At 38.9% G+C, this 72,089-nt stretch overlaps 1 protein-coding gene and 1 pseudogene across 3 annotated transcripts; both read right to left on the minus strand.

Moving 5' to 3' along the window:
• Nucleotides 1–18,015: 18,015 nt before the first annotated feature.
• LOC129042820 (ferritin heavy chain-like) lies at nucleotides 18,016–18,788 on the minus strand (annotated as a pseudogene).
• Nucleotides 18,789–21,491: 2,703 nt separating this feature from the next.
• On the minus strand, nucleotides 21,492–30,414 carry FABP12 (fatty acid binding protein 12). Of its 3 annotated transcripts, none has more exons than XM_054499138.2 (5): nucleotides 30,294–30,414; nucleotides 27,719–27,884; nucleotides 25,919–26,091; nucleotides 23,526–23,627; nucleotides 21,492–21,639 (listed from the first exon to the last, which is right to left on the minus strand). In XM_054499138.2, exons 2-5 carry the CDS (start codon nucleotides 27,789–27,791, stop codon nucleotides 21,586–21,588), a joined length of 402 nt encoding a protein of 133 aa, XP_054355113.2. In that variant the 5' UTR covers nucleotides 27,792–27,884; nucleotides 30,294–30,414; the 3' UTR covers nucleotides 21,492–21,585. The 3 variants fall into 3 exon arrangements, with proteins under 3 accessions (XP_054355113.2, XP_054355112.2, XP_054355114.2); XM_054499137.2 differs by having other exon boundaries at nucleotides 27,719–28,600; nucleotides 30,294–30,404; XM_054499139.2 differs by lacking the exon at nucleotides 21,492–21,639 and adding an exon at nucleotides 22,754–22,858 and having other exon boundaries at nucleotides 30,294–30,395.
• Nucleotides 30,415–72,089: the final 41,675 nt, after the last annotated feature.

Below are 72,089 nucleotides of genomic sequence, written 5' to 3' on the forward strand. Positions count from 1 at the left end.
TCCATCCAGAGAGTAGGAAAGACTTCCCTGAGAAAGTGTCACTGAGCTAAATGTAGAATGATGAATATATACAAGCTTGCCAGGTGGAGGAGGAGAGAAAGGACAATGTAGGGACCGACCAGAAGGAAAAGAAGTTTGAGAAGGCTGGCAAGGAGGCGGGGCAAGTGCATGGGCAGAAATAAGAAAAAAAAAACCTAGTGCTGAAAGGGTGCGGAAGGGTGGAGATCAGGGCTTGAGGTGTCAGTCTTTGGGGACAGGCGATCTTGTAGCTGTCGGTCATGCTAAGGAGTTTGTCCCTCAGCAGCAGGGAAGTCATCACATATTGCCAGTGGGAAAATTTGTTTAGAAATCTGGTTAAAGTTTTTTTGTTCTTGTTTGTTTTTTGAGATAGACTATTGCTCTGTCACCCAGGCTCGAGTGGCGGGATCTCAGCTCACTGCAACCTCCACCTCCCAGGTTCAAACAAGTCTCCTGCTTTAGCCTCCCTGAGTAGCTGGGACTACAGGCACCCGCCACGAAGCCCAGCTAATTTTTGTATTTTTGTTTAGCGGGGGTTTCACCATTTTGGCCAGGCTGGTCTCAAACTCCTGACCTCAGATGATCCGCCCTCCTGGGCCTCCCAAAGTGCCGGGATTACAGACGTGAGCTACTGTGCCTGGCCTGGTTAAAGTTTTAACAAGGTGATTTCTTGTTGCAGAGTGGTTTAGTTTAAGGAGCAACTGGCAATTGTGACTAGGAGACCAAATTAGAATGCTACTGAAATCATGTTCAAAAAAAAAAGAAGAGAGAGAGAGAGAGCTTTGTGCAGTGGCAGAACATAGCCAATGAGGTTTATCTGAGGTGTAATTATTGCTAATTGAAAAAAAAAGGAAGACAGGGAGAATTAGGATGGGGATGAAGCAGGCACCAGAAGTTAAAGCAAGTTGACTACGATCACACAGAGAGGCTTCTTGACTTGCAGTCCTGTGATTTTTTTTCATACTCTCCTCTCTTGATTACTGCATCATAATTTGCTATCATTTGCTGTTTTTAAATAATATATGTCCTCTTATCTCCCACACCCATATGACTGATAGCAGTCTCCCTTCTCTGAAACACCACTGCCCTCATCACATTCTAACTTCCAACGTTTGTAAGCTAGTTTGAGATAGGATTTGCTTCCCTGCTTTAAATCCAGCTTTGGATGTAGCTGCCTATCTCTCTGCATAGGATCCAAAAAAACACATTAAGTGGGATGCTAAAGCGAAATACATTCTGGAGAATTTGAGTGATGTCAAGGGGTTGCCAAGATTGGAGGACCAGCATTTTCAGAGTGAGCTCTGGTGTTTCTCTGGAAGTTCTCTATGCATTCAGGGAAAACAAATGTGGCAAACAGAAAGAAATCCCATAAATCTTTCTCAAGGTTAATTGCTTTGCAGTGGTCCACCATTACCTTAACTTGATCCTTTTCCATAATTGTTCAAATGGCTGAATATTAAATTTGAATTATTATTTTTAATAATTATTTGAATTATTATTTTAATATTAATTAATAATTTAATATTAATTTGAATTATTATTATTAATTAAAAATTTAATAATTAACAATTTAATATTAATTAAATACAAATTATTATTTGATCCCATAATAGGTTTTCTTGATCAGTTACGTGATACTATTTGGGTATTCTAGAGTGTGCTCTGTAGGAAAGGAAAGCAGGAAAGGGTGGGGACTAGGGAATAAATAAGGAGCTAAGAAAGCAAGTGATATGAAAAATATTCTATTGGCTACGATTTAACAAATAACTAGAAAACAATCAAAAGGTTATAGGCAACAGCATTGTTCTCCTAGGGAGATTACTAGAATTCGCCATCATAAAAGTATTGAAACCAAAAGTGCGGTGATGTTTAATCCATCAAACAATAGCAAATATATTTAAAGATAATGAATCAATGCAGGGCAACATTATGACTTTCATGGACACTTGCAATTTTTGCCTTCATAGGTCCTTCCCACCATAATAATATCAATATTAAAAATTATTTTGTATATAACTTTAAATATTTAAAATCTCGTTTCTCTGTTAAACTTGTGTGGGCCCTAAAACATTGTATTTTTTGGTATGAGAAAAAATTAAAACATTATTTGACCCTAAAAGTTAATTTTTTTCTTTTGGTTTTGAAATAAAGTAAGATTTTCATGGGTTCCTAAAAGTATCACCGGCCATGTGCACTGTGCCACTGTGCCTAGTGGATAAGTTGGTCCTGCATCAATGAAGTGGAGACCATAATTGGTTTGAGGTAAAATAAGTCTTTTCCATTCTGAACTCTTATTTTGTCAGATGTTACCTGGTACCAAAACCCCCTCCAGGCTAGATGCTCAGTGGTACAGTTAAAATCAAGAGAAATTTGGAATAATATCTTCTCTATAAACCTGCTTCTCTTACAGGATTAGTCTTCCTAACTGACAGAAAATCCCAGATTTATTTTTTGGCTTTCAAGTAATGACCTGAACTGGGAAATTGTATTTACAGCACTAGACTAAGACTGTTTTTCAGTGTCCTCTGACTCAGCTAGCTTGTGTGATGTTCTTGTGATATTTGACCAGTAATTACCTATTACTCACTGGTATTAGAGACCTGTTAACATTTTCAAAGACTGTCATTAACTAGTCAAATTTAGTGACTAAAGTAAGGATTGATTGATGGTGATGATGATGATGACCACGATGAAGACTCCAATCATTGTGATTTTTAAAATACATGTTTATTCATTCAAGAAAAGAATACAAGTATGTGAATTTTAGTTCTTTTCTCCTCCAGATCAACATATCTAACTGGTTCTGCTTGTTGTTTAATAGTGTTATTTCTATCACCCAAAGAAAGAAAAATAAAATAATTTTTTTTAATTTCAAAATACTTTACATTGACTTAACAATAATAAAATTGAATTAAAATGTCAAGAAGAATATGATATAAAGAGCACTGGAAATCTAGAGGTTTTGGCCTTTCTTCTGCCACTTAAACTGTATTTGGGAAACTGACATGCCTTTTCTGGATTAAGGAAATTGAGAAGGATGGGAGAATTCTGAAGACCTCTTCCAATGCTAAAACTGTGTTAAAAAAAATGAAAGGCTTATCCCTAATTAATAAAAGTATTTAATTCAACATTGCACTTATACATATCTATCTGGATTGCAAACTCTTTTGAAAATTCTGGTCCCTAGGCTCTAATCCATGCCTTCAGAGGTTCTGATTTTTCAACAGGAAACCTAGAGTTGGAAAACACTAATTAAATACCAGGAAATTTATAAATGTTTCTATTTTGCAATAATCCTGGACTGTGTTTTAATTAACAAAGATCATGTTGAAGGAATTAGTTGCATTACAAGGCCAGGAGGAAAGCAAGGTACTTAACTATAGCAACAATGCAAAGGGGTAAAGGCATGAATAAAGTGAAACAATAAAGTCACAGTACCTGGGCATAAAACCACTTTTCAGAAATAGAATATAAATGCTAAAGTCAATTATAGATCAACAGAGTCAGAAATAAGAAGATTTCTGAAAAAATATTAAATCTTTCCTGTCTCAAAATTGTCTTTAAAAATTAATTTTGAGGTAGGAAAGATGTCAATTTCATCAAATGGTTTGAGTTTGGAATATCTAACTCTCTATTCCTCTGCACTTCTTGTATTTTCTTTAGTGTTGAGAGGCAATATTTTTGACACTGTACCACCATAATAATAAGTAATACTTGAATCGTGCTTACTATGTACCAGGGAATTCACTGAGAGCTTTGTGTAGACTAAACAATTTAATCCTCAGAACAACCTCATGAAGTAGGCACAATCATTATCCCAGTTTTACAGCAGGACAGACTAAGGCACAGAAATGTTTGGTAAATTGATCAAAGTGACAAAGGTGGTATAGCGCCAGAATCTTTACACATAAGCCCAAGTTAAGTATAGACCAAGTCATTCAGTGTTTCCACTGAGGGTTACATAATAATATCAGCATTCAATTATTCTTTCCCCTACTCTGAATACTTGCTAAACTCTATCAAAATCTTAATTATCATCTTGCTAACTTCAAAATGCTATGTAATTCATTTTATTTATTTATTTATTTTTAATTATTTATTTATTTATTTTGAGATGGAGTCTCGCTCTGTTGCCCAGGCTGGAGTGCAGTGGTGCGATCTCGGCTCACTGCAAACTCCACCTCCCAGGTTCATGCCATTCTCCTGCCTCAGCATCCCAAGTAGCTGGGACTACAGGCACCCGCCACCATGCCCAGCTAATTTTTTGTATTTTTAGTAGAGATGGGGTTCCACCATGTTATCCAGGATGGTCTCAATCTCCTGACCTTGTGATCTGCCTGCCTTGGCCTCCCAAAGTGCTGATATTACAGGCTTGAGCCACTGCACCTGGCTGATGTAATTCATTTTAAATATCTTTTTGGTATAATACTACCACCACTACCATATGCCAGGCATCAAGAAAAGGGAGAAGGTGAGGAAGGGGGATAACAAGTATGCATTAAGATATGTTATCTGCTAATGCAATAAGACAAGAAAAGGAATAAAAGGTATACAGATTGGGAAGGAAGAAATAAAACTGTTTCTGTTTGCTGATGATACACTCATCTATGTAGAAAATCTAAAAGAATTAACAAAAAAAAACCTTCTGGAACTAAAAAGTAATTATAGAAGTGTTGCAGGATACAAGGTTAATACACAAATGTCAATTGCTTTTCTGTTTACCAACAATTAACAAGTGGAGTCTAAATTAGTCTCCACAATACCATTTATATCATCACCCCTAAAAATGAAACACTTAGATAGAAATCTAACAAAATATCTATAAGAACTATATGAGGGGAACTATAAAACTTATGAAAGAAATCAAGGGAAAACTAAATAAATAAAGAGATATTTCATGCTCATAACAGGAAGACTCAATATTGTCAAGATGTCAGTTCATCCCATCTTGATTTATAGATTCAATGCAATTTCAATCAAAATGCCAGCAAGTAATTTTGTAAATATTGACAACCTGATTCTAAAGTTTATATGGTGATACAAAAGACCCAGAATACCCAACACAATATTGAAGGAGAAAAAGTTGGAGGATTGACATCAAGACATACTATAAAGTACAATAATCAAAGCAGTGCAGTACTGGTGAAAGAAAGGGCAAATAGATCAATGGAACAGAACAGGAAGCTCAGAAATAGACCCACATAAATATAGTCAGTTGACTTTTGACAAAGCAACAAAGGCAACACAATAGAACAAAGAGTCTTTTCAGCAAATGGTGCTGAAACAACTGGACATCTACATGCAAAAAAAGAATCTAGATATAACCTCATACCCTTCACAAAAAGTAAGTCAAAGTGTATTACAGACCTAAATGTAAAACGCAAAAACTATAAAACTCCTAGAAGAAAACATAGGAGAAAAATCTAGCTGATCTTTGGTATGGTGATAACTTTTTAGATATGACTCCAAAGGCACAATCCATGAAAGAAATAATTGATAAGCTGGGCTTTATTAAAATTAAAAAATGCCTGCTTTGCAGAAGACACTGTCCAGAGAATGAGAAGACAAGCCACAGACTGGGAGAAAATATTTGCAAACAATGTATCTGATAAAACACTGTTATTCAAAATGTACAAATAACTCTTGAAACTCAACAATGGGAAGATAAATAACTTGATTTAAAAATGGGCAAAACACTTGAAGAGATACCTCACAAAAGAAGATAAACAGGTGACAAATAAGCACATGAAAAGATGCTCCACATCATATGTCATCAGCGAATTTCAAATAAAACAACAAGATACCACTACACGCCTATTAGAATGAACAACATTCAGAACGCTGCAACACCAAATGCTAGTGAGGATGTGGATCAATAGGAACTCTCATTCATTGCCAGTGGGTACAAAATGGTACAGCAGCCACTTTGGAAGACAGCTTTGCAGCTTTCTTCAAAACTAAACTTACTCTCCCCATCATCACCACACCAAGCAACTGCACTCCTTGGTATTTACCCAAAACAATTGAAAACGTATGTCCACACAAAAACCTGCACATAGATGTTTTAGCAGCTTCATTAATAATTTTGCTCTAACTTGGAAGCAACCAAGATGTCCTTTAGTAGGTAAATGGATAACCCGTGGTACATGCAGACAATGGAACATTCAGTGATAAAAAGAAATGTGTTATCTAGCTATGAAAAATCACATAGGAAACTTAAATGCATTGCTAAGTAAAAAAAATCAATAAGAAAGGCTACCTACTGCACAATTCCAACTATATAATATCCTGGAACAAATGAAAAAGATCAGTGGTTGCCGGGGGTTAGGGGGAAGAGAGGAATGAATAGGCTGAGCACAGAGGATGTTTAGGGCAGTGAAACGATTCTGTATGATACTATAATGGTAGATAGTTGTCATTATACATTTGTCCAAACCCATATAATGTACAACACCAACAGTGAACTCTAACATAAACCAGGGACTTTGGGTGATGATGTGTCAGTGTAGGTTGTTCAGTTGTAACAACTGCATCGCTGTGGTGGGTGATGTTGATAATGGGAGAGGCTACGCATGTGTAGAGACGGGGTAGATGAGAAATCACTGTATCTTCAACTCAATTTTGCTGTGAACTTAAAGCTGCTTTAAAAATAAAGTTTATTTTAAAAGTAAATAAATAATTATTTAGAAAATTTACTACAGTTGACTCATGCTGCCCCATTAATACATAGATCACAGTTCCCAGTGCAAATACCATCATTGCTTCTAAAGCATGAAAATACTGATGTGTGGGTTGACCAACTGGTATGTTGATCCATGGGAGGCTGCACAGAAAACCCTGTGGCCAGGAGAAGCATTGTCAATGGCGTGTCTCTTTCTGAGCTCTGCCCATTTGTTCTAGGTGAGGGTTATGTATACTGCTCTTATCTCATAGCCCTACCAACATCCCTATGGCTCCTGTCACAAGATGCCTTGCCCAATGGCTCTCTCAAGGCCAAGTGAAGCCTATAGTTTTGGAGAGTAAAAATCCCTTATTCACATTTGCTTTTATTCCTCTGATAGACTCTCCTGCCTTTATTACGTAGAGATGATTTTATTAGCATTTCATTTGTGTATGTACTGTATTTTATTTGTGTATCTCCTGAATTTGAATATCAGCCAAAAAGAAAACATAAGAACAATCTGGAAAAAAAAGTTATCTGAGGAATCAATTAAAGATGCTTTTTTTAATAAAAAAGAGAAATATTATCTGTGCTCATAGAGTTGACAAATATTGACATATTTGCTATGATAAATTTGTTTTATATTTGCATTCACCTGTGCTTAGATTGTTAATTTTTCATGAACAATGTGAAAGAATGCGCAATATCTATGGTAAAACAGAGTATCTGCAGCAGTGGAACGGGCATGCTTTTAGCTCCACAGAGCTCAGTCAGGTATTTGCATTTATAACTGGCCTGAAATCTTTAGAGTTTTGTAGGAGGGCAAAAAGGAGAGATACTGCCCTGATGGTGCAGTTACATCAATAGCCTGTAGACCATAAGGCTACTTGCCCATAAGACCTTGCAAAACTTAAACTCATCCAGTGTTAGGTGACAACTGGGCCTAAGGTAGTCCTTTTCCTTTAAGTAGTATTTGGTTTCAAAATGAAACTCCTGAAGATAGAAACATTTTGAAGAGTCAAAGGGAAAATGTGTCATTAGGGTTCTCCTGATAGGAGATCTCAGAGGAGAAGGGGAATGAAGAAAAAGTTTCATGATATCTCTCAAATTATTCCTCCTGGACCTGTACTAGTTTCTCCTATATGGGAGGCTAATATTTAACACATGGACCTTATTGTCTCTAGAGTCAATCTTTTTGAGAATAACCCACCATAATTTTACTCCCCCAATTTCTTAAAAGACATTTTCTTCATTCATGCATTTCACCTTTACATCTAATAATTAGGGTCAGTATATATAAGATTTCACAGAACTTATAAAAATCTGGAAATGTATCTAAACATAGAAAAATTATAATAAAAAGAGGACAGTCACTACTATACACATGTTAGAATAGCTAAAATGAAAAAGACTGACCCAAATGTTGGCAAGGATGTGAAGACACTCAAACTTTCATACACTGCTGGTGAGAACGTTAAATAGTATATCCACTTTGAAATATTGGTTGAAAATTTCTTTAAAATTAAGCATGCACTTACCATATGATCTAGCCATTCCATCCCTAGGTATTTATCCAAGAGAAATAAGTGTCCAGGGAAAGGTCTATGCGTAAGTGTTTATAGCTGCTTTATTTGCAATAGACAGAAACATAAAATAACCATAAAGCATACCAATAAGTGAATAGATAAATTATGGTATCTATACAAAGAAATACTACACAGAAATAAAAACAAATGAAGATGGATACATGTAATTATGATGAGTTTAAAAACCCAGGAAAAAAAAAAGAGAAAAGAGTGTATGATTCCATTTACATGAAACTCTAGAAAATGAAAACTATAGTGAAAGGGAAGTGATCATCAGTGATTGCCTTCAGATGGGGTGGGGCAAAGACAGGGGGAGTGGCATGGAGAGGGACACCAAGGGGCAGGAGGAAACTTTTGGGAGTAATGGATATGCTCGTTATCTTAATTGTGGTGATTGTTTCACAGGTGTATGCATAGATCACAATATATCAAAGTGTATAATTTAAATATGTGTAGTTTGTTCTATGTCAAATATATCTCAATAAAGTTATTTAACAAAGAAACTGGTCAGTTTAAAATTCGACAGAGAAAAATACTGGACAATAGACATCTAGAAAAAAGAAGAGACAGAGAAATGAAAACTTGAACATTAAATGTATGAAAGCCTTTACATAAATCTTTAGATAAATCTTTCTATAATAAATGATAGAGATAGTAGGTAGAAATAAAGCAGTAAATGTAATATCTTTCAGGAAGTGTTCAAAGGCAAGTCTACTTGTACAACTAGATAGAGATAAACAAGGGGAGGAAAAGGCAAGAAAACCAATGCCTCTGACAATCTAGTAAGCCTCTGCCCACACAGAACATAAATCTAAAAAATTGGAAAATCAGAGAGATGGGAAGATTTAAAAATTACATAATAAAAGAAAATATCGAAGCTATATTAGGAAAACAAAAATCAGTTTTAAAGGTGGCCCTTAAACTGTACTACACAGCACCACCTTGAGGAAAACAATCGAAAATACTATTTCATGTTTAACAGAGCCTAATTGATTCACTGATTTATTCATTTAGTATTTATTAATACTTAGCATTTCTAGGTACGCCAGACACTGTTGGGACAACAACAAAGCATAAATGAAAGCAACAACCAAAAATCCCTGCCCTCTTAGAGCTTACTTGTCAAGAAAAGCAGCTTTGTTTTTAAATAATTTATGGTTGTCTGTAAACTCATTTTACAAACTTTTAAAAAAATGCAGTAAGAATTTAAAGGAAGCCCTTTGTATCAAAAACAAAAAAGACTATTGTGATTTTTCTTTATAAATGAGTTTTCATAGAAGAGATTTGCATAAATCAGAGTTTATTTGTAACACTCCATAGTCAATTCCAAGATTTCTCAAAAAAACAAAAACAAACGAACAAAAACAATGTAGTGGATGCTGCCTTGTACTCCTTTATCCCATGTCCAAGATGAGGCACATGTAAGCCCAGCTGCCAGGAGTGCAGGCTTCATAAGGCTGACTGACAGCTGTGCCCACATCCTGGAATGATTATACCCTCATATCAGACAGCCATTGGGTCATGGCTGCCCCTCCCTCTGGGAGTGTATTTAAACTTGGGCAAGTGAGCTCTTTTTACCCAAAGGATTTCTCAGTCTTCATTTCTGTCTGTGCTTCAGCCTGGATAGATTCTATTGCTGCATTTTCAAGTTCACTAATCTTTTTTTCTCTAGTTTCTAATCTGTTCTTAATCCTATCCAGCAAATGTTCATTTCAGTTACAGTATTTTTTTATTTCTAGGACTTTTATCTTTCATTTATCTTTTCATTATGCTCAAATTCATCAAATCCCTGAGCATTTGAGCATATTTATATGTTTTAATTTGTGTCTGCTAATTCCATCATCTCTGTCATTTCTGGGTCTGTTTCTATTCAGAGATTTTATTTCTGATTATAGATTTCATTTTCCTGCTTCTTGTCCTGTATAATAATTTTTGACTGGATGCCTGGACATTGTGACTGTAATATTATTGAATGCCTGAATTTTGTTGTCTTCTTTAGGTAGCATTGGTCTTCATGCTGACAGGAATCTAAGTTACTTGCAGATAAGCTTCTCTTTCCAATGCTTGTTTTTAAGCTTTGTTAAGGTGGGTCTAGTGTAGCCTTTACTCAAGGATAGTTCAGCCCTAGTACCAAGACAATACCTTTCTGCAGTCTCTTCTGAATGCCCCAGTTGAGTACTGACCATCTCCACTCTGGCCACAGATTCAACAACTCTCTGCCCTGTATAAGCCCCAGGAATTGTTCGGTTGACAGCTCTCTGGTCATTCTTTCCAGGGCTTCATTGAAGTTTTACTCTATGCATGCACAGCTAGGGATTTCACTAGGAATAAAGAAGACTCTCCATACTTATTTCTAGAGGTCTTTATCCAACAGATTTTATCTTCCTCTCCAGAATCTCTTCCTTTCAATATCTCTCCTCACCTCAGTGAGGCCACTGCGCTCTTCTTGTAACCCTGCTCCCTGCATGGCCACTGGGGATAAGCCCCAAGGCAGAAAGCTAGGAGGATGGTGGAGGTTCACCTCCAATGTTACACTTTCCTAAGGCATCATGATCCTCCTGCATCTCCTGTTCTCCAATATCTGAAAATAGCTTCTTCATGTATTTTGTTTAGTATTCTAGCCACTTAGGGGATGAGGGTAAATCGAATCCTTGTGACTGTATCACGGTTAGAATCCAGTCCCAACATTCTTCTTTATCTCATCTATGCATGCAGTGTAGCATTAATACAAGCTCATTTCAGTAATGCATATCTTCCATTTTTATAACATTGTTCTTTAAGAAAATGTCTTTGAGGTTCTAATGTGAGGAGGTGGTGAAGAACAGAGCTTTTTCCCCCTGTCAGTCCTGGAGTAGTGGGAAAGGAAGCAGGTGCTGGAATAGAGAATTGAAAAGGGGTATGTCTATAACCCTCAATGCCACAACATGCCAACTCTCTACATTTCTATATTTGTATAGGATTTAGGAATCTTAGGTCAGTAACCGTCTAGGAGAAAAAACAACAATAAAAACAAAGAGAAGTATCACAAGGGAAGAAAGTAGCTAGAATCTAGACTCAAAATGATGCAGACTTGAACTGTTCTAAGTTACCCAAATGTTTCCAAGTAGTGGCCTTCTAGGACTTTATTATTTTGAAACACTTTTTAGATTCCCCTCAAGAGAATAGAGAAAGGTTGCCAAGTATTAGATCTAGTACCTTGCATGTAAGAACTTCTGTGTTCCACATTTGATAAACTTGCGCTTGGTGTTCAAAGGTCACCAAAGTACCACTACCAAAAATCAAGCCAAAAAGGATTCGTAATACTTCATTGTAGGCGTTGGAATAATATTTACAGAATTCTTGAGGCCAGCTTATCTTTTATCCCTTCCCCAGCCTTCAATATCTACCAGAGGTAAATGATTAGGAAGTTACCAAAATAGAGTAGATCATCCAATCATGGAGGAGATTGCTACCAGTGCTTAGCTTTGGAATGCATTTTTATAAGAAGAGTTGCTTTCTAGTTACAAAGTCATTCAAATGAAATTTTTAAAGCAAATAGAAATAATCCTGGCTTTAGCCATAATCCTAGAAGTAATGCCAAAAGCCTCACTTTTTTTTTTCCAAAGCCCTTTGTCCAGCTACAGTGTTCCTTAGTGATAGGGAGCACTTACAGTGAGATGAAGCCTTTACAGTGAAATGGACTGCAATCCTGGAAGTACTATAAGCATCATTATTTAACCTCTCTGAGACATAAATTTCTTAATTATGAAATAAGCATGGTTTTTATCTACCAAATTATGTTTTACTAAAAATTTTTAAGATAGCGTAAGTGACTTAGTACATTGTTTGACACATCGTAGGCATTTTATACCAGTCAGAAAAGTAAAAATCACACATCAGAGATTTTAAAACAAGAAAGTGTTGAAGCTGGTATTGGAGAACTAAAAAAATAACACAGAGGTAACACGGAGTAATAGCAGGACTCAGCTACTACCCATATGGCTGCAGGAGCAAAAGAAAGGGACGCAGTTTTAGAATGTAAAAGCTTGGAGGAGGGGTCCTATAAAGCTGGGACTCAGACTTCAGAGGACAGAGCAGGTGGCTGAGCTGGTGCTGGTACTCCTGAAGGTATACTAAGAGGCTGGGGCAATGAGCTGATTTCATTCGTTTTTCTTCTCTCTGGAATCACTGTTCTATTTGGGTGATATCCTTTGTCTTGAAAACAATTTTCATATAATTTGTCCATTTTTTGTTGTTTCAGGTGAAAGGATAAATCTGGGTCCTTTTACTCCCTCTTGGCTAGAAAGGGAAGTCTCTAATGTTTTCCGAGCAAACAGGTTAGACACTTTTTAAAGATGAGTTCAATAGGTTCTGTCTCATGTTGTTTAGTTTTTCAGTGTACTTATAAAATCAGGCAACTGTTTTGGCATAGTTTAGATATAATGCCCTTTAATGGCATGCAGCTTTCAAGGATCTAAGACCAAAAACTTTTAAATCACTCTTAACTCTCTCCTGCTTTCAAGTCCAATCCATCAATACATTCTGTAGCTCTAACTTAGAAAGTCTTACTACTGCTCGTTCTCCCCACTCTCATCCCCACTGCAAGGCACCATCAGCACATGCCTAGAATACTGTTAAGACTTCCTAACTGACTTACTTCTGAGTTTTTGAACCCAACAGCCATGATTCACTTAAACTTTACATCAGATTATGTCGCTTGTCCCCTAAATACTTTCCAGTGGCCCCCATTTCTCTCAGAGTAAAAGCCAAAGTTCTTGCAATGGCCTATGAGTCACACCATAATCTGTCTCTACGATTCTCTCTCTGCATTCATCTCATGCTACTCTCTCCCTTGCTCTGTCTACTCCTGCCACACTTAATATCTTTCTTTTCTTCAATCACAGCATGCTCCTACCTTAGGGCCTTTATACAGTCTCTTCCCTCTGCCTAGAATGCCCTCCCCTGAGTTATATGCCAGGCTCATTTTCTCTCTGCCTTCATAGCTTTACTCAAGTGTCATATTTTCTGCTCCCATCGGCATGACCTCAACAATCTTTCTTTAGGCTGCCAGCAGCAGTAGGTTACAGTTGCTGCAATTAATTTCAGTTCACAATTTTTTATTGTCTCTGAGCCAACCTCATGGCACTGCCTCAGAGAAACCAGCACAAACCATCTGGAACCTTCTCCCTCTTCTCATACATCTCAGACCCAACCCAATGGGGCCCCATAGGAGCAGTGCCTCCTCTGAGGTCTAAATTTCAGCTCTTACTGGTCATGGTGGCTTGTGCCTGTAATCCCAGCACTTTGGGAGGCTGAGGTGGGAAGATCATTTGAAAGCCAGGTGATCAAGAACAGCCTGGGCAACATAGAGAGACCCCGTCTCCACACACACACACACACACACACACACACACACACACACACACATTCTTAAGTGTCACCTGCTTTCTGAAGTTGCTATTTGTGTGAAATCTTAGTGTTCTTTTTATGCCATTTAAGCTTTTTATACCTGTTAACAAATCTTCACATTAAATTCTCCGTATTATTACATAATATAACTAGTATGGTTTCTAAGTCCTGACTGAACCCAGAGCGATATAGAAATTAGTACTAGGAGTAAGTTTTTAAAGATAATGTCTGAGTGCATTCTCTGTTGCTTATAACAAAACACCTGAAACTGGGTAATTTACAAGGAAAAGGAATTTTTGTTTTCAGTTTTTTTTAATTGATACCTAACTGTACATATTTATGGGGTACATGTGATATTTTGATCCATGCATATATATAATGTGTAATGATCAAATCAAGGTATTTAGGATATCTGTCACCTCAAATGCTTACCGTGTCTTTGTGTTGAGAACATTCAAAATCTTCTTTTCTAGCTATTTTGAAATATACAATAAATGATTGTTAACCATTGTCACTCTACTGTGCTATCAAACACTAGAAGTTATTTCTTCTGTCTAACTGTATTTTTATACCCATTAACTAACCTCTCTTCATCACTCCCACCCGCTTCTCGGCCTCTAGTAACTATCGTTCTACTCTCCACCTCCATGAGATAAACGTTTTTATCTCCCACATATGAGAACATGTGATATTTGTCTTTCTGTGCCTGGCTTATTTCAACCTACATAATGACCTCCAGTTCCATCATGTTGCTGCAAATGACCAGATTTTATTTTTTTATATGGCTGAATAGTATTCCAATGTGCATCTATACCACATTTTCTTTATCCATTCATCCATTGATGGACACTTAGGCTGACTCCATATCTTGACTATTTTGAATAGTGCTGCAATAAACATGGGCATCCAGATATCTTTTTGATATACTGACTTCTTTTTTATTGAATATATACCAGCAGTGAGATTGCCGAAATATATAGTAGATCTATTTTTAGATCTAATTTTTTAGGAACCTCCATATTATTTTTCACTATTGCTGTACTAATTTCCATTCCCGCCAGCAGTGCATTAGCATTCCCCTTTCTCTACATCTTCACCAGCACCTGTTATTTTTTTGTCTTTTTGATAACATACATTTTAACTGGGGTAAAATGATATCTCATTGTGGTTTTGATTTGCATTCCATAATAACTAGTGATGCAGAGCATTTTTGCATGTGCCTGTTTCCCTTTTGGATGTCTTCTTTTGAGAGATGTCTATTCAGATTGTTTGCCCATTTTTAATCAGTTTATTTGCTTTTTTGCTGTTGAGCTGTTTGAATTCCATAGATATGTTGTTTATTAATCTCTTGATGGATGAACAGTTTGCAAATATTTTCTCCTATTCTGTATGTTGTCTCTTCACTCTGTTGATTGCTTCCTTTGTTATGTAGAAGCTTTTTGGCTTGATGTGATTTCATTTGTCCAATTTTGTATTTGTTGCCTGTGCTTTTACAGTCTTACCCAAAAAATTTTGCCCAGGCCAATTCATTTCTCCAATACTTTCTTCTAGTAGTTGTATAGTGTCAGGTCTTACATTTAAGGCTTTAATCCATTTTGATTTGATTTTTGTATTTGGTGGAAGAAAAGGGTCTGGTTTTTGATTTCTACATATGGATATATAGTTTTCTCAGCACCATTTATTGAAAATACTATCCTTTCCCCACTGAATATTCTTGATGCAATTATCAAAAGTCAGTTGGCTATAAATGCATGGATTTATTTCTGGGTTCTCCATTCTGTTCCATTGGTTTATGTGTCTGGTTTTGAGTTACTATACTTGTAGCATATTTTGAAGTCAAATAGTGTGATGACTCTAGCTTTGTCCTTTTCTTTTTGCTCAAGATTGCTTTGACTATTCAGGGTCTTCTGTGGTTCTTACAGTTATGGAGGCTGGGAAGTCCAAGGTTATGGGATCACATATGGCAAGAGCCTTCTTGCTGGTGGGTACTGTCTGCAGAGTTCTGAGGCAGTGCAGGGCATCACATTGTGAGGGGACTGAGCATGCTAACTCAGGTCTCTCATACTCTTCTTACAAAGCCACCATAATTCACTGATTCATTAATTCACTGACCCATAAATGGACTAATCTATTCTTGAGGGCAGAACCCTCATGACCTAATCTCCTCTTAAATGTCCCACCTCTCAATACTGCCACATTGGGGATTAAGTTTTAACATGAGTGTTAGTGGGTACAAACTTTCAAACCATAGCAGATGAGATTTGTGGTTTACGTTGGTTGCATCCTTGGTCTTCAAAGTAGGGTTGAGCTCCTTGCTAATAGAAAATGAAGTGGTAATGGCATCACGGTTAGCCTAATTATTATGTGTATTGATTGTGATGAAGTGTGTATCCTGATGGCTGTAGCCCTTGTCCATGAAGGCAAGAATGGAGTGGAATGACTTCCTTTGAATGCTGTGGAGTTCTTATCCAAAGAAAATGACAAACTCATATCATTATACTCTCAGTTTAAGTCATGTTCAGAGAACTAGAAAGCATCTGCAAGGACCTAAAATTAATATTTTTATAATGGCAGAGCTGACTTTGCTGACAATGAGATGCAAAATTTAGTTGTATGGGGTAGAGTTACAATGTAAGTTGAATTCACGTCTTCACTCAGTTTCTCACTTGAAAACTAGGGCAGTCATTGGGAAAGAGTGAAATAATGACATTTGGAATGGGGACATCTGGGTGATCACAGAAGAAGCTGAAAATTTGGAGCTCTAGAATCACTCTGAGCCTCTCTTGACAGTAGAAGCAAACTGCCTTTCAGTGTCTGAAAAGACTAACTCTTTTTGCTTGATGGCCTTATCTGGAGCAGTTGCCTTGCGAGAAGATGTCTTTCTCCCTGGGACTCACTGCAACCATACATGGTTGCCACTACAACCCAAATTAGATAAGATCTCCCCATGTTCTAGGAGGACAAGTGTAAGGTCTGACCCTGGAGGAAACATTATACTCTAAAAGAATTTAAAGATGTTCATTTATATTGACAGAGATCTGGGTAATATACATTGGAGTGGATTCTAAGGATATTAAACCAAGGAGAACGAACTACAACACTTGATTAGTCCAACTTTATCCATATGACTTCATTTACCAGAGACTCTTCATTTAATTGTTAGCTTGTGCAGCTAGCAATTTATTCTAACAATTTATCTCTAACAATTTACTTGGTTAATTGACTTGGTTAGTTGAAACTTGGGCTCAACAGCAGACTGATAGTTAATGAGACTGAGATTCTAGAATTTCCTTGGTCTGACATAGAGAAGGAATCCAAAATCTTTAGGAAATTAGAATTTGGGAATAGTCTATCATATGCTAGGCCCAGAAGATACTTCCTTCACTAAAGTATGAGAAATAAGTGAGAGGAGCATGAGTGTCCTTAAAGAGCTCTGTGGTAACTGTTGTGTAGATGGGATACCATGGTAGGCTGTGCCACCACAACACAATTAATCAACATTTGGTTGTTTTCTGCTTCTGTTTCTTCTTCTTCTTCTTTTTTTTTTTTATGTGAGACAGAGTTTTGCTTTTGTCACCCAGGCTGGAGTGCAATGGTGCAATCTCGGTTCACTGTATCCTCCGCCTCCCAGGTTCAAGCAATTCTCCTGTCTCAGCCTCCCAAGTAGTTGGGGTTACAGGCGTGTGCCACCATGCCCGGCTAATTTTTGCATTTTCAGCAGACATGGAGTTTCACCATGTTGGTCAGGCTGGTGTCAAACTCCTGACCTCCAATGATCTGCCCACCTTGGCTTCCCAAAGTGCTGGGATTACAGGCGTGAGCCACTGCACCCAGCTGTTTTCTGCTTCTTAAATCTTCAGCTCCAAAAAGTAACCTTTCTGATCAGTTCAGGGCATGAGAGTTCATGTAGGGTGGATTTCTCAGGCTTTACAAGTTCAGGTTAGTGGTTTTAATAATGCATTTATTTATCATATTCATTATTACATAAAAAGACTCTAAAAGAAACTCTAATAATTATTTTCTTGATTTCTGGCGTTGCATTCTGGCATGCTTCTCCAGAAATTAAGACCTATTTTGAAGTCTGGCCTTGGTATTGATTAGCTGAGGAACTTTAAGGAAACCGTTTAGCCTATCTGAGTCTCAGTTTAATCTCAAAGAGAAAATGAAGTTATGCATAGAAAGTTTAAACACAGTGCCTGACACTTAGCAAGACTCAACAACAGCTGTTATCATTGTTATTATTTCATTTTCCATCTCAGGTTGTCAACTGACTTATTCAAATAAAACTTGATTTTCCCAAACTTATAGACAGGAAATATTCAACATTAACTGTACTGTTTAAATAAACCTAAACGCCTTCTCTTTCTTTTTTTATTTTTTATTTATTTTTTTTGTTACCAAATTTCTTTATTTGAAGGAATGGTACAAATCAAAGAACTTAAGTGGATGTTTTGGTACAACTTATAGAAAAGGTAAAGGAAACCCCAACATGCATGCATTGCCTTGGTGACCAGGGAAGTCACCCCACGGCTATGGGGAAATTAGCCTGAGACTTAGCTTTCATTATCACTGTCTCCCAGGGTGTGCTTGTCAAAGAGATACTCTGCCAAGCCAGATTCGGGTGCTCCCATCTTGCGCAAGTTGGTCACGTGGTCACCCAATTCTTTGATGGCTTTCACCTGCTCATTCAGGTAATGTGTCTCAATGAAGTCACACAAATGAGGGTCATTTTTGTCAGTGGCCAGTCTGTGCAGTTCCAGTAGTGACTGATTCACATTTTTTTTCCAAATGTAATGCACACTCCATCGCATTCAGCCCGCTCTCCCAGTCATCAGAGTCTGGTTTCTTGATATCCTGAAGGAAGATTGGGCCACCTTATTGGTTCTGCAGCTTCATCAGTTTCTCAGCATGTTCCCTCTCCTCATGAGACTGGTAAAGAAAGCATTTGGCAAAGTTCTTCAAAGCCACATTATCGCGGTCAAAGTGTAAGACATGGACAGGTAAATATAGGAGGCGCAGAGCTCCAGGTTGATCTGGCGGTTGATGGCGGCCTCTGAGTCCTGGTTGTAGTTCTGGCGCACCTGCGAGGTGGACGCGGTCGCCATGGCGGCGACTAAAGAGAGGCGGCTGCGGCGGCGGCGCTGGAGCGGCGGCGGGGGCCTTGGGGCGGTCCGAGGGCGCGGTGAAGAGGTGAGTGACGGCTGGCTATGAGCGGCCGGCCTGGCTGGGGGAAGAGCGCCGGGTTCCGTTCAAGCACTGTTGAAGCAGGAAGCCCCGACAACTCTCGGCGAAGAACGTCTCCACCTTCTCTTTCTTTAGTTGGTGTTTTTTAAATTTCTGTTCTAGCAATATTTTAGCTACGTCTGAATCAAATAATATGATTTTGTTTAAAACCCCAAACTTTTCCCAGCTTAAAAAGAACAGGTTATGCCTCACTAGGAATAACTCCATATTCCTTAAATATCCTGACTGATGATTACTGACTTGAGCTCAATTAATGCAAACTGCACTGAGGCTGTGGCCCGGAAAGAGAGATGTCATGAAAAGGAGTGATAGGAGTCCATTCATGCTGATATGTCTGCCGCCCTATTGCTAGTTGTCTTCCATCCTGGGCAAAGCAATTATTCACCAAGAAAGTGGTTTTAGATCTTTCTCTCCAAGTAGAAACATTTGTTTTATGGCGGGGCGTGTGGCTCACACCTATAATCCCAGCCACTTTGGGAGGCCGAGGTGGATGGATCAGTTGAGGTCAGGAGTTCCAGACCAGCCTGGCCAACATGGCGAAATCCTGTCTCTACTAAAAATACAAAAATAGCTGGGCATAGTGGTGTGTACCTGTAATCCCAGCTACTAGGGAGGCTGAGGCAGAAGAATCGCTTGAACCTGGGAGGCAGAGGTTGCAGTGAGACAAGATTGCACCACTGCACACCAACCTGGACAACAGAGCAAGATTCCATCTAAAAAACAGAAAGAAAAAAGAAAATAAACATTTGTTTTATAATCTGTTGCTTATACATTCCTGGAGATTAGCACAACCATGTGATGTCTTTCCAATATATCACTTCTCTATGAAGTTGATCTAGAGCAGCAAGCATGACGTCATTCTCCTTCTATCCCCAGCTCTCATGCAGTGCCTGGTGCACAGCAGATGTGCAGCAAATCCTGAATTACAACATCACTCTGGAGCTGTGGTATATCTTGTTTGATTTGGTTTATTTAGATCAGTTTCCCAACCATCCCTGAGAGAGATGCACTTCGATCAACCACAGTGAATGACCTTCTACTTTAATGATTCCCAACTGCATAAAGGAAATGAGAAGACAGGAGGCATGCTGCTCATCTCTCCTGGAAATGTGCAGTTGCTATTGTTGTATTTTTGTGGGTTGTTTTTTCAGTTGAGTACTCAAACATCCCTAGATTTTATCAGATTGTTGACAAATTAAATCATATTAACATCTACATCCAATGTCATGCTCCTGTTCATGAAAAACTCTAGCCCTTGAAAGTCCATCCTTCTTCCAGCCCCTGGCCCCCAGGTGTTCCTGAGAGTCATCAGGGATGTCTTTCCTGGGTTCTCCTGGTATCTGCTAACTATCCCTTCAGCACAAGCCTTCCTGCATTGGTTCTTATTGCCTACGAGAGTATCTTCATGACCACAGCAGGCAAGACAACCTAATGCCAAAGCCAGGAGCACTGTTTTTCAAAGTTCCGATAGCTACTGACTGTGGAGGTGTCAGAGCAGTCCTGGGCTCCTTTCCAAGCTTCTCCTCTGTCTTTGCAGCAAGCTGTTACCTGAGCCTGCAGTAGAGCTGCTCACATCCACAGCCATGCACAGGGCCTCAGGAAAACATCTCCTTCAGCATTTGCCTCGAATCCTCTCTCTGTCCAGTCCAAGTAGCTGAGGGTACAGATATCTTTCTGTGCCTTCCATTGTCCTCTTTGTCATTTCAGTACACCAAAAAATAAACAAGCATTTCTCCCACATCTACCAGACGACTGAGATCCCCCATATATCAATTCAGACAAATAAGCAATGACAGGCCTCAGGTTCAAATGGTAAAACTCTATATCCTCATCTGGACTCAGCTATGACATCCTGCTACACATTTTAAGACAAATGGAAGCTTGTTTATTCATTAGTATAATGTAGTATTACACTTGGTTCATAATTGTACACCATAAACCTCTTTCTACCTAACTGTTCCAATCTAAGTTCACTTTGTTATGGTTGTAAGGTTAATAACTGGGCAACATGGATTCTGGTTCTAATTCTTCCTGAAACCATCTGAGTGATAGTAAAGTGTACAATTAACTGACTCGGGCCTGTTCCCCCATCCACAAAATAAAGTGTTCAGTCCACACAGTTTCTAAAATCCCTCCTAAGCCTAAGAGTGCATGAGATTTTGTGCTAATAAAACAGAATATTCTTTGCAGTGGCTTTCAGTGATGTTGGTAGTGGATATGGTGTTCTCTGTCATAACAGTTTAGTATTACATTAGAATGTCAATTACTGCCTTAGTTCTAGACATGGTTTCTTATCTTTTCATATATAACTGAGGTGTACCTGCAAGGTGTGCTGTATTCTATTTATTAAAAAATATTATTTTCCCAATAAAGTGCAGATTATGTTGAATTTAGAGGGTGGACATAAAATGCATCATAAGAAAAAAATCAACATGAAGTGCCTCTCTGAAAATATTATCCCAGCCTTGCATTGAACAGGATATATCATCCTGGATTCTCATGGCCACGAATGCCAAAGTACTACGTGATACAGGCATGTGCAACTTGCCAAGCAAAATTATTGATGCTTGTGCAAAGAAAGGCTCTCTCATATTAATAGTCATAATATTTTACTTTGGAGTTTTATTTAAACAACCTCAGTAGTTTGGAGGACAGCTTGAGAAAGCCTTAAGAGTTTGAGACTGACTTTCATGATACTTTCTCATATGTTCGTGTACAGATAACACTGTTCACAGCGCTTTCCTACAAGACAAAAGAAATATGAGGTATTTCAGTATAGTTAGGGAAATTAACATTTAGACAAGTGCAAACTAAGTACTATCCATACATACATTCCTTAAAAATATTGAAAGAGAGTCCGGGCGCAGTGGCTCACACCTGTAATCCCAGCACTTTGGGAGGCCAAGTTGGGCACATCACCTGAGGTCAGGAGTTCAAGATCAGCCTGGCCAACACGGTGAAACTCCATCTCTACTAAAAATACAAAAATTAGCCGGGGACGATGGCACGTGCCTATAGTCCCAGCTACTCAGAAGGCTGAGGCAGGAGAATCACTTGAACCTGGGAGGTGGATGTTGCAGTGAGCCAAGATCGCACCACTGCACTCCAGCCTGGATGACACAGTGAGACTCCATCTCAAAAAAAAAAAAAAAATATATATATATAGATAGATAGATAGATAGATAGATCTATATAGACTATAGATAGGACCTATCCGTTAGCTGGTTTTGCCATGTTCTATATAACCTATATATGGCGAATCACATATATGTGGTATATTTAGGGTATATATAATGTTTATATATGTATAAAGCAAGGCATACAATTTGGAATTTAAGTTTTTATTTAAATATTTTAAATGCCAACATTGATGCATTTTGCTATTTTACATACTCTACACTTTCTAAATGATAATACTAGCTTACATTGACATAGTATTTTATGGTTTTCAGGGCACTAATATACACATGATGATACTTAATTCTCTCAGAAAACTTTGGCAAAGACACTGTCTACATCTTGAAGGCAAGGAATCTGAATCTTGAAGAGATTAAATGAATTGTCCAAAGTCACATAAGTACTGAATGGCAGGGGTAGAAATCCACATCCTTTGATTCTGAGTGTAGTGTTCTTCCTAATGAACTATGAAAGCTTTCTGTTTATTGGCTAATGTCATTATAAACAGCAATAAAATCAATCATCCTTAGTCTTCCCCTTGTGAATTTATAAGGAATAAAATGTACTCTTCATTGTAGAAAGAAAAAAAATCACTGTATTAAGAAACAAGGTTAGATTTTTGTAACCTACACACGAATCTTGCATATTCCCTTAGAACTATTTTATATTATGTAGAAAGTTACCTTTTTACTCATTTGGTATAGGTGGGGGTTTGGGAGAAGGAAAATCATGAACACACATTCTTCTACTCTGGAGAAGTGGGGAAGGTGACCTGGGAAACCATCTGAAAGGGAGCAGGATGGATTCTATAAAATATAGAGTGTTCAATGAAAACAACCTGATGCTCATCCCAGTACCATCACATTTTTCTAGCTGCATATCCTTAGGTAAGTCAATGTCTGAATTTCAGTTTCCTCACTGTTAAATGGGATAATAAGCTTTACTTTACAGGATTATTGTGGAAATTGGGAAATAATATTAATATATGAAAACATAGGGACATGATAGTGACGTGTATTAACTCATTCATACACCAAAAAAACACCACTTCAGCTTCTTATCCCCGGTCTAGAATTCCTTTTCATGTTTTTGTTTGGTGTTGAGATGGAAAAACAGTGAGAAGTTAATCCTAGAGTGGAGTAGAGGATTGGCAACAACGCTCAACCCCTGCTAAAATCTTCATTGCACAAATACACACTTGCTTTGTTTTACCTGTGAGTCAAAGGATTAGGCTGCATAATATTTTCATTCTCTTTAGTTTTTTAGTTCCTCAATCCACACACATTTTATATAATGCTTATGATTATACATTTATCTCATAATTTTTTTCTCATTCTTTTAAACTATGAGAACAAGGAAAATAGCATTCATTTTCATTGTTTGAGAACAAGCTGTGATTTTTTATTAGTGGTTGCAGAAGGTGGGAAGAAAGCGAGGATGGGCTAACTCACCACCACCATTTTCCCATCCACCAGCTTTCTCGTTATGGTGGTTTCTTTGCCATCCCAGTCCTGAACTTGAATCAGGGACTCCTTATCTAAGGTTACTTTACTCTGAAAAACAGAAAAAACTAAATTCAGATCATCTTGTCATATTTCAACACTAAAATTTTATCAGGCGGCAAATTCTTTTTAGCTGTTGTAATACTCTCAGGTAGTTTTAGAATGGTGTTGACAACTCTATTTTAAGACTTTGTCAGCAGTAAAATTGTTGGCTAATTCTGCTGAAGAAAAAAGGTTTTACAAGAGTAAAACTGTAATATTATCTTGAAGAATAAGTAAAATGTTCTTTCTTTTTCTTTTTTTTTGAGACAGAGTTTCGCTCTTGTCACCCAGGCTGGAGTGCAATGGTGTGATCTCGGCTCACTGCAACCTCCGACTCCCTGGTTCAAGCAATTCTCCTGCCTCAGCCTCCCAAGTAGCTGGGATTACAGGCACATACCCCCACACCCAGCTAATTTTTGTATTTTTAGTAAAGATGGGGTTTCACCATGTTGGCCAGGATGGTCTTGAATCTCCTGACCTTGTGATCTGCCCACATTGGCCTCCCAAAGCGCTGGGATTACAGGCATGAGCCACCACACCCGGCCATGAAATGTTCTTTTTATCTTTGACTGTGTAAGCAGAGTATTATCTTTTTGCATAAAGACTTACAAATACATTTTAACTTTCAAAATAAGTGTGAAACTCCAGCCTGGACAGCACAGTGAGACCCCCATCTCCATAAAAAATAAAAAATTAGCCAGGTGTTGTGGCATATGCCTATAGTCCCAGCTACTTGGGAAGTTGAGGTGGGAGAATCACCTGAGCCCAGGTGGTTGAGGCTACAGTGAGCCAAGATTGTACCACCACACTCCAGCCTGGGCAACAGAGACCCTGTCTCAATAAAAAATAATAATAATAATAATACATGTGAAACTAATTCAAAATCCCATCATATGAGCTTACTTAAAAGAAAGAAGGCCTCTTTCCTCTTCTTATCCCAATAATATTTTCCAGTTTTTTGTTGTTGTTGTTGTTGTTGTTGGAGATGGGGTATCACTGTGTCATCCAGGCTAGAATGCAGTGGTGCAATCATGGCTCACTGCAGCTTCAACCTCCTGTGCTCCAGCAATCCTCCCACCTTAGCTTCCCGGGTAGCTGGAACTATAGGCACGCACCACCACAGTGGCTAATCTTTGTGTTTTTTGTAGGGGCGGGATCCTGCTGTGTTGTTCAGGCTGGTCGTAGACTCCTGGCATCAAGCAATCCTCCCGTTTTGGCTTCCCAAAGTGCTGGGATTACAGGCATGAGCTACTGCACCCAACCTAGCTTTTTTATTCTAGTAGATTTTTAAAAATTTAGCATAGAAATCCATATTAAGCATTTAAGTCAAAAATTTTCTTCCATTTTATATGGTACAAGAATTTGAACTCTCATATTCATTTAGTAACTGTCTATTACAGTGGCATGATAGTTCCTTTTATCAGGATATTACCCTCCATATAGTTTAACAATCCTCTATTGAGTTCATTCATTCAAATAATAAATATTTATTGAATAACTGTCATGACCAAGCACGGGGTTCTGTGAAACAGACAGGACATCCTGTTTTGGATGAGCTTACATTCTGGTGTAGAGAAAAAGACTGTAAACAATATGTATAGAAGTAAATTACATATTATAAATAAATAATATATTCCTGAGATATGAATGAAAACTCTGTGTGGCACTTTCAGGGTGAGACAATAAAAAGCCCGTGTCTCTTTATCTTGGTGTTGGAGAAGACCACAATGTCCACAGGTGGTAGTTGAACTTCTTTTCACGTGGATCCCTGAGAGATTAGGAGGAGCAGATTTCCTGTTTACTCCACTACACACACACAAACTTCCCCAACGCCACCCGACACTACATATGTACTGTAAGTTAGAAATAAATCCCCATTGTGTTAACTCACTCCAGGCTTGGGGTTCACTGTTACAGTGGCATAACCTTACCTATACCAGCTAATACAAGGTTTATTTTTATGTGTGGAAAACTGCTACAAAATGGATAGGGAAAACTTTTGTTTCTGAGAAACTAAACAGTAATCTAGGGAAATGATTCTCAAAACGTGGTCTGCTAAGCGTCTGCATCAGATTCATTAAAAATGCAATTTTCAGGGCCTCTGGCAGTGAGCAGGAGGCATTTTTCACAAGCATCCCAGAAGATTTGTATCTTCACGTGTGACATCCTTAGACCTATGTTTTAGACAAAAGTTTCTCTTAAGGACTTCAGATATGTTTGCTAGAATTGCTTACTTACCTAGGATGATATCTGACTAATATTCTTTTGAAATGTGTCTGAAAGACTGTCGTAGGCCTCACCTTTGTTTTGTGGCCACCTGGCGTGATTTCCTCAAACTCTTCTCCCAGCTTAAAGGAGATCTCACTATTTTTAAAGATGCTTTTGGTTTTTATTGTGATGACATCTCCATCTGTACTGATGGTCACAGTGGGTTTTGCCAAACGGCCCAGTTTCCTGCTGGCTCTTCCTATACCTGGGAACCAGATAAAAGGAGTATTATCTTTTTGCATAAAGAATTACAAATACATTACATTACAATACAATATTTAAATCTGTTGTTGACTCCAAAAACTCAACATTATCTGTATAATTCTTTGCTAACTAGGAGGTTTGCAAATTGAACAGATTTAATGAGGCATGACTTCACATATCCCAAGCCAGCAGCTCCACCATTACATGTTAAAATAGACTATTTTTGCAGAAAAAAAAATCTGTCTCCAGTTTTTGTTTAGTGAGTATTCTTTTTCACTAGTCCAGTAGCTATTAATCTTACTGATTTTTGAACCCCTTTGAAAATCTGATTAAAGCTATCAACCATCTCCCTATTTTAAAATTATATCCACTCACATGCAAACAAAATACTTTGATATGGATTTTGCCAGATATTTAGCTCTTCACTTATATTCTTACATGTATACATATATGGGCTTGTTTCCTTAATGATGTATGTTTTTATTGTGGTAAAATATTCATAACATAAGTTTACCATTTGACGTTACAATTCAGTGGTATTGAGTACATCACAATGTTGTGCAAGCATCACCATTATTTATAGGATTTTTAAAAATATGTTATATCTACTGTTTTTCAACTTGCTTTTTCCCCTTATCTGTATGTCTTGAAAATTTTCCATGTCACTCCATATAGATATATACTTTTTCATAGTACATAACATTCCACAGTGTGTATAGACCAAAATTTATTTTGTCTGTCTCCCTGTTGATGAACAATTCATTTGTTTCCATTTTGGTTATTACAAATAATTATGCAGTGAACATCCTTGTATACACAGCTCTGTGCAGCACATGTAGGAGTATTTTCAGTAGAAACAGCATTACATATACTGCAGTACCTAAGTTAAAATTCTAAGGGAAGATATATTGGGAAAATACTATAATGTAGTTCATGGAATTCATATCATAAAACATGGTCACAGGATGTGACAGATTGGATAATTGTTCCTAAAAATATTCACATCCTAATTCCTGGAACCTGTGAATGTTACCTTTGCATGTTAGGAGACTGTGCAGATGTGGTTAATTTAAGGATCTTGAGATGGGGAGTTTATCCTGGATTATCAGAGCAGACCTCAAACATAATCATAAATTTCCTTTTAAGACAGAGGAAGAGGGATGCTATACTACAGAAGAAGAGAGAGCAGTGTGAAAATGGGAGCAAAATTTGGAGCATTGCTGGCACACACTAAGAAAAGTCAGCAGCCAGCAGAGGCTGAAAAACAAGATTACTCTGAACTTTATTCTGAAGATCCCCTAAAGCTTAGAGGAAACGTTTACAAAATAATCATTTTTAAAAATAGTTGTATTTTTTTGTTTTAAAACATTTATTAAAATCACTTGCTGTTTAGTATATGGTACATGCCTGCTTTGTTTATGTAAATTCATGGTAACTTATATGAGGGATTATTGTCAACTCCAACGTAGTTTTGCACAGAACTATATCTCGGTACTGAATCAATATTTATTTTTTCCTACGTGAAAAATTAGGGAGTCCAAGATTAATATTATTTTATACAGAGCAAGTTCTGTGCTATCAAAATGCCCATTTTTACTGGATATGATTTGCAAGTAAACACAGCTCACCCAGCTCCTTCATGTATTCTTCGAAATTTTCACAAGAAATGGACTTCCATTTTCCTTGGAGCTGGTCAATCATTTTGTCTGAGATAAGCTGATCTCAGAGAAAAGTAGTTTCCTGTGTATGCTGGTATTCCCTGAAGTAGTATGGGAACTTGTTTTTAATACAATTCTGGGTAGAGAATGAGATGAGAAAAGTCAGGAAATAAAATAAGGAACTCTAATCCTTGCAATGTTCCTTGAGTATCATCTAAAGCAGAAAAGCTTTCTTAAATGTAAATAAATCAGGATGAAAATGCAAACACAGTAGAGTGTTTAGCAGAACTAAATATACCTTTTCCGACACTAATTTAGCATCAAAACTAAATGTTACTTCCCTTCCCTAGCACCTGCCAGGCACAAAGCAATGTGTAAGGGCTGGGCCTGGACAGCTGTGTTTATGCCATGTAACTTTTGTGCCCAGGTCTCTCTCTTTCTCTGTCCAAAGATGATTCAGAAAAAGCCAATTTATTGGCTGTTTGAAGATCATTCTCATTCTTGATAGTTTGAACTAAACACCAGAGAGACTTCATAGATGGTACTTGACATTTGAAGTAAAAAGTTAAATTTAGTAAGGGCTAGAACAACCATTTTAAGTCAAGTGCACAATGAAAAAGAGAATGGGACAGAGAAAAAAGAAAGGAAAGAGATCATGTTACACACACATGCACACACACACACACACACAGCCCTGTTATTGACACTTTTCCAGGTGTCAGCTCAACTTCCCAACAGCTTAGAGAACCGTCATTGCCATGAGAACACCAAATATCTTCTAAGTCCTCTTTAATTTAGGCTAGTTTCTGTTCCTCTCAACCCCAACTGTAACATCTCAGTGTCCACTGATATCTGTAAGTCAGAACAAGGGTTAAGGAATATAAGAGCAAATCCATCAGCTAGAGAAGAGGGGACTCCAAGTGCTAAGTAAAGGACAAACATGCCCTTATACATTCTATCAGCCCCTGAGGACATCATTGTTAATTCTAGGCAGAACTTGATGTCCATAGGTTGACACAAAGTTATTAAGAAATACTGAAGTTATAAAATTATTTTAAGACAAGAATGGGGACATGGCATTTTATAATAATTCCCATTAAAATGTTAAATTTCCAAATTCTAATATCTTATCCAGGCCAATAGTCTTAGTGATAATTATTGAACTAACATTTATAAAGCAACTAGCATTACATGCCTAATATGAGGCTAAAAATTTTGCATACACTATTGATTTAATGTTCCACATATGGTTGGTAAAGATACTATAGTTTGGCCGGGTGCGGTGGCTTATGCCTGTAATCCCAGCACTTTGGGAGGCCCAGGTGGGTGGATCACAAGGTCAGGAGTTCGAGACCAGCCAGGTCAATATGGTAAAACCGTGTCTGCTAAAAATACAAAAATTAGCCAGGCATGGTGGGACATGCCTATAGTCCCAGCTACTCGGGAGGCTGAGGCAGAAGAATCGCTGGAACCCAGGAGGCAGAGGTTGCAGTGAGCCGAGATCGTGCCACTGCACTCCACTGCACTCCAGCCTGGGCGACAGAGCAAGACTCTGTGTCAAAAAAGCAAAACAAAACAAAACAAAACAAAAAGCCATAGTTCATTGGTTGGTTTTCCTGAGTAATTTGTACGACTATGCTCATTCAATTTAACAGGCATAAGGCTGAAGCCAGGAAATGACCCAACATTGAGGGTAATCTGGGCACTGAAGGCACTAAAATTCCCAGGATTTTTCAAGAAAATGTCGAATGTGCTGCCACGTATGTTGGATGCACATCGATCCCCTCCCACAAGGAAAATCACGACTGAAGATCATCTCCTTGAAGAAGATGTCGTATTGGGAGCAGTGTTTTTCCCTGTTGCTGACAGGTTAGACTTGCACAGGCATCAGTACTGAGGTATGAGACACAGCCCATTATATATGGCTTCTATCTCTGCACTGTGTCTCCTCCGTTCATGCATCAATCACATCAGCTCAGAGATTGCCTAATGTCAGCTGGCCTTGTCATTTTGTCTACTCTGTTGTTCCGTGCCTCTTCTGTGATTGATACTTTCTAGTGTTCATTAATACGAGAGCCAAAAATCTTCACATATTTTGCCCACTCCTATAGGTTCACACACATTCCTCTCCACCAAACATTCTTGTCTGCAATTTTTCAGTCCTTCTCCTTCCAGGTCCCTGACCAGCTTTTCAGACCATTCGCTTCCACCCATGGGTATGTATATGTTCCCATCCCAAGCCACTGTGTCCTCCACATAAAATAGAGAACAGGTACATGACTCTGAGCTTTGTCGATTGATATGATTTTCCTTACCAGTTCCTCAAGTCCCCCTCCACACTGCAAGTGTCATGAAACCACTGCCCATTTTTAACTTGCTTCCACACCCTGAGCTGACTGGTACATTAAACATGCTCAGGCTTTTTCTCCTCCTTTAGCTGGTCACATGGGACCCACATACTGTCTGAGGCATGATCTGAAGGAGGGGTGCTGGTGCTGCAGTGGTGGGTGACATGGGGATCTGCACCACCTGCTCATGCAGTTACCTTAGGACTTCTGGTCTTGTTTAGGCTTGACCCCAGATGCACGATTTGATCTCATGATGGACTTCTGCTGGATATACCTGACTTGATGACTCTGTGGGTCTGACGGAACCCAGCTCATAATGGACAGTTCCAGATACATTGTTACTTGATATCCTATAGTCAAGAATTCTCTCTCTATGGGGCCCCGGTAACACATTAGGCACTTTGTTTTAATAGGTGTATAAGTCTCTGGTACAGATGGCATGATCTTTCGTCACAACCCCAGACACTGGTGCTATGATGCTCACCCACACATATACATACACTCTCTCTCTCTCTCTCACACACACACACACCATACACATTATACTGCATACTTTCCTCTCACTAACACCTCCAGCATCGTGGAGTTTACCAATCGCATGACCCAAGCATCAGGGCAGCTCATATCACAGCCCTTCCTTCCTGCAGACTCTTTCCTGCTCTGGGCTCCACTCAAAGCAGGGAGCCTTTCATGCCATCCAGTATATGGGCTGCAGCACCTGCCTAAATGTGCAATATGCTGCCACTGTAAGCCAAAGAGTCCCACAAGAATTTTGGCAGAAGAGGCAAAATGTAGCATTTTGTCTTTTGGAAAAGATTTCCTTATATGCCCCTGGTCAAGCTGGACCCCTAAAAACTTTACTAGAAGTTGCCTCAATCATTACCAACTTTAACTCCCATATTCTGTGTTGAATGTGTCTTACCAAGGCCTCCAGTATACTAGCCACTTCTTGTTCATCCTGCCTAATAACATGATATTGTGCCAAGTGTCCCGACAGCCTAGATCTCATCTGATTATATTATGATAAAGAGTAGGAGTTAACATAGCCACAGGACTATGTTACAGGTGGTTCACGCCTGTAATCCCAGTACTTTGAGAGCCCGAGGTGGGAGGATCACCTGGGGTCAGGAGCTTGAGACCATCCTAGCCAACACGGCAAAACCCCATCTCTACTAAAAATTACAAAAGTTAGCTGGGTGTGGTGGTGGGCACCTGTAATCCAAGCTTCTCGGGAGGCTGAGGCAGGAGAATCACTTGAACCTGGGAGGTTGCAGTGAGCCGAGATCATGCCACTGCACTCCAGCTTGGGCAACAGAGTGAGACTCCAACTCGAAAAATTTAAAAAAAAAGTGTAAACATATACCATTTTCTATGCCATGCAAATGCAAATGGTTTCTTATCTTTCCTGACTGAGGTAGGAAAGAATGCGAAATATGGTCTGACTGAACACCATGTACCTGACACTGTATTAATTGGCACTAACAAAGATAACACATCAAGCACAGCAGCCACCATTGGGGTTATTAGTTGATTTTTCATTAGGCTAGAAATATTCTAAGATTCATTTGGATTTTGCAGTGATCAGACTCATGAATTAAATGGTGCTATGATATGAACCACCACCTTCTGCAGTCTTAAAGTCCTTTTGAGTAGCCCCAATTTCTGTCATTCCTCACTCCTCCCCTGCCACCAAATACAATGTTTTTTATTCACCATCTTATCAAGGGATGGAGAGAGGATAGCAGTGAAGAAGGTGGGAGTGTGAGGGTACAGTTTCAGAAGCTTCCATTTTGCCTTCCCCACTATGATAATTCTTGTTTGAATTAGAAAATGAGAAAGGTAGAACTTACTCCAGCAGCCAAGGAGTCAATCCCAATTACACATTCAGGGCCTAGGGAAATGACTTCTGGAGGAATCCACAGACCTACCGGACCTACTGAGACCTAGACTTTGGCCAGGATTCTATTTATTACCTAGCTGCTGTATGTCTTCACTGTAACATGATGATGTGGCACTCTGTGAATCAATAATAATTCAGACCCGAGGCTATCAGAATATCTGGATATTCCTCTTTCCTCATTGCATATTTTCTCAAGTAAATGATAACAGATCCTCCTTTGAGGAAAATGGGGGAAATGCACAGTTTATGGTATCTCAGGGTTCTTCCTTCTGTGGGCTTGTCACCTATTGAGACAAAGGATTCTGAGTCTGAAAATCGGCTCAGATCTGGAATCTGAGCAGAGGGTCATGACTTTCTACTGGGGTGCTCATCCTTAGTCTGCTGCCCATCCATTCTTGCCTTATTTTGATTGTATGTATGAAGCAGCACCCTTGTTGGCTAATCATCTATTTTGCCTCTATGGATTCAGTGTTATTTTAATCATCTCCATAACCCCTTTCAGGTCAAACACCCTTAGCTGTGCCTTCAGCCTTGCCCTATTTTATGGTGAAGTGCAATCAATCCCCTGGTTTCTGGCAGTAAAATGCTGCCATCTGGCCCAGATTGCATCAAATTATCTTCATTCCCATTGCTACCAATGAGCTGAACTCTAACAACCCAACAAGAGCAACCACTGAAACTCTTAATGATGCTGTGGCTCCTCCCACCAGTGCATTCCTGATGGCCCAGTAAATATGGAACATAATTATCTGTTGCTCTTCTGATGTATATACACATATACATGCACACGCACACTTTCTTTCTATAGAAAAGTATTGTGACTATATTTATCCATAACAGAAGTACAGATCTCATAACTTTACTACAAAGCAGGAGAGGAAAGCCCCAGCATGCAAGATTTCCCAGCCTTTTGGCTTATTAAACTTGAGTTATTTCAACGAAGCAATTTGAAGTGTATTGGAGCTGGACAAGACATAGTGGGCACTCTGTAGATATTGGCATGCAAAGAGAACTCAGGCCTTACTCATTTGCAACTAAGTAGATAAACGCTTGAGTGCCTACTAAAGGAAAGATCCCTAGGATAGGTCTTTCCCATCACTGAGTATATAATGGGAATTGAAATAGACCCCCAAAATGTTTCCAAATCTGTGAAAGAGAATCTGAAACTACACCGAATTCCTTCATGTTTCCCTGTGAGTATCTAGCAATATAGTACACAGCTGGAGAACAAGTTGATATTTTAGATCACGGGTTGGCAAACTATGACCCATATACTAAATCCAGCTGCCATGTGTAGATAAAGTTTTATTAGAACACAACCACACTTATTCCTTTACATATTATCTATGGTTGCTTTTATGCTGCAATAGTGAGGTTGAGTAGTTACAACAAACATATGACTGGCAAAGCCTGAAATATTTACTACTGGCTCTTCACAGAAAAAATATTTGTCAACCCCTGTTTTAGAGTCTCAAGTGTAAATTTTTAAAACTGGGGATCATAACTTAACAACTACTATAGGCTTTCTTTTCTTGGGATAGAAGAATGGTGGATACTATTTTTCATTTAACAGATTTTTCATCAAAAGACATTTTTATGTTTATGCCATGGATAATGCCAACAGAAAAATTAACATAAGGAGCCAAACTCTGGCATTTATAAAAGTAACATGAGACGGTTATCAGTCAAATATATGGAATATTTTTAAAATCACTCTAAGTGCTGTAAGACAGAAAGATACAAGAATCAAAAATTAATTGTGTAAGGAAATTGAGGAAAGAAACCTAGTTTAAAAAGCTGTCCTCTATCTGCTTCTTCCTGAGTCTAAACTGGAGTGGTTAATGAGCCTGTTAAATTATAGAGTTTCTTCAGAAATAGCCCTCAGTATCTATAAAATTCTTCTACTTTTTTTATCACCTCAGCAATATTAAGCCTTCAAGTTTTCCATGTGGTTCTAATGCACTTGGATTAAAACCATTCTGTAAGGAAAAAAATTTACAGTGGCTTTTTAAAGTAAAATTTATTGAAAATGGAGAAAGCTCACTAGAAAAATTTAAGTGCTGTGGCAAACAAAAAATAGCGACCTAAATATCTGCATGAGTCTCTTCTTATACTGGGTAGGCTTTGTAGGAAGGGCATTAAGGGAACTAGGCCATCTCTTAGTATTTTCTGGCTAAGAACATCAGGAAACTTGGCCATTCATGAGGCTCAGGGTGTTTCTGCCTTGGTGCTGCTACTCAAATGCACACCTGGGGGTGGGCAGCGGACAGGAAGCTGAGCTGAATGACTGGGATGAGGCGTGTGGTCTTCCAAGCAAGGAGTAACATGGCACTGCTCCATGCCAGCATTCTTCACACACTTCAACTTTTTTTTAATAGGGTTGGGAATTGTGTTACACCATTTTTGTGTTGCTATAAAGGAATACCTGAGACTGGTAACTTATAAAGAAAAGTGGTTTAATTGGTTCATGGTTCTGCAGACTGTACTGGAAGTATGGTGCCAGCATCTGCTTCTGATGAGGGCCTCAGGAAGCTTACAATCATGGCAGAAGGCAAATGGGGAGCTGGTGTATCACATGGCAAGAGCTAGAGCAAGGGACAGAGATGGGGAGGTGCCATGCTCTTTTAAGCAACCAGATCTTGTGTGAGCTCAGAGCAAGAACTTACTCATTATTACAAGGGCAGCACCAAGTCATTCATGGAGGATCGGCCCCCATGACCTAAACACCTCCCACCAGGCCCCACCTCCAACACTGGGGATTATTACATCTCAATATGAGGTGTGGAGGGTGTAAGCACCCAAACTATATCTGAAATTGTAGTGGGTTGGACAGTGTCCACCACAAAAGACACATTCAAGCCTTAACCCCCAGTACACTTGTAAATGTGACCTTCTTTAGAAATGGGATCTTTGCAGATATTAATTAAGGCTCTCAGGATGAGACTGTATTGGATTTAGGCAAACTCTAAATTCAATAACATATGTTCTTATAAGAGAAAGGAGAGGGAGATTTAAGACATATGGAGACAAAAGAAAAGGTCACATGAAGATAGCAATTGACGAGCTGCCATAAGCCTAGGGACACCATGGATTGTCAGCAGCCACCAGAAGCCAGAAGGGAGGCATGAGAAAGATTCTCCCCCAGAGCCTTCTAGAAGCTACCAACACCTTAGTTTCTATCTCTGGCCTCCAAATCTGTAGGAGAACACATTTCTGTTGTTTCAAGCCTCTAAGTTTGTGGCAATTTGTTGTGGCAGCCACAGGAAAGTAATACAGAGAAAAATCTCATTTTAAACAATCTTAGGGACCTTTATGTTTTATTTTAATTTGTATTACTTTTTAATTTTTTTATTGTTTTTGAGATGGAGTCTCGCTCTGTCACCCAGGCAGGAGTGTAGTGTGCAATATCGGCTCACGGCAACCTCCACCTCCTGGGTTCAAGAGATTCTCATATCTCAACCTCCTGAGTAGCTGGGATTACAGACGTGCACCACCACACCCAGCTAATTTTTGTATTTTTGATAGAGATGGGATTTTGCCATGTTGGCCAGGCTGGTCTCAAACTTCTGACCTCAAGTTATCTGCCCACCTCGGCCTCCCAATGTGCTGAGATTACAGGTGTGAGCCACCAAGCCTGGCTACCTTTATGTTTTAAATAAAAAGTTTATTTTATTATGTAAAATACCATTTAAACTTATTTGTCTTTATTACACAGAATTGTTTTTTGTCAGTTAAAAATGATAACACTTTTCACCATATTCACCAAGGATAAAGGTAATTTTTATAAGTAATAGTAAGTTATTACGATAATGGAATAAAAGGCTGAATAATAATAACTATAATAATTATATGATAAAATTATATAAATTAAATTTTTTCTGAAGTTCATGTAAGCAAAACATTTTCCTTACTTCTTTAGTTTTTTTTTTTTTTTTTTAATCTCTCCCTCCTTCATCACCCCCTCCCGGCAATTTTCTTTTGGAATCTTTGTAATCATACAACATCTTTTGTGTGAATACTGAAGAACTTAAGATTTAGGCAATAAAATAAATTAGTTGATGCTGGTAAACAGCATGCTATGCTATGCCTTACTGTGTTTTAGAATTTCAGCAGACTGCTCACTGAAGGCTGGTCTTAGGGTTGAGTGCTGGCTTGCTGGTGCTGCTTGTGAGCAATCATGTGATTCAGACAAATCAAAATAATACACGGAATTCCTGGAGGGATGAATAAAGACAGCAAGGTCAGACCCAGGCAGCCTGAAGGCCTATGATTCAGACCCTGCTGGGTTCCCAGGCTCTCCCACCCTTTGCTTCTTACAGCTGGAGCTGTTGGGACCCCACCTGCTGCCTGAGCACTTGCCCCCAGGCTCTCGGCCAATTACACTTTAATCAGATTATTGCAGAGTAGCAGTAACCTCATGGTTCTCAAGCCCGACTTGCATTTGTAAAAATGCCAATTCCTATGAGCCGGCATAGGTCAGAATTGCCAAGGACAAAGCCTGGGAATATATATTTCTAAAATTATTCCCAGGCAATTCTGACTCAAGTCTAAGGCTCAGCAACTAAGGACAAATGTTCTAGACCAGTAGTTCTCAAAGTGTGGGCTTTGGACTAGGCGACATCACCATCACCAAAGAACTTTTTAGAAATGCACATTCTTGGCCCCAGCCCCAGGTCTGCTGAATCAGAAATTGAAAAAAGAGCCTAGTTTTAATAAGTCCTCCAAGTGATTCTGATGTATGCTCAAATTTGAGAAGCATTGACCACACTTAGACTCACTTTCAAAGAACAGAGTATGAAAAGGGAAAAATTATAACTTTAGCAACCTGGTAAATATCACATTAACCACAGGATCAAGTTTAATATCCCCAGTGTAAAGTCATGCTGTCATCATGTACCCTCTGCTAGGATGCAATGAGAAGGCATTTCACTTCTGTGGTCTTCCTAAACACTCATAACCCAAATTTAATCTTCATGTAATCTCAGATATATGAAGACAAAATTGAGGGATATTCTACAAAATACTCTTCAAACTGTCAAGGTCATGAGTAACAAGGAAAACCTGGGAAATTGTCACAGATCTGTGGAAACTAAGGAAACAGGATGACCAAATGCAATGTGGGATCCCAAATTGGATCCTGGAACAGAAAGAAACATTAGTAGAACAAATGGAGAAATCCAAATAAAGTCTATAGTTTAGTTGCTAGTATTGTAGCAATGTTCATTTATTGGTTTTGACAAATGTACACATTAGATATTAACATTAGGGGAAGCAGGATGAAGGGCGTGTAGGAGCTCTGTACTGTATTTGCAACTTCTCTGTAAACCAAAAATTATTTCAACATTTAAAAACAAATCAAGGCCAGGCGCGGTGGCTCATGCCTGTAATCCCAGCACTTTGGGAGGCCGAGGCAGGTGGATCACGAGGTCAGGAGTTCAAGACCAGCCTGGCCAAGATAGTGAAACCTCGTCTCTACTAAAAATACAAAAAATTAGCCAGGTTTGGTGGTGGGTGCCTGTAATCCCAGCTACTCAGGAGGCTGAGGTAGAGAATTGCTTAAACCCAGGAGGTGGAGTTTGCAGTGAGCCGAGATCGTGCCACTGCACTCCAGCCTGGTTGACAGAGTGAGACTCTGTCTCAAAAAAAAAAAAAAAAAAAAAAAAAATCAACAAATATAAAAAGACACACACACAGTGTATCACAGATCTGCAGTATCTGCATCACCTGGAAGCTTGTTAGCATTGCAGATGATCAGAACCAACTCCAGATTTACTGAATCAAAAATGTGCATTTTTCAAAAGATTTCTTTGGTGAATTGTTTAAACATACAATAAAATTTGAGAAGCCCTGCTGTTTACCATCAGCCTGGGAATTAACATTAGCTCAATCTTGTCTGGACCTGAAATACATATCAGTTTTGATTATTGAGCATCTGTGTACTTTTGAGACCCCCACGCTCAGTTTGCAAACTAATTCTGACTGCTAAGTTTCTGAGCCATTCCCTTGGCCTCAGTCCTTGCATGGTGACACCCCTGATGAGGCTCAGACCATATCTTGTGTTTGCAAGGTTGTTTCTTTTTTAACTGAATGGAGTTTTGCCTTTGATCCCTTACTCTGTGCCTGTGGACTTGCCACAGGCTTCCCTCTTGCTGACAGTCAACCTGCCTGCTATTTTAAGTACTGCCTTCTAGAAGTCTCCATGTGTCTCCCATGCTGACTAGTACTTGGATTTATATCTATTGTTACTATAACCTCAGATGTTGTGCTTTACTTGCCAGATCCAACCATGACTTGGAAGTATCCAGAGATAGGACAGCGTGTGGAAAATACTTCCCAATCAACAGCTCAACAAATAGGACTGGACTTCCAGGAGCCCCAGGGTTTAAAAAAAAAAAAAAAAAAAAAAGACAAAGAAAATCTTTCAGCAGGATCTGAGCCTAGAGGTAATGTCTAGGAGCCACTAGAGGCCTGGGAATAAAACTAGAAAGGTAAACAATTTCCTCTAGGGCCAGACTTTCTTTACTTTTGTGTCAGTGAAGTCTCAAAAACAAGAACCTACTGACTCTGTAAAGACAATTTGCTGATGGAGTGTTATAAAATCCCAGCCAGAATGGAGAAAATGGAAACTTCCCAGGAGCTATTGACCTTGACCTTCTTCTCTTGGAGAAAGGGAATAAAATGAAATGCTGAAAGTTAAACATCAGGAGAACTTACTCCTTAAAAATGTTTCTGACCCAGTCTGTCATAAGGGAGCCTGGGGGTTCTTGCTTTATATAGGGTAACACCGGGCACTCGCCTTGGGGCATCTGGGCAACTATCATCTTTGGGAAATATGGTCTGAATGGGACCATGGCACAGGGATTTTTAAGGGAACAGGAAGACCAGCAGTCAAATGACTTGGAGGTAATTGAGGCAACCCTACAAGGACCCAAAAGCTAGAACCAACCTGGTGAGAGGACATAAGGAGAAGCTTATGGGATTCCACATCTCTCTGAGTCATGAATGAGCTCTGGATGGGGCTGGATATTCCCACAAGTCTACAGGTTGGGGATAGGTCATGGATAACCAATATGCAACTCTCTGGGAGTGCAGAGTGTACTCAAGTTGCAGTGATCTGTAGACAAGCCATTGGGTCACTAATCCATATTTACGCATGCACCCATTTCTAACTTTTATGTGTCTGATTTCTAATCTCCTCTTTTGAAAAGGTCTAATCTTGTTGCTGATGAACTGAGAAAAGATTTTCCCACATTTTGAGCAGAATAGAGATGAGATTAATATCGTTCACAACATCAGTGATTAAAACAGTTACAAAATTTGGTGAGTCAGGATAGCTGGCAGGGGTGGGAGGTGATGAGGACAAAGGCTACCTGAGAGCATTGACCCCTTGCTGCTGTGGAAAAGGCAACCTGTGCTCTAAGGGTTGACTTCAGTGAAAACTGTGGGAAGAAAATCCACTGTTCTATCAAAAGCTTTAAAAAATATTCTGATATATTCTCCAATTTAGGATTTTTAAGCTTAACATTTTCACCCTTCGGAGTCTAAAAATTACAATGAAATATCCAGTAGTAAAAGACATTGTCATTGAAGGCAGAGCACTTCCATCTCTGGCTTTGTGATCATACATGTACTTACAAAACTAATTAGCTTCAGGCTAGGCAGTATGTCAGTAATTTATCCCTCCCATATTAACATCAACTGTGAAATCTAAACTGAATGATGACATTCCAGAAACAATTGCATATGATAATTCTTCAGCAGGTTTGGGCAATGTAGAGTAGCTTTCATGAGAGACTACATCATCTCACGCTATTTTAATGATTATGGCTCTACTGGAAAGGAACACAAGGTGGAAAACTAGTTTAGCGCCTGGGCTCTGGTTCAAGTCAAAGTGAGGATGATAAGCAAGCACTATTTTAAAATTAATTTAGGAGACTATTGGTAATAGATGAGAAGTTATGTTTCAGAGATGCCTAAAACAAACACTGACACTTCTGAAAACAAGTGAGATGTTCTCATTAATCTATAAGTATATAAAAGTATGTATACCCTGATCACAAATATGAAAAAATTATATAAAAAAATGACTGGAATGAAGTGCACTCAGTGGTTAATGGTGATTGTCTTAGATGGTGAGGTTATAAGTAAGTTGTTTTTCTTCCTATTTTTCAATAATTTCAATTTATCTAAAATTGTTCTATAGTTAGAAGAATAAATTCTGTCTTAAAAAATATGTTCAACAAGGACTTGTGATGCTGATAGGATTAAGAGTTCATATCAGAAATTATTGTAAAGTGCCCTCCCAGTGGTACCAGGCAGAAAATAGGCCATCCAAAAGGAGTTTTATAGGAAAGAGAGAGAGAGAGACAGAGAGATAAGTGTATTTTGAATAACCTACAGATTAGTACATTTACAGTGTCTAACAGGAAGTTGGCTAAACAGATATAGAGCACAGGAAATAAAGATCTGGATCAGAAAAATATGTGGTGGTCTGGAGTAGGTAAGTTCACTCTAGGTTACAGTGTAAAGTAAGAGGAGCAGGTACAGAACTATGGGGAAAACTATCATATAAGGAGGCATCAGAATAACAAATAATGGAGGCAACTGAAAAGGGAGGAGTTTATTAGATTCCTAGGGCTGTTGTAACGAATTACCGTTAACTGGGTGGCTTATGACAACAGAAATGTGTTCTCTAGAAGCTCTGGAGGGTACTCTAGACGTTCTGGAGGGTAGAAGTCTGAAAACAAGATGTTGGCAGGGACATGCTCCCTCTGAAGTTTCTAGGGGAAAATTCGGCCTTGCCTTTTCCAGCTTCTGGTGGTTCCAGGTTCCCCTGCTTGTGGCTGGATCACACCAATCTCTGCCTCCATCTTAACATTGCTTTCTCCTCTTTTATTTCTTATAAGGAAACTTGTCATTAGATTTAGGGCTTAAATCACACCCGTAGGTTTCTCCCATTAGAGTGTGGACATATTTTTTTGAGGGTGACCATTCAATCTATTACTGAGGGAGAGTGATCAGACAACTGTGAGAACTATGGGGAACAAGGTCTCTTAATATCTTTGTATGAGTAAGGCAATGAGAAGTTCTGCAGTTAAAAAGAAAAAAAAAAAAAAGACCTGCTTAATTTTGGGTAACATACCTTTCTCCAAATGCACTTGGCACTCTTTTCTCCCAGAGTAAATACAAAGATGAATAAGACCCAATCCCAGACCTCATGAGGTCCAGTGGGAGAGAGAATTATGTAATCAAAATAACTGCAGTGACCTGTTCAAGTGCTAAAATAGAAAAATATCTTAAGTATAATGGAAGCCCACTGAGAGGTAAAAGTAATTTTCTTCAGGATCAAAGAAGAGTTTACTGAGTGGAAACTCTGATTTTAAAATGATATTGTGTAATTCCAGGAAGAGATTTTATGGCCAATGGCTTAGAGGCCAGGAAGTACTTACAGAGTGTTTAGGAGACTGAGAGGTTGGGTAACTCTTTTTTTTTTAAGACAGAGTTTCATTCTTGTTGCCCAGGCTGGAGTGCAATGGTGCAGTCTTGGCTCACTGCAACCTCCACCTCCTGGGTTCAAGCGATTCTCCTGCCTCAGCCTCCCAAATAGCTGGGATTACAGGCACCTGCCACCATGCCCAGCTAGAGGTTGGGTAACTCTTAGGCATAAGTGAACAAGAAGTTGTGGCAGAGACTAGGACTGTCAGCAGAACATAAAGGGCCTCGTGCTCCATTCTAATCTAGATCTGGAAAACTAAAGGGAGTCACTGGGAAACAGGGGGATTTTTTCAAATAGAGAGGGACATGATTGGACTTCTCTTTCAGAAAGATTACATTATGTGGATGATTGATTAAAATGACAACTAGAGTCTGAGAGACTAATCAGTTTAAATTAATGAGCATTTTTTAAATGAATTCATTAAAAATTAGTCCAGTGAAAGAGCTGGAATTAGTCTAGCATTTTGAAAAGATTTGTGGTCAAATACATTGAAAATGGGTGAAGGCTATAAATAATCCTGCAGTTTTGTTTTTTCTTTCAATAAGGGCTTGCTTAATTTTATGTACTTTTCTCCAAATGCATTCAACAGTCACCTCTCACAATGTAAAAGGATGACCCCGATTATTTCTCTTTTCTGAGTTGTTAGAAAGTTGTTTCTAATTACTTTGAAAACTGGTCTTCTATTTTATAAGATTCCAAATAGTGTTTTAAAAGTTTTTTGGACTTAAAGGACTATATTATAGGGATGTTTTCAATCCGGAGACTCATTCAGGGTCACTCATTCTCCCTACATATTCCTTATCTCTAGCTTCAAGTTCATGGGCTGAATCAATCCACTTGGGAGTCTTCTCTAGAAAGAAAGTCATAGGTCTACTCTCTACCTGAATGCAGCCCACTTTCATCCCTGGAGTTGTTCCTTTAGTCTGGATACACAATTAATAAGATACCAAGATCTCACAATTTAGTGGAAAGTTGAAATGTCATGAGTATCCTAGGGCTTTTGCTTTGCACCTTCATCAATTAATGACTTCATCATACACTGTCCCCTGCAAAGTTACTGTACATAGTGGGGGTATATATAGATAATTTATTGGAATGACAATGGTTCTTAGAAGTAGCCTAATGTTTTTGCTTATGTCTCTGTTATCAAGCCAGTCACAGCGTGATCTGTTTCCTGCCAATCAATTTCAGAAAAGAGATGAAAATCTGAAAGTGTTGTTTATGACAAGTGATTTTTATTTTCTTTACAAAACTAATACAGTAAATGCAGCACCAGAGTTTAGTTTCTGCCTTTTCATTATAGGAATCTTAACTATTGTGTCATAAATTTCAAAATGGCCAGGCACGGTGGCTCACGCCTGTAATCCCAGCACTTTGGGAGGCCGAGGTGGGTGGATCACGAGGTCAGGAGACGGAGACCATCCTGGCTAACACGGTGAAACCCCGTCTCTACTAAAAATACAAAAAAAAAAAATTAGCTGGGTGTGGTGGCAGGCGCCTATAGTCCCAACTACTCAGAAGACTGAGGCAGGAGAATGGCGTCAACCTGGGAGGTGGAGTGAGCTGAGATCGTGCCACTGCACTCCAGCCTGGGTGACAGAGTGAGACTCCATCTCAAAATAAAATAAAATAAAAATTTCAAAATATAATTTAAGATTTAATGTATATAGTAGCCCCACATACAGATTTTCCTGTGTCATTTTTTTCATCCAAGCAAACTTCTGTGATAAAATGTCAACTGGTAACCCTTGCATATTTTGTTTCAATGTCTTCACTGTTACTGAATCAAATTAGCCCAACATGGAGAGCCTCCTGTCTTCACACGTCCACTTCAAGTCACAGAACACCCAGGTTTTGTGTGAAGCTAGACCCTTGGCATACAGCATTTTTCCTCAGGCTGTTATTACTTGCTCAAGCAGGTTCCTAAGAGTTCTTTGCAAAAACTCACTTGTTCCTTTTATGTTTATTTTCTGAGTAACATGAGGAAGAAAGAAAGGGGAAAAAGTCAGAAGTTCCCGCACTTACAGCTAGAGAGAAGAAGAAAAGCGGAAGTTGAATAGCTAGTGACAATTTAGAAATAAAAGTGGCCCTTCACCAGCTCACAGAGTCCTGACACAGGGACCAAGTTTAATTCAACATTTTGTATTGCAAAGTTTGCATTTCACCAAACTGTGTGTTTGTGTGAACACAGGCACACCACCGGCAAATGTGGAGTTCACACATACACACCACAGACAAATGAAGGGACAATTCAAAAGTGTGCTCCTCTCTTCATTTCCCTGTGTAGTCCAAACATTACACAATGACCTTTAAGGTCTCTAAGAGTCAATGAAAATTAAGCATGTTATTGCAAGTAAGGTTTGGGACCAAATGGGTTCATTTGATCGCGTTCCAGTTTCTTAATTACTATGCCTTCATTTTAATAAGAGAAGTTTCACACAAACTATAACTGCTCTTCTTTTTAGCAGGTACTGACAGAAATATAGCACAAATAATTGCAACATATCCTGTGATTAATATTTACCATCTTATCTCTTCCCTGGAGTGGGACAGTGGAATCCACAAAGCCAACAATTAAAATGAGACGTTATCACATTTTAGTCCCAGATAATGTATCTATCATTTAATTTTTCATAACTCATTCATTCAATACACACTTCACGTGTATTAAGTTTTTGTGCCCACAGAATTCCTGCCAGTGTCAGAAATAGGATGAGAACACCAACTTTTGAAGGAAAGGGAGTTCACTTTTGATCAGCATCTGCTATGTGACAAATAACTTGTCATCTCATTTATTCTTCAAAACCATCATTATTGATATAGGTATTGTTATTCCCATTCTATAAAAGTGGTGAACTGAGGCTTAGAGAAGTGAAAGAACTTTTACAGAATTCATACAGAAAAGAAAATGGTCAAATATTTGACCCATTCAATCAAATATTTGACCTACTACACATCTGGCACTGCCCTGGGTACCGGGGATATACCATGATAACAAAAGGACAAAGATTCCTCCCTCTCATCTCTTTTCACAGTAACTGTGATTCTCAGTCCTGGTTGAGAATACACTGGAATCACCTGGAGAACTTCTAAAACATACTGGTGCCCAATGTCCACCCCTGGTAATTAAATCAGCAGCTCTGGAAATGAAACCTGAGCATAGGGATTTTCAAAAATCCACCAAGTGATTCTAAAGTGAATCCAGGGTTGAGAATCTTTTCATGTATTAGATTATGCTGTATTCTGTATGCTGCATATGTTTTGAGGTCACTACCCTCAAAACACATTGTACAGAAATGCATATAAATAGAACACACTTAGAAAACTATTTCAAGGGGATATAAAAGGAAATTTGAAATTGTGTGAGATATATTCAAAGTGTTGGAGTTTACAGAAGGAAAAGTTACTTTTGGATTGGGATGAGATCATGAAAATATAACTTTTTAAATAAAGGGACTGTCACAGGGCCACTTGAATGTAGGATATACTTTTGATTAAAGAAATGTTTCTCAAGCTTTGATATGTATCAGAATCATTTATGAAACTTGGTAAAATGCAGATACCCAGGCCCTGTGTTACTTCCACAAGGTCGGGCCTCTCTATTCTTTGCTAGTTCTGATGATTACAACACACAATACAGTCTGGTAATCATCAGGAGAGAATTTTGAAGACATTCTTGGCAGATAAGAAAGTGGTTGTTACTGGGAGACAAAGAAAGGCTAGAATGGTATAGCATGTATGGTGTGGGGGTGGGGCTGATAATGTTAAGGAAATCTACATAATTTAGATAGAAGATGTGATGATTAATTTTGTGTGTCAATGTAGCTGGGCCACAGTGCCTTGATATTTGGTCAAATATTATTCTGAATGTTTCTGTGAAAATACTTTTTGCATGAGATGAACACTTAAACAGACAGACGTTGACTAAAGCAGATTACCCTCCATAATGAGGATGAGCCTCATCCAATCAGTTGAGGATCTTGATACAACAAACACTGACCTCTCCCAAACAAGAAGGAATTGTCAGCAAACTGCCTGTAGGACTCAGACTACAATTCTTTCCTGGGTCTCCCCTGCCAGCTTCACCTGAAGATTTTGGAATTGACCCTCCATGATAGTGTGAGCCAGTTCATCTCTTTCAATCTCTCTCTCTCTTTCACCTCTACACAGACACACACACACACACACACACACACGCACATACACACCCTGGTTGGTTCTGTTTCTCTGGAAATCCCTAACAGAGAAGAAGAAATTAGAAAAATGACAGAATATATTGACAGAAGGCCTTGATGGACACGGTAAAGAGCTTGGTCTTGGGAGAGGTCAGTGTTTGTTATCTGATTGGAATTCTGGAAGTTTTCAAATAAACCAAGGGAGCCTTCAGAGTACAGATGTTGCCTTTGCCACTCACAGAAAGAGCAAACACCAGTGTATAGCGTCAGTCAATCCCAGTTGTTCTTTTCTTGTTAAAACTGGCACTACAGAAAGAGAAGCAACTACGTAGAAACATGTAATTTATAGAGCAAGATTTAAAAGTTCGCTAAACTGTGAGTTTTCTTAATTGATATACTAAGGAACCACTAAGATATTCACAGGGATAAAGTGCAATAGAAGTGAAATAGGGTACTGAAGAATGAGGCTGGAGATTTCAAATCCTTGATACAGGTACTAACCTCATGTTCTGCTGTCATTTTGTGAGATGTCAAATCTGTATTTTTGATGCAGTAACCATGAAAGATTCCCTAGTGTTTAAAAAAATAAATCAGGTTAGACTTCAAATGATTTAAAGAAAGAACACTAGAAATTTTATAACCTACATTCCTAACTTTATTTTCAAAACTTTTTGCTTACATACATCTTGTGTCCCCAGTGCCACTAGAAAGATAGGAAAAACTGCTGAATATGAATTTGTTTTAAAAATGTTGCTGAAATTATCTATGCTTATTATACTCTGTTATAGCTATGTAGTTAAGCAAATTTTCTCTGTTCTAGACCTGTAAAGATTTTCTTCTGAATTTGTCTAAAATCTGTCCATTTTCTTTCCAGTGTATACTAGGCTGTGTTGAAATGCTACTTCATTCATTCATATACCCACTTATCCTATTCAGCATTTATTAAAGAAATATGTATTGAGTACCTACCTTAAATCCCACACAGTGCCATCTACTGGGGATACAATATTGATCAAGACAAAAGACACAACCTTGTTCTCATTATAGTCTTATAATATTTTTAAATGATGTCTCAAAATGAAAAGGTAAATAAGGTGAAATGTTCCAAATGATGCTGACCCAGTGACCTGATGAAACTGCATTGGCTTTGCAAACATGTTGAGGTTTCCTTTGTTGGTGCTTGATTTCTAGAAACTGCGTGGAGCAGAACTTTCATGAGTGAAGATTCTAATAGACATAAAATACTTTTCCAGGAGACATGTGATGTGAAGTAGTTTAAAGCTTTCCTCCTTCCTCACTTCCCCAACCTCTCCTCTCTTTCATTTAATGAGTATGTTCGAATCTCTACTAAGAACAAGGTTGGGTAAGGATATGGTGAGTGAAAACACAGTCTTTCCACTCCTAGAGCTTGCAGTAAAGTCGGGGAATAAGGAAGGAATTTTTTTAAATCATACAAATCAATGTAAGCTCTATTAAAAGTACGATTATTGAAAGGCACATATAGAAATGACAGAGGGAGCTCACTTAGTCTGGAGAGTCAGAAAAATTACCTAACCTAGGTACCTTTATTTCTATTTACAGAAAATTATCAAGTTCTACTCATGCAATTGCTCTGTTCACTTAGTATCAGTCAATGTCAGGAATAACATGATTCTTTTCTCTGAAATGCTTTATAAAATGTCTGCTATTAAATATCCCAGAAGAGGTTACTTTTCTTATTTGTATGGCCAGACAACTCTATTACATAATTGTGAGGAAGGTTAATTTTCCTTCAGAGTGGGTAAATAGTATCTGAGTTGAAAACGGATTCCCCCACAGGGCAAAAATAGAGACAACCAGAGCACTCTCTGCTATAATAACATTAAATCTCCCTTCTGCATGTACAAGTCCAAGTGGCTGCTATTTAATCATTATATAGATTTGTCTTATGGGCTACAGAAATGGTTCTCTTTAAGATTGCCTGGAGAGCTGAAATACTGACCCCTGAGGTCCATCCCTAGACATGTCGATGGGTTTGATTTAACTGTGTTTTCAGAAGCTCTCTAAGTGATTCTAATGTGAAGCTATGATTTAAAACCATCAGGCAACAGTGATCTCAAACCTCAGGTCACTGTTATTCTAAATGTGACCTATATTCTCTGGTGTATGGAACAGTCTTGCCTATTATTCTCAAAGTTTTGCACTCTACCAGTGTTTTGACTCTGGGAAGAAATGTTCCAGCATTCTCAGAATTTAAGAAGCATTCTGTGCCAATCACACGTTATTGATCATTATTGGTTAATACATTTCAGAGATGAAATACTTGTTTTATAAAAATCTTAAGGCAGGGAATGTTTGGGGTACAATATGAAAAACTATGTGTGGGTTTGAAATGCATCTAAAGACTGAACCTTGTGACACAAAGTCTAGTGGGGATGTATATTGAAGTATATTTAACTCAAGAGACACTTAAACCAAAACAAAAATTTGCAGTTACAGTAACCATAAATTACAGTAACTGGAATGCTAAGAAAAATTTCTATCCAAATTCAACCAGACTTAAACTATAGTAATGATTCTTAAGGCTAGACAGTGATGTGTGTGTCATGCTGGACCCCTAGTGACTTCAATAGGGATGAAGTCTCTAACTACGTTAGAGAGGCCTAATAGTTCTGGGTGTCTGCTGCTCCAAGTGTTCATCTCATTCATTCATTCATTCATTCATTCATTCATTCATGTATTAATCATTCATTCATGTAATAAATATTTAAGGGTCTAGTCGGGGCCCCATACTGTGCTAGCTTCTAGGATGTAGCAGAGAACAAGGCAAACGAGGTCCTTATAATACAATGCTTACCATCTAATTTGGACCACAGACTAGCAAACAAGCAACAGCAGGAATCTGTGACTAATGCAAGCAGAGGTCTGACGTGGGGTACAAAGGAAACTCAACACAGGAGCAGCTCACCAATCTATTGGATAGAGAAAGGGCTTCCCTGAGAAAGTGACATTTAAGCAATAGCTTGAAGAATGAATAGGAACAGTGAGAAAAAGAAGAAAGTGGGGAAGAACATTCCAAGCAGAGATAACAACAATTACAAAAGCACAGGGTGTGAGAAAGAGAGCAAGGTCCTTTAGGGCAGTTGGAAGAAGTTCAGTATAGTAGGAGCAGGTAGTACCAAAGTGGGAAGTGTTACAACAGGAAACACTTAAGGAAGAAGGGTCAGGTCACAGATGCTTAAAAGAGATGAAATGGCACCCTAGGGTGTTGGCAGCTGTTGAAGAGATTTACACTGGGGAGTGATTTGATCAGATTTGGATTTTAACATGTTCACTCAGGCTACTGGATGGCAAGAGAGTTGGAGGCAGGATGAAAGGAGACTTGTTAGACTGTCAGAGGAAATAAGAGTGGAGAATGCTTGGAAGTAGGGTAATGACAGTGAGGTAAAGAACACTGGATGAATTTGTGAGAAATATAAGCAGAATCAGGGGCACCAATGCTTCATTTAAATTCCACAGAGGAAAGTAGCTTTTTTTGGTCTGTTTTGTTCACTGATAAATCTCAAATGCTTTGACCAGGGCCTGGCACACAGGAGAAGATGATGAATATTTGAAGAATTGATTGGATATTGTAGGTAACTTAGAAGAATGGATTAAGAATATTATCGAGGTTTTGGGTTTGGGAAACTGAGAACTAGTGGTTCCATTTACTGAGAGAGGAAGGAAAAAAAGGGATGTCCAGGGGGAACAATGGGACCAGTCATGTTTTAGATATGTTTTGTTTGAGAAAACTTTGAAACATGGAAATGCGAAGTAAGGAGTGAGAACCCAGGAGAAAGTTCGGGGCTGGGGATTTGTGAATCTTTAATGTAATTTTTATTTTATCAATGCAACATTTAATGTGACCATGGTGGAGATGGCTATGTAAGGTATGCAGAGGAAAAACAGAGGAATATCTAAGATGCACCCCAAGGAACACTAACATTTGAGAGACCTAGAGAAGAAGGGATTTCTCTCTTTCTCCAGATACCTATTTCCCACCTTCTTCATAATATGCCACTAGACCTATCTCTTCCAGGAGCTCTTATTTTATTAACCTTGACTCAAGAAGAGAGAACATTAATATCCATAATTTCTCAAAATCCCTTGATGTCTAAAATTTACGGCTAGGTGATCACTTCTTCATTTGCTACCTTAAATCTTGTTTTCAACCTAACAAAGATTTTGGACACAGTGCTATTGTATCAATTTATACTATATTTTCACAGTGCTATTGTACCAATTTATACTATATTTTCACTTGATATGGTAAAGTCATAGTCACAGACATCCAATTTAATTGTAGTTATTATCATTTTTTTTCTGCAGAGCAGGATTATCAAATTCTGAAATGGGAGAACCTAGAGAAAGCATCTGTCATGCTTTTATTTTACACAGGGAATTTGTACTTACTCAAGACTATTTGGCAGCAAAATGGAGATTCGAATGCAGAGTTTCTAGCTCGCAGTTCAGGCTTATCCCACTATTCCACCCTGTGTCTCATACTTTCGTAAGTTTTAGTTTCTGTGCTTATTTAGGTTAAAACCCCTTGAAGGCAAAGGCCATGTTACTTTTGTAGTGTTTCTTCATCCTCGATGTACGTAGTGCAGTGCTCAGATGTAGAGAAGGGGAAAAGGAACCCTGGGGCTGATGTTCTGGATGCTACAGGGTCACTGTTCAAAATGATCAGACAATTCCCTTGCAACATAGCAAGGGTTTCTTTCACTCATGTAACCTTGGTGTCAAAGATGCAGCACACAGAGAATCTAAGTACTTCGTTAAGGTGTCCCATTCCTTCAGCTCCAGAAGACTTCTTAACTGACCTATCCTGTAGGCTAAATCCACCCCCGTCCACCTGCAACCACACAGTGTATAAAAATTAAGTATTATTTTAAAAATCAGTAATATATGCATATAATGCCAGTTTATGATGCAGCTATCGTGAGAGTGTCATTCTCTTTGCTCAGTTGTGCAAGGCACCTAAATTTATCAAGGACACCAAAGATAATGGCAAGGGCGTGTTGGGTTATACAAACAATACCATCTGTATTTTCTGACTGGATATTAAAATAACAATAGAAGCCACATTGGAAGGCCTACTATATGCAAAGCTCTGTACTAGATGCCTTGCATAAATAAACTTATTTCAATCTCCTCAAAAACTGTAAGGTGCAGAAACCAAGAATCAGAGATTTTGGGGGATTTTCCTAAGGATACACAGTCCCTAAATGGCAGAGTCAGGATTTGAACTGAGATCTGATTCCAAAACCCATTCCCTTCTCATTATGATACATTGAAATAACTGAAATTCAACCTTCTGTTTATCTTTCAATAATAGTAAAGAATATTATTTTTATTCTACAGGAACCACATTCTACTTGTGTAGGAGCTGCGACAGTAACCAACTCATCCTGTCCTACTCACAGTAGAGCATCTTTAGGCATTGACTACAATCAGCTAAGTCACCGGCTGAGGGGAAGAACAAGAACCAACTTTGAACTATGATCTAAGACAGGGTGTCCAATCTTTTGGCTTCCCTGGGCCCCATTGAAGGAAGAATTGTCTCGGGCTACACATAAAATACATCAACACTAACGATAACTGATGAGCTTAAAAAAAAAATCACAAACACACAAATCTCATAAGGTTCTAAGAAAGTTTACAAATTTGTGTTGGGTGGCATTCAAAGCCATGCTAGGTCGTGTGTGGCCCCCGGGCCACAGGTTGAACAAGCTTATCTAAGATAAAGTGGTTCTGACCTTCAGCCTAAATTCCTCTCACTAGTGTTTGAGATGGAATGAGGTCAGGGCACACACTTTCATGTTTTCTTGCTACAAATTACTTGGATGAGAAATTTCCCTCTGAAAATACTAAAAAAGTGAAGAGGAAAACAGCTACTTCACCCTTAATTCTGACCAAGAAGGGAAAATTGTGAACTAAAAGGCAGTCACATGTTCCTTGGGAAAGAAACAATCATATGATCTTCCTTTAGCCAGATAACAAAACCACGGATTTGTTAGTCAAAATATATTTGACTATTCTGTGCCAGACATTGTTCTAGGCACAGGAGAGAACAAGACAAAGACCCATAGCCTCAGATTGCTGGCATTTCTATGTACAGAGAAAAATAGACAAGTAAACATTAAGATTTCAACATTTATCCTAGAGTTTAGAAAATCTAACTTTAATTATTTTTAGAAATTTTTAAAATCCAAAGTACTAATACCAGACAAATGGTTCCAATTTTTCTTTTTGATTTTTAAAAAATTTACAATAAGATACTTTGAAAATGGAAACCTGGTTTTAAAGTGAAAATGTATTCAGTGACTAATGAAATTTCCATGGGAACAGTGGAAAGAATACTGTCACGAAGGATAGTTGCCATCTTTTGATGGTTATTTAAAGTCTTGGATATGTTAGAAAATGTGCCACAATTTTAAAATCAGTATCTTTGTTACTTTGTATCAATTCAATTAAGGCAACATCCTATTCCATAGTGAAAATATAGCTATTCTGTTAAACTCCAGCTTGGAATACATTTTAAAGTGCATTCTTAATAAAAAATTTTAAATAGGAGCACATGGAACAAAATTAAAAGTATTCAGGAAAATAATTTTATACCTAGAGACACTAGAGAAGAAGGTTAACTCAAGAGTGACCAAAGACTTTTGATGTTCTAGTACTTTTTTTTCTTTTTAGAAATTAGACAAAATTTAATTTGTGGAAAATTGCTGGAATGAATTCTTGAATATAGTTTGTGAGCATGTAGGAAATGAAATGGTGATTTTTAGGGGATCATGGGTATCTTGGTAACAAATCATGCTTTTTTAATGAGCAGAAGAAAATGTGCCACAAACACAGTGCCTTGGTATTTATAAATCATTTTCCAAAATTTTTCACAATATCTATATAAACAAGATTTTTAAAATTGTATGTATAACACTATAGTTGGCAAGTTTCATTCCTGGTTCCACAATAACACTGATTAGTGGTTGAATGGAAAGCCAGCAGGAATGCGTTGTGTCTGTTCCTGTTTAACATTTCTGCAAGTGATTTGGTGAAGATACGGAAGGCATGTTATTGAGTGTGTAGATGCACAAAGTTTAGGGTAAAAGTTAATGTGTTTGAAAAAAGAGGTTATATTAAAAATATCTTCATTGACTGGAACAATTGGAAAGGACATACTTGTCTGCCTACAGGGACAGAAAACTCATTATCATGGTGGCCTTTTCATTGGGTTTGCTAGGGCCAGAATCCAGAACTCATTGAGTGCCTCTTCTTACAGCATATATAGCAATTCATTAACATTGGGGAATAATAATAATACAATAGTCATTGTCCAGAAAGGACTAACTTTAATGGTAAAAGATAGGCTTTTTTTGTCATCATTTTCTTCAAATGAATAAAAATATAAAATATTAAAGTAGGAAAATATCCCATAGAAATAATGCAATTTAACTTTTCTCTTTTAATACAAAGATATTCTGTAACATCACACATATGTGGCTATCAAACCTTATATATAAAAATATATAATTATTATTTTATTTTAAATATATATTATATATAAATTATTATTTTATATATATTTTATATATATAGTGCTTAAAACAGTGCCTAGAACTTAATCACTCAAAAAATATTTGTTGATTAAACGATTTTATGGAAAGGAAGTGCACATCTTTTTTTTTTTTTTTTTTTTTTTCAAGACGGAGTCTTGCTCTGTCGCCCAGGATGGAGTGCGGTAGCGTGATCTTGGCTCACTACAACCTCCGCCTCCCAGATTCAAGCGATTTTCCTGCCTCAGCCTCCTGAGTAGCTGGGATTACAAGCATGCACCACCATTTCCAGCTTATTTTTGTATTTTTAGTAGAGACGGGATTTCACAATGTTGGCCAGGCTGGTCTCGAATTCCTGACCTCAGGTGATCCGCCCACCTCGGCCTCCCAAAGTGCTGGGATTACAGGCGTGAGCCACCGCACCTGGCCAAGCTCACACCTTTCTTAAGTACCACATTTCATTTCTAGAAGCTACTAGTTTTTGAAATAGTCTTCCTCATACTGAGTCAAACCCATTTTTTAACTCTTTACTTATAAAACACAATTACGCTTTCCTGATATGGACAAAGTAAATCTAGCAGTCTTCCAAATATTTTAAGACAGTTGACATTTTCCCTTTAAGTATTTGTTATTTTTTCCAGGTAGAAGTTAACTAACTCCTGAACCTTCTTCATATAACATGGTTTCCTATCCGTTCATCATTCTTATCATTTTCCTCTGAATGTGTGTCAAATTTTCAAGGATTTTCTTATTTCTTAAAATGTGTTGCCCTGAACTAAAGAACTCTTCAGATGAAAGTTGATCTGAATACCATAGCACATTATTGTAAGATATTAGCTATCATAGACAGCTATATAAGCAGTGATTATTTCAGTCTGAAATCAATTAAAATCTTTTAAGTGTTTTCTGGAACTACAGGGAACTCCTAGCTGACATCTGAGTTAAATATGTTAACGTTTTTCAAAAGTAAAATTCTACTTTAGTTTTGTTTCCTATAGCGAGTCTTTTAGTTTCTCATTTTCTTAGCAGAAGGATAAAAATGAAGCATTTATTATAAGAAAAAGCTTTTTTTCCTGTAAAATCATTTAAATTTGGTATTAAAATCTCATACAGGTCTAATCAGATAACATTCATTTTTCTATGTGTTTAGTCCTGAGCTTTGAAAATAATACCCTGGTACTCATGGCCTTGGCCCTCCCTGGGCAGGAAGCCTGCTGAGGCCCTAGGTCAGCATGGGCACTCGGTGAGGGAGGTGCAGGAGGCCAGCTGGGGAAGAGGCCACTGGAGCACAGCAAAGCCAGATTGCCCAAGTTTCCCTCTAGGCCAAACAGACACAAAGATTGCATGAGCATTATTATTGGCAAATCGGGAACCTTGCTTTTCTACTGCGTGCTCTGAAAGGAGGAAGAATGCTAGAGTTTTTTCCCTGGAAGGGAGAAAAGAGTAAACAGACAAAAAAGCACATCAGGACACATTCCTCCCAGTCCTCCTCACATACTGAGGCTGCAATGAATATGAGTCAGAGGGGAGTCTCTTCTGTATGGACCTAAGAGGGTGCATTGCAATTAGAGTAAGAATTCTGTTCATTCATCCTTAGGTAACGGATTTTGAGCAATTTGCAGGTCTAGGAAAGGTAACAGTAGATGTAAGGAAGACCCAGTCTGTACATGCAGGAGCCCCCTCCTCCACCTTTCCTGCACCGCAGTGAGCCAGCCCTGCCTACCCACTCTCTCTTCCGGGCTGCCGCAGGCCCTGAGCCTGCTCCACGTGAAGGCAGCCATGGCCAGGCAAAACCCGTGTGCCCTCAGGGGTCACATAGCCGAGATACTCTTGGCATTTAAGTGCATAGAAGTTGGATGAGGGCAGGGCGCGGTGGCTCATGCCTGTAATTCCAGCACTTTGGGAGGCCGAGGCGGGCAGATTGCGAGGTCAGGAGTTCGAGACCAGCCTGACCAACACAGTGAAACTCTGTCTCTACTGAAAATACAAAAATTATCCGGGCACGGTGGCACACGCCTGTAATCCCAGCTGCTTAGGAGGCTGAGGCAGGAGAATCGCTTGAACCTGGGAGGCGGCAGTTGCAGTGAGCCGAGATCATGCCACTGCACTCCAGCCTGGGAGACAAAGTAAGACTCCATCAAAAAAAAAAAGAAAGAAGTTGGATGAGTATTTCCAGGGGAAGGACAGAGAAGGAGGACCTACTAGCAACAGGGGAATCTTTCTAAGGTCCTGACAATTTCACTCCACCTCCAAACTTACACACTACACTCAGCCAAACACAAACTTGATCTGAGAAGACTCTTTCTCCTTAGAAGAGAGGTTAGCTACCATATCTTGTTCTCTGAGCATTCCCCTTTGGAGTCTTATCCCAAATTTCACCCATTTCAAGCCACTTATCAATGTATTCCTTTAAACACCTAACAGTTCTCTCCCTGAGAGGAGTTCCAGTGATAAAATTTTCTCCATTCCAAAGAGGGACACAACTTTGCAAGTCTAGACCATACATGCAGTTGGCTGCAAAGTAGCAGTCCCAGTGACATTTTATGCCCCCCAGAGTTGTTAGGCTGTTAAACAGCTTTTCTGAGGCAAATAAAACAAGGCTATTTAAGAATGGTACCTTGGAAAATGCCCTGATGGCCAACTGATCAAATATGGGATTATCTAAGGCTAGATCTTATGTTCTTTTTATTTGTGGGTCTAGGCCCCACTTCCTTTTCTAGGCCAGGGTGATCGGGGGCTGGTGCAAATGGAGCCAAGAGTGATGTGATAGAAATGAGCTCTTTCTGCCTTGCCGTGTAGCTTTTTTCCCTTGCCATGAGTCTAGTTTTCTGCAATTATAATAAATCTGGAATGGCAGATCCTTGATCTACACTTTTCTGAGACCTCAAAGGATGAGTCTTCCCCAGTAACACTTGCTAACTCTTTGCAGGAATTTCAGTGTCTGATGCTCTGTTCTTAACAGTTCAAGAAAGACCTGCATGAGCCTTGCAACACTACTGCCCCCTAGACTAGGGAGAGGTTCAAGCCACTGGATACAATAAGAGGTTATAATTTGTCTACAGGATGAAGTGATCAACCTCTAGAGTCTAGTTCAGGAGGAAGCAATTTCATTTCTGAACTACTGAACCATAATTCACAAGCAGAAAGGATTCCCACATAGTTCAAACCATTCTTTGTAGGAATACAATGTTCAGATATCATTATATGGGAAAATAATATGTTCTATTTATCCCCAGCCAAGCCACAATCTTTTATTACGAATTCATTTTGAGAAAAAAAAATTAAAAATATTTCCCAACAGAATAGTTTCTCACCATTCCCTCAGCTATGTTTACATATGACTGCTGCAATGGTCTCCAGGTACAATGAGACAAAGACTTACAATAAAGAATGTCAACTGAAGGAAATGAAGAAGTAAATAACCAGGCATAATTGCCCCCTACTGCCCTCCCCCTTGGCAGGTAATCACTTCAATTCTCTATTTTCCTCATACCTTTTTATGCTGAGGTGACAGGATTTGGAGAGACTTACCTTACCTCTAAACTCAAGAGAAGATGCTGGAAGAAAGCTCTAATTTACAAATTGAAGGAAAAATTTAAATGCAACACCATCTTTAAATTATAGTCAAGGCATTTCTCATCTTATTTTCCTTTCTTTTTTTTTTTCTGCTTTTTGTGAACAAATAGCCTTGCTTTATTGGCCTCAAAAAAGGTTGTTTTACATTCTAAATACTGGATAGGCCATCCTCTCATCAGCCAGACAAAACACATTAGTGGATTGTATTCAGCCAGAGGAACACAACTTTGAAAGTCTAGACCATACATGCAATTTACTGCAGATTTTTAAAAATCTCATCTTTTATTTCTTCCAAGTTCCTCAAGAACTCTGTAGGAGTCATCGTTACCTCATTTAGTCTCCTCAGCAACAAGTAAGAGAAATATTATCTCCATTTTACTGAAGCACAGACTGCAGAGAGATTGAGTTCCCCCAGGAGCACACAAGCTGGTAGGTGGCAGAGCTAAGCAAGGACGCTGTGACATTAAAGTCCATGCTCTTAATCCTTAGGCTGTGCTGCTTCTAGGTAGTAAATGAGGAAAGCAAAAGTAACCTCCTTGTTGAACTCACATTTGGCTGTTGTATCTTCAGGGTGTTACTGTGGCCTGAGGAGCCACAATGCTGCGACGCAAAGGAGGGAAGGTGACCTGGCCACCCTTCTCTGCACACAACTTCTCATCCCACTCTATGTTTGTATCACATGTCTTTTCTAAGAACCTCTCATTCTCTTTTCCCAGCCCCTAGAAGCAGCAGGATTTGGTAGAAAACTGGCAGAATTTTTTCTTCCTAGTCTAGTCTATTCTTGGTCATTGTGAGAGTTCGGGCAAGTCCTAATTGTTCTCAGTTCCAAATCTCTAAAACAGAGTAATTATCTCCCACTCTTTCTGAAAGAATAAAATGATAACAGTGCATATGAAAGTACTTCATAAATGGGAAAATAATCTATATAATAGATTGGTCCAAGCTTAAATTTGAAAAGTTGAGACCCACTGGCAAAAAATAAAGTGGCATAAACTGATTTTTTTTCTTTTCTAGTACTGTACCTAAGGTCCTAAAACATATTGGTGATATGGAAGGTAGAGCAAAATGGCCAAATAGAAGCCTTTACCCATTGTTCTCCCTGCGGAAACACTAAATTGAACAACTATCCACACATAAATCACCTTCATAAGAAGCAAAAATCAGGTGAGTGATCACAGTATCTGGTTTTAACTTCATATCACTGAGAGAGGCACTGAAGAGGGTAGGAAAGACAGTCTTGAATCACCAATGGCACAGAGACAGAGTCTATGTGCATGGGGGAGGGAGGGCACGGTGACTGTGGGACTTTGCATTGGAACTCAGTACTGCCCTGTCAGAGCCGAAAGCAACACTGGAAGAACTCAGCCGGTGCCCACAGAGGGAGAACTGAGGCCAGCCCTAGGCAGAGGTGAATTATCCATCCCAGTGTTTGGAACCTGAGTTCCAGCTAGCCCCATCACTGAGAGACAAAGTGCTCTGGGGTCCTAAATAAACTTAGAGGCCAGTGTAGGCCATAAGGACTGCAATTCCCAGGAAAGTCCTGGTGCAGTGCTAGGATTGGAGCCAGTGAACTTGGGATGGACATGACCTAGTAAGCTACTAGCCAGGGCATCCAGAGAAGTGTTTGTGTCATGCCTCTTCCAACACCAGGCAATACAGCTCCCAGCTCCAAAAGAGATTATTTCCACTTGAGGAGAGGGGAGAATAAAGAAAACTTTATCTTGCAACTTGGATACCAGCTCAGCCACGGTAGGATAGCGCATCAGGCAAAGTCCTGAGGCCCCTATCCCAGATGCCAGCTCCCAGATACACCCTGGGCTAGAAGGGAACCTGCTCCCTTGAAGGGAAGGACCCAGTTCTGGCAGGATTCATCACCTGCTGACTAAAGAGCCCTGAATAATCAGCAGTGGTACTCAGGCAGTATCACCATAGCCCTTGGGTGAGACTCAGAGATGTGCTGGCTTCAGGGGTGACCCAGTCTTTTCCCACCTCGGGTGGCTGTGGGGAGGGACCCCTTCTGCTTGAGAAAAAGAGAGGGAAAAGTAAAGGGACTTTGTCTGGTAGCTTACCTACCAGCTTGGCCACAGTAGGGTAGAACACCAGGTGTCATCTTGGGGTTCCCAATTCTAGGCCTTGGCTCTTGGATGTCATTTCTGGACCTGCCCTGGACCAGTCAGGAGCTCACTGCCCTGAAGGGAGAGTTCCACATCTGGCATTTACCACAGCTTGACTGAAGAGCCCTTGGGCCTTGAATGAACATTGGTGGTAGCCAGGCAGTACTCACTGTGGGCCTGGGGCAGTGGTGGCCACAAGAGAGAAGAGACTCCCCTGCTTGTGGAAAGGGAAAGAGTGAGAAGAACTTCATCTTATGGCTTGGGTGCCAGCTTAGCTGCAGTAGAATAGAGCACCAGGTAGATTCCTAAGGTTTCTGATTCTAGGCCCTGGATTCCAGATTGCATCTCCTGGACCTGCACAGGATCTGGGGGAACTTACTTACCTAAGGAGAGGATACAAGCCTGGGTGGCTTCACAACCTCTGATCATAGAGTCCTGGGGCCTTGAGCCTTGAGCAAATGTAAGTGGTAGTCAGGCAATGATTATAGCAGGACTTGTGTGAGACCCAGTGCTTTGCAAGCTTTAGGTCAGACCCAGCACAGACCCAGTGGGGATGGCCACAGGGGTGCTTGTGCCACCCCTCCCCCAGCTCCAGGCAGCTCAGCACACAGAGAGATACTTTGTTTGAGGGAAATGAAGGAGAGAAGACCGGTCTCTGCCTGTTAATCCAGGTAATTCTTCTGTATCTTATCCAAGTCCACCAACGTGGTACCTCTATGAGTCTGCAATAGCCACGGCATTATTGGGCTTGTGATACCCCTAAACAGATACAGCTACAGTGATCAAACACTTAGATCACAGCATGCAAATCCCTTCAAATACCTAGAAAGCCTTCCCAAGGAGGATGGGTACAAACAAGCCAACATTGCAAAGACTATAATAAATACCCAATTCTCCAATGCCCAGACACTGACAAACCTCCACAAACACCAAGACTAGCCAGAAAAATATGACCTCACCAAATGAACTAAATAAGGCACCAGTGACCAATCCTGGAGAGACAGAAATATATAACATTTCAGACAGGTAATAAGTAATTTTGAGGAAACAAGGAAATTCAAGATAACACAGAGAAGAAATTCAGAGTCTGATCAGATAAATTTAATAGGGAGATTGAAATCATTAAAAAGAATCAAGCAGAAATTCTGAAGTTGAAAAATGCCAACTGACATACTGAAGAATGCATAAAAGTCTCTTAGCAGCAGAACTGATAAAGCAGAAGAATTCGTGATCTTGAAGGCAGGCTATTTGAAAATACACAGTCAACAGAGAAAAAAGAAAGAATAATAATAAAGAAAGAAACACACCCACAAGATCTAGTAAATACCCTCAAAATGGCAAATCTAAGAGTTATTGGCCTTAAAGAGTAGAGGCTTTAAAGAGTAGAGGGTAGAAAGTTTATTCAAAAGGATAATGACAGAGAACTTCCCAAACTTAGAGAAAGATATCAATATTTAAGTACAAGAAGGTTATAGGACACCAAGCAGATTTAACCCAAATATGACTACCTCAAAACATTTAATGATCAAACTCCAAAAGGTCAAGGATAAATAAAGGATCTTAAAAACAGAAAGAGAAAAGAAACAAATAACATACGATGTTGCTCCAATATGTCTGGCAGAAGACTTCTCAGTGGAAACCTTACAGGGCCAAGAGAGAGTGGCATGGAATATGTAAAGTGCTGAAAGAAAATAAAAAAACAACTTTTATCCCAGAATAGTACATCCAGCAAAAATATCCTTCAAACATGAAGAGAAATAAAGACTTTGCCAGACAAACAAAGGCTAAGGGAATTCATTGACCACACCTGTTCTACAAGAAATGCTGAAGGGAGTTCTTTAATCTGAAAGAAAAGGAAATTAGTGAGCAATAAGAAATCATCTGAAGGTATAAAACTCACTGGTAATAGAAAGTACACAGAAAAACACAGAATATTATAAAATATTATAATTGTGGCGTGTAAACTCCTGATATCTTGAGTAGAAAAACTGAAAGATAAACCAACAAAAATAACTACAACAGCATTTCAAGATATAGACAATACAATAAGATACAAATAAAAACAGCAAAAAGTTCAAAAGTACAAAGACAAATGTAAAGTGTAGTTTGTATCAGTTTTCTCTCTGTCAGTTTGTTTATGCAATCAGCCCTAAGTTGTTATCAGTTTAAAATAATGGGTCATAAGGTGTTATTTGCAAGCTTAATGGTAACCTCAAATCAAAAAATGTAACAACAGATGCACAAAAAATAAAAAGCAATTAAAAGATACAACCATAGAAAATCACCTTCACTAAAAGGAAGACAGAAAGAAAAGGAAAGACAAATCTGCAAAATAACCAGAAAACAAATAACAAATTGGTAGGAGTTAAGTCTTTACTTGTGAATAATAACATTAAATGTAAATGGACTAAGCTCTCCAATCAAAATAAATAGACTGTCTGAGTGGATTAAAAAACAGGACCCAATGATCTATTGCCTACAAGAGACACATTTCACCCATAATGACACATATAGGGTGAAAATAAAGGGATGTAAAAAAAAAAATCATACCAATGGAAACCAAAACAGAGCAGGAAAAGCTATAATCATATCAGACAAAATAGATTTCAAGAAAAAAAAACTATAACAAGAGACAAAGAAGATCACTGTATAATGATAGAGGGGCCAATTCAGCAAGAAGATATAACATTTTAAATATATATGCACCAAACACTGAGACACCCACATATATAGTGCAAATATTTTTAGAGCTAAAGAGGGAAATACAGTCCAATACAATAATAGCTGGAGAATTCAGTGCCCCATACTCAGCATTAGACAGACCATCCAGACAGAAAAATCAGCAAAGAAACATTGGACTTAATCTGCATTATAGACCAAATGCACCTAATAGATATTTGCAGGACGTTTCATCCAATGGCTGCAGAATATACATTCTTCCTCAGCACATGGATCATTCTCAAGAGTAGACCATAAGTTAGGTCATAAAACAAGGCTCTAAAAATTCGAAAAAATTGAACTTATATCGTGTATCTTTTCTGACCACAATGGAATAACAAAAGGAATTTGGGGCACTTTACAATCATGTAGAAATTAAACAATGTGTTGTTGAATGACCAGTGGGTCAATGAAGAAATTAAGAAAAAAATTAAAAAATGTCTTCAAACAAATGATAATGGAAGCACAAGATACCAAAACCTTTGGGATACAGCAAAAGCATTACTAAGAGGAAAGTTTATCAGTATAAGCACCTACATCAAAACAGAAGAAAAACTTCAAATATACAACCTAATGTTGCGTCTTAAATAACTAGAAAATCAAGAGCAAACCAAATCTAAAATTAGGAGAAGAAAAGAATTAATAAAGATCAGAGCAGAAATAAATGACATTGAAATGAAGAAAACAATACAAAAGATCAATAAGAAGAAAATTTAGTTTCTTGAAAATATTAATAAAATCAACAAACCTTTACTCAGACTAAGAAAAAATGGGAGAAGACCCAATAAATAAAATCAGAGATAAAAAGGCAACATTACAACTGATACCACAAAAACTCAAAGGATCATTATTGGCTACTATAAGCAATTATATGCCAATAAATTGGAAAATCTAGAGGACATGAATACATTCCTAGACACATACAACCTACCAAGATTGAACCATAAGGAAATCCAAAACCTGAATAGACCAATAACAGGTAACAAGATAGAAGCCATAATAAAAAGTCTTCCAGCAAAGAATGCCATCAGTGACCTGATGGTATCACCGTGAATTCTACCAAACATTTAAAGAAGAACCAATACCAATTCTACTCAAACTATTCCAAAAAATAGACGAGAAGGGAATACTTTCAAACTCATTCTACAAGGCCAGTAGTACCCCGATACCAAAATCACACAAAGACATATCAAAAAAAGAAAACTACAAGCCAGTATCTGTTATGAACATTCATGCAAAAGTTCTCAACAAAATACTATCAAACCAAATTTAACAATACTTTAAAAAGATCATTCATCGTAACAAAGTGAGATTTATCCTAGGGATCGAAAAATGGCTCAACATATGCAAATCAATCAATGTGGCACATCCTATCAATAGAATGAAGGACAAAAACCATATGATCATTTCAATTGATGCTAAAAAATCATTTAATAAAATTCAAAATCCCTTCATGACCAAAAAAAAACCATATATAGAAGGAAAATATCTCAACACACTAAAAGCCATGTAAGACAGACCCACACTAGTATCATACTGAATGGGAAAAAACTGAAAGCTTTTATTCTAAGATTTGGAAAGTGACAAGGATACCCACTGTCCCCAATATTATTCAGTATAGTACTGGAAGTCCTAGCTAGAGCAATCAGATGGGAGAAAGAAATAAAGGGCATCCAAATTGGAAAGGAAGAAGTCAAATTATCCTTGTTTGCAGATGATAAAATCTTATATTTAGAAAAACCTAAAGACTCTATCAAAAAACGATTAGAGTCAATAAACAAATTTAGAAAAGTTGCAGTATACAAAATCGACATCAAAAAACCAGTAGCATTTCTACATGCCAACAGCAAACAATCTGAAAAAGAAATAAATAAAGTAATCCCACTTACAATAGCTACAAATAAAATTAAATATCAAGAAATTAATTTAACCAAAGAAGTAAAAGATCTTCAATGAATACTATAAACTATTGATGAAAGAAATTGAAGAGGACACAAAAAAATGGAAAGATATTCCATGTTCATGGATTGGAAGAATCAAGATTGTTAAAATGCCCATACTACTAAAAGTAATCAAAGCATTGGTAGGGATTCAATACAGTCCCTATCAAAATACCAACGATCTTCACAGAAATAGAAAAAATAATCCTAACATTTATATGGAACCATAAAAGACTCAGAATAGCCAAAGCAATCCTGAGCAAAAAGAACAAAACTGAAGGAATCACATTATCTGACTTCAAATTACACTGCAGAGCTATGGTAACCAAAACAGGATGGCACTGACATAAAAACAGACACATAGACCAATGGAACACAAGAGAACCCAGAAATAAATCCATAAATCTAGAGTAAACTCCTATTTGACAAAGGTGCCAAGAACATACATTGGAGAAAAGACAGTCTCTTCAATAAATGGTGCTGGAGAAACTGGATATCCATATGCTGAAGAATGAAACTAGATCCCTTTCTCTTGCCATATACAAAATTCAAATCAAAATGGATTAAAGATTTAAATCTAAGTCCACAAACTATGAAACTATTAAAATAAAAATATTGGGGAAACTCTTCAGGACACTTGACTGAGCAAAGATCTCTTGAGTAATACTCCACAAGGACAGGCAATAAAAGCAAAAGTGGATAAATGGGTCACATTGAGTTAAAAAGTTTCCACACAGCAAAGAAAACAATCAACAAAGTGAAGAGGCAACCCACAGAATGGGAGAATATATTTGCAAACTATCCATCTGACAAGAGATTAATAACCAGAATATAGAAGAAGCTCAAACAACTCAATAGGAAAAGAAACTGATAATCTGATTTAAAAATGGGCAAAAGATCTGAATAGATATTTCTCAAAAGAAGACATATAAATGGAAAACAGACATATAAAAAAGGTGCTCAACATCATTGATCATCAGAGAAGTAGAAATCAAACTACAATGAGATATCATCTCACCTCAGTTAAAAATGGATTTTATCCAAAAGACAGGCAATAACAAATGCTGGTGAGGATGAAAAGAGAACCCTTTAACACTGCTGCTGGGAATGTAAATTAGTATAGTCACTATGGAGAACAATATGGAGATTCCTCAAAAAAACTAAAAATAGAACTACCATATGATGCAGCAACACCACTGCTACGTAAATGCCCAAAATAGAGGAAATCAGTATATCAGACATATCTACACTCCCATGTTTATTGCAGCACTATCCACAATTGCCAAAATTTGGAAGCAACCTAAGTGTCCATCAATGCACAAATGGATGAAGAAAATGTAGTACGTATACACAATGGAATACTAAGATCCTGTCACTTGTAGCAACATGGATGGAAGTGGAGTACATTATGTTAAGTGAAATAAGTCAGGCACAGAAAGACAAATTTTGCATTTTCTCACTTATTTTTGGGAGCTAAAAATTAAAGCAACTTAACTCATGGAGATTGATAGTAGTATCATGGTTCCCAAAGGCTAAGAAAGGTGGTGGTGGATGGGTGGGGGAGTAGGGATGGTTATGGGTATAAAAATATAGTTAGATAGAATGAATAAGATCTATCACAACAGGGTGACTGCAGTGAACAATAATTTATTGTAAATTTTAAAATAATAAAAAGAATATAATTGGATTGTTTGTAACACACACAAAAAATAAATGTTTAGGGTGATGGATACCCAATTAATCCTGATGTAATAATTATACGTTGTACACCTGAATCAAAATCTCATGTACCTCATAAATATATACACCTGATATATACCCACAAAAAATTTTTTCAAAAAATATTTGTGTTTAAAATGTTGACTTAATCAGATGGGTTTTTCTTAGAAACCAAGATTGCCATCAAACCGGTTTTTCACATTGTGGTTTATTTTATAGTTCTGTATTGTAGCCACATTAAACAATGATGAGGTCAAATGGAAACATACAGCCTTTCAACACTGGCTCCAAGAGATGGCATCTAGAAGAAACAGACTGATTCTGCAGAGTTCTGAAGGGAGCAGGCGACTTAGCAATTCTGTCTTCAGTTTCTCTGTGGTGAGTTGAGCACAAAAAGAGAGCAAAGCCTGAGGTTATGCTTCCTTTAGTCTGTATTTCTCATCAAAACAAAAAGAACAAACTGAAGAGACTGCAAACCCAGTACATGCTCACTCCAAGATTGAGTAAGTAGTTTTAAACTATGACAGCCCACTCAGAGGGCCCAATTTATTCCAAAAAGCCTTGGGAATGAAATGGGTTATTTACCCTTGCTGTTAAACAAACCAGCAGCCTCTTAGTCATAAAAACATTCCCTCCAGGTAATAACTATCATTTTCTTTAATATTATTGTTATGGGATCTTTGGGGTGTTGCTTTTCTGGCCAGAAACCTGTGGCCAGTGGTGCCTTTGTCCAAGTTTTGCTCAGGCCTACTGGGCTCATTCTGCCCACTCGGCCTGGCAGGCTGCACTCAGTTCACGCTACTGGCCTGAATCCCAAGCCTCCAAGGTAGACTGGAGTCAGGCATGGAGCTGCAAGGAGCATGGGGTCTGGCCACTGTGCAGTCAGGCATGCCAGTTGCTGCCATGGGGCGGGCAGCTCCAGGTGCCAGCATTGGTGCCAGCTTTCTGCAAGGCTGCAGCTGGACCCGGTGCATTGCAAACAGCTTCCCCAGCTGGCACCAGGGAATGTGGTGGTGCCCGGAAGCTTGGAGATGCCAAGACCCACAGGGACCCAAAGAGGGAGTCACAGCCCTGGCTGAGGGAGCTCCCAGGTCTGGGATCCCCAAAGGGCTACAGCTCTTCTCTCCTTCTCTTTGCTCACAACATGGCAAGCGAGGGGCCTGTTTCAGCCCCGTTTGTGTTACAGCAGCTTTTTAAGCCTCACCATTCGGCAGGTCCCAAGTTCTTGTTCTGCTACCAGGAAGAATGAGGCATGCAGACACGTGAAGGGTGAGCAAGACAAAGAGGAGCTTTATTGAGTAATAAAACAGTTCAGAGAAGACCACAGTGGGCAGCTGCTCTTCGTTACCAGGGTGCCCTGACGAGTGTTCAGCTCCTAGCAGAGAGGGCAGCTCCTCTCAGCAGGCAGGTCGTCCTGACAAGTTTTCAGTTCTCAGCAGAGAGGGTACCTCTCTGCAATTGCTTGTCCCGTTGTCTCCAGCTCTCCGCAGAGAGGAGGCCCTAGAGTGGGCGGCTCCTTTCTGCAGGCAGCTTGTCCCATCGTCTGCAGCTCTCAGCAGAGAGGGTAGTTTCTCTCTGCAGCTAGTCGTCCTGTCATCTCTCAGGCCTCTGCTGTGCTCTAGCTAAACCCGGGACTTTTATGGGCCTTAAAGGGGAGGAAGTGCGCACCAGTTGGTTTATGGGTGGCCATGAGTGGGCCTAGAAAAGGTACCACAGGTCCCCACTCTGGTCCACAGGACTGGAAGCCCAGCTCCCAGCCTTCAGGCCCTCCCTGGCCTGAAGGTGGGACCTCACAGGGACCCACCCCCTTCTGCCCAGGAGCCTGTATGCCTCCTGCCACCGTCCATGGCACCCACGCTGCTCGCTCCAAGGGGCACCTGCAGGCCAGCGCCGAGCCACCCTCAGGCCCCCACTCAGTCCCCCCACCCCACCCACACTTGTGGGTGGCCAAGGTCTGGAGGAGGCCAAAGTGGCAGAGCCCCAGCATGAACACGCTAGGGCCAGGCTATGATAGTACTTGGACTCGGCCTCAACCCAGCTCTGAGATCAAAGCTGGTGCTGGGAGCCGGGGAGAGGTCAGGCAGCCAGAGCAGGCACCTCTGATCCTGCAAGAGCAAGTCGGGGACCTTCCCAGGCCCCCAGGAGTGCAGAGAGGCCCAGGTCCATAGCCCCAACTTGGGCCTTGAGTAGCTGGAGCCGCACTTGGTCATCCCGACGTGGAGTGGACCCTGGGGATGCAGCCCCAGGCAGCCCCAAACAGTCTCTTCCTGAGGCGCAGGAACCCGGAGCCCTTGGCGGGGTGGGCACAGCAACTGCACCCATGGCCAGTCCCAAAGCGGGTGCCGCTCCCACTTCCCACCCTGGGCCCTCGAAATGCGGCTCTAACTCCACCTCTTCCCTATGCCCTCCCTGCAGCAGCAGCGGGGAGAGCGGGGATGCAGGGCCACGGCTGGGAGCCATGAAGGCTCCGGGCTTGGGGGTGGGTCCGCCTGGCCGTAGGAGGGTGGGGCGGCGTAGTCGGCTGCCTTGAGGACGTGGGGCACAGGGGACGCACTGCTGCTACTGCTGCTCCCTCAGCCTCTCCTGCTGCCGCCGCTCACACCTCCCCCACTGTGGATGGCCTGCTGCTGCTATTATTACCAAATACTTTCAAATACCGTAACTTATTTTTTGTGAGGAAGGATTATTCCCTTTTTATAGATGAAGAAACTAAATTTCATGGAGACTAAGTCACATGGCTAGTAACTGACAGAGCTAAACCTGAACCCAAACCAACTTTTTCAAAACATCATCAATGTTTTCCTGTGCTGCAGTTTTCAAACTTCATCAGCGAAATGTTGGGGTCATTTAAAGCTGCTGCTTTGCATTCACTGAAACGACTAACAACCACAAGGAAACATGGTAAATTTACAGAAATCGTTTATTCTAGATTTTGTGAAATAACACAAATTGAAACTTGACTTCCTCCAATTCTTGAGCCTATCGTAGCATCCTTCCAGAAATATGCTTACAATTAAGATTTTTAAGATATTCTATATGACTATAACATTATTGTTTTCTTTTTATTATTTTTCCATTAGTTATTGGGGTACAAGTGATGTTTGGTTACGTGAGTAAATTCCTTAGTGGTGATTTGTGAGATTTTGGTGCACCCATCACCCGACCAGTATACACTGCACCATATTTGTAATCTTTTATCCCTTGCCCCCTCCCACTCTTCCCCCCAAGTCCCCAAAATCCATTGTATCATTCTTATGCCTTTGCATCCTCACAGCTTAGCTCCCACATATCAATGAGAATATACAATGTTTGGTTTTCCATTCCTGAGTTACTTCACTTAGAATAATAGTTTCCAGTCTCATCCAGGTCACCGCAAATGCTGTTAATTCATTCCTTTTTATGGCTGAGTAGTATTCCATCATATAAATATGCCATAGTTTCTTTATCCATTCATTGATTGATGGGCATTTGGGTTTGTTCCATGATTTTGCAATTGTAAATTGTGCTGCTATAAACACGCATGTGCAAGTATCTTTTGTGAATAATGACTTTTTTCCCTATGGGTAGATATCTGGTAATGGGATTGCTGGATCAAATGGTAGTTTTACTTTCAGTTCTTTCAGAAATCTCCACACTGTTTTCCATATCGGCTGTACTAGTTTACATTCCCACCAGCAGTGTAGTAGTGTTCCCTGATCACCGCATCCATGCTAACATCTACTGTTTTTTGATTTTTTGATTATGGCCATTATTGCAGGTTGGGGTGGTATTGTGTTGTGATATTGATTTGCGTTTCCCTCATTAGTGATGTTGAGTGTTTTTTCATATGTTTATTGGGCATCTGTATATCTTCTTTTGAGGATTGTCTATTCATGTCCTTAGTCCACTTTTTGATGTGATTGTTTGTATTTTTCTTACTGATTTTTTGAGTTCGTTGTAGATTCTGGATATTAGTCCTTTGTCAGATATATAGATTGTGAAGATTTTCTCCCACTCTGTGGGTTGTTTGTTTGCTGCTAACTGTTCCTTTTGCCCTGCAAAAGCTCCTTAGTTTAATTAGGTCCCAACTATTTATCTTTTTTATTTACTGCATTTGCTTTTGGGTTCCTGGTCATGAAATCCTTGCCTAAGCTAATGTCTAGAGGGTTTCTCCCAATGTTATATTCTAGAATTTTTATAGTTTCAGCTTTTAGATTTAAGTCCTTAATCCATCTTGAATTTATTTTTGTATAAGGTGAGAGATGAGGATCCAGTTTCATTCTCCTACATGTGGCTAGCCAATTATCCCAGTACCATTTGTTGAAAAGGATGTCCTTTTCCCACTTTATGCTTTTGTTTGCTTTGTCAAAGATCAGTTGGCTCTAAGTATTTGGGTTTATTTCTGGGTTCTCTATTCTGTTCCATTGGTCTATGTGCCTATTTTTATACTAGTACCACGCTGTTTTGGTGACCATGGCCTTATAGTATAGTTTGAAATCAGGCAGTGTGATGCCTCCAGATTTGTTATTTTTGCTTAGTCTTGCTTTTGGCTATGCAGGCTCTTTTTTGACTCCATATGAAGTTTAGAATTGTTTCTTCTAATTCGGTGAAGAGTGATGGTGGTATTTTGATGGGATTGCACTGAATTTGTAGATTGCTTTTGGCAGTATGGTCATTTTCACAATATTGATTCTACCCATCCATGAGCATGGGATGTGTTTCCATTTGTTTGTATCGGCTATGATTTCTTTCAGCAGTGTTTTGTTTTCCTTGTAGAGGTCTTTCGATTCCTTGGTTAGGTATATTCCCAAGTTTTGTTCTGTTTTGTTTTTTGCAGTTATTGTAAAAGGGGTTGACTTCTTGATTTGATTCTCTGCTTGTTCGCTGTTGGTGTAATAGAAGAGCTACTGACTTGTGTACATTAATCTTGTATCCGGAAAATTTGCTGAATTCTTTTATCAGTTCTAGGAGCTTTCTGGAGGAGTCTTTGCGATTTACAAGTTAAACAATCATATCGTCAGCAAACAGAGACAGTTTGACTTCCTCTTTACTGAATCGGATGGCTTATTTCTTTCTCTTATCTGATTGCTCTGGCTAGGACTTCCAGTACTATGTTGAAGAGGAGTGGTGAAAGTGAGCATCCTTGTCTTGTTCCAGTTCTCAGAGGAAATGTTTTCAACTTTTCCCCATTTAGTATTATGTTGGCTGTGGGTTTGTCATAGATGGCTTTTATTACATTGAGGTATGTCCCTTCTATGCCAATTTTGCTGACAGTTTTAATCACAAAGTGATGCTGGATTTTGTAGAATGCTTTTTCTGCATCTACTGAGATGATCATGTGATTTTTGTTTTTAATTCTGTTTATGTGGTGTATCACATTTATTGACTTGCATATGTTAAACCATCCCTGCATCCCTGGTATGAAACCCACTCGATCATGGTGGATTATCTTTTTGATATGTTGTTGGAGTCGATTAGCTAGCATTTTGATAAGAGTTTTAGCATCTATGTTTATCAAGGATATCAGTCTGTAGTTTTCTTTTTTTGTTTGTGTCCTTTCCTGTTTGGTATTAGGGCGATGCTGGCTTCATAGAATAAATTAGGGAGGGTTTCTTCTTTCTCTGTCATGTAGAATAGTGTCAATAGGATCAGTACCAATTCTTCTTTGAATGTCTGGTAGAATTCTGCTGTGAATCATCTGGGTCCTGGACTTTTTTTGTTGGTAATTTTTTAATTACCATTTCAATCTCACTGCTTGTTATTGGTCTGTTCAGGGTATCTAAGTCTTCCTGATTTAAGCTAGGAGCGTTGTATTTTTCCAGGAATTTATCCATCTCTTCTAGGTTTTCTAGTTTATGTGTGTGAAGGTGTTCATAGTAGTCTTGAATGATGTTTTGTATTAGAGTCGCGTCAGTCGTAATACCTACTGTTTTATTTCTTAGCGAGATTACTTTGATTTTCTCTCTTCTGTTCTTGGTTATTATTGCTAATGGTCTATCAATTTTATTTATCATTTTAAAGAACCAGCTTTTTGTTTCATTTATCTTTTGTATTTTTTTTGTTTCAATTTCATTTAGTTCTGCTCTGATCTTGGTTATTTCCTTTTTTCTGCTGGGTTTCGGTTTGGTTTGTTGTTCCTGTTTCTCTATTTCCTTGAGGTGTGACCTTAGAATGTCAGTTTGTGCACTTTCAGTCTTTTTGATGTAGGTGTGTAGGGCTATGAACTTTCATCTTAGCACTGCCTTTGCTGTATCCCAGAGGTTTTGATAGGTTGTGTCATTATTGTCATTCAGTTCAAAGAATTTTTTAATTTCGATCTTGGTTTCATTTTCAACCCCATGCTCGTTCAGGAGCAGGTAATTGAATTTCCATGTATTTGAATGGTTTTGAAGGTTCCTTTTGGAGTTGATTTCCAGTTTTATTCCACTGTGGTCTGAGAGAGTGCTTGACATAATTTCAATTTTCATGAATTGACTGAGGCTTGTTTTATGGCCTATCATATGGTCTTTCTTGGAGAAAGTTCCATGTGTTGTCAAACAGAATGTGTATTCTGTGGTTGTTGCATGAAATGTTGTGTATATACCTGTTAGGTCCATTTGTTCCAAGGTATAGTTAAAATCCATTGTTTCTTTGTTGACTTTCTGTCTTGATGACCTGTCTAGTGCTGTCAGTGGAGTATTGAAGTCCCCCCTATTATTTTGTTGCTGTCTATCTTATTTCTTGAGTCTATTAGTTATTGTTTTATAAACTTGGGAGCTCCAGTGTTAGCTGTATATATGTTTAGGATTGTGATATTTTC

Source organism: Pongo pygmaeus, chromosome 7 (genome assembly GCF_028885625.2).
Source record: "Pongo pygmaeus isolate AG05252 chromosome 7, NHGRI_mPonPyg2-v2.0_pri, whole genome shotgun sequence".
In the NCBI taxonomy this organism is placed as follows: domain Eukaryota; kingdom Metazoa; phylum Chordata; class Mammalia; order Primates; family Hominidae; genus Pongo; species Pongo pygmaeus.

Coding starts and splice junctions, on each gene's coding strand:
- FABP12 (XM_054499138.2), bottom strand. CDS start 27,791: ATGATTGACCAGCTCCAAGGAAAATGGAAGTCCATTTCTTGTGAAAAT. Junction 26,092..27,718: donor AGAATACATGAAGGAGCTGG/GTGAGCTGTGTT, acceptor TCTGGTTCCCAG/GTATAGGAAGAGCCAGCAGG. Junction 23,628..25,918: donor CAGGTGGCCACAAAACAAAG/GTGAGGCCTACG, acceptor TCTGTTTTTCAG/AGTAAAGTAACCTTAGATAA.